Here is a 72,089-nt window from a genome sequence, read left to right on the forward strand (position 1 = left end):
GGCTGGGGGGAAGAACAGACTTTCAGTGAGATCACTGAGGATGAGGAACGGGACATGAGTAGCTCGGCATCCAACCTTGTGCAAATGGGGTCTTTCATGCTGTCGTGCCTGTTGAGGGACCCTCATATAAAAAGGCTGAAGGAGAACGACCTGTACTGGGTGGCCACGCTACTAGACCCTTGGTATAAGCAGAAAGTGCCTGAAATGTTACCAAATTACCGCAAGTCGGAAAGGATGCAGCAGTTCCAAAATAAATTAAAAAGTATGCTTTACACAGCGTATAAGGGTGATGTTACGGCACAACAGGAATTTAACAGGGGAAGAGGTGAAAGTAATCCTCCTCCTACCACGCCGGCAAGGACAGGACGCTTTACAGACGTGATGTTGATGGAGGACATGCAGAGCTTTTTAAGTCCTACGCATCGCCACAGCCCTTCGGGGTCCACCCTCAGAGAACGACTCGACCGACAGGTAGCAGACTACCTCGCCTTAACTGCAGATATCGACACTCTGAGGAGCGATGAACCCCTTGACTACTGGGTGTGCAGGCTTGACCTGTGGCCTGAGCTATCCCAATTTGCGATAGAACTTCTGGCCTGCCCTGCTTCAAGTGTCCTGTCAGAAAGGACCTTCAGTGCAGCAGAAGGTATTGTCACTGAGAAGAGAAGTCGCCTAGGTCAAAAAAGTCTAATTACCTCACCTTTATTAAGATGAATGAGGGATGGATCCCGAAGGAACTGACAGTGGGGGATGCATTCAACTAAAAAAGGCCTGATGAAATGAGCTGCCTTGGGCTAAAAATGGTCCACACGCTGCTGTATTTAATCTCTGCATGCCGGATGACTTGCGTGACTTATCTGCCACCAACTAGGGTTCAAGCCGCAATGTTTTAGTGCACTTTCTGCCTGGAAAACATCAATTTTTCTGGCTGCTGCAACAATACCAAATTTTTCAGGCATGTGTACATGCCTAATTTTTCTGGCCTCTGGTGCTGCACTGTGGCTGCAAAAACAAAACAAAAAAAAAGGCACATACAAGTGTCAATTCCCCTTCATGATCGTTACCTTGTTGTGGTGAAGGGGCTTGCGTATCACAATGAAGCGACCACCTCTATGAGTGTGTTGGCAATGGCAATGTTGGCACACCCCAGATGATAAGGTCGTTGCTTCATTGTCAACAGACCAAAAGCGATCGGCTGGATAATTTTGCATAGAAAAAACATGAATTTTCTTTGTGATCATCTAAGGTGATCATTAAAGCCTACTAGGCCAACAATGGGCCCACACTGCAGAATCATTGTTTTCTGGGTCACTTAACTGTCACTGAACTACCTCAGCAGGACCATAGGCTTTGTAAAACCCCCATCGCCTGCAATCTCCCAAACGTGCGCATGAGCACAGTCATCACTACACCAAGATTGTCGCATAGAGGTATAAAATTTATGTCATGAGTGTATCAACTATTGACAACTCTTTGCGGTTGTCTAAAATCTACTCCATACACGTCCCCTGATAGGGGACGTAACAGGGATTAAACTGCTAGGAATAGTACTACTTAACATACCACTCATATCTGGTGGCACAGTACATTGCACGGCGCACGCGCAGTGCCCCAAATTGGAAGTAGGAGGACCAACCAAGCATCTTTTTCCATCTCCCGGTTCCTAAAATCTATTCCATACTCCGGCCCCTGATAGGGGACAAAACAGAGATTGAACTGTTAAGAACAGATTTTTTTTAATTAAAAAAAAAAGAGGACAGCCTCTGCGGAGCTGGGTATTTTTTGGCCGCGTTACTGAACGCTCATGCACAATGGCTGTAGGCTCATGCTTTCTTTTGCGGAGGTGACAAACCTGGTCAGTCAAACCCAAGGCAACATCATCGATCTCATCCCATATGCGTTTTTTCTGGAGCGTGCCCTGCGAAGAGTGCTGGATCAGGCCGTAGATGAGCATGAAGAGGAAGAGTTGTGGTCACCATCACCACCAGAAGCAGCCTTGTCGTCGTCGATTGCTGGACCTGCGGCAACGCTGGAAGAGGAGTCTGAAGAAGAGGAGTCAGAGGAAGAAGGTGGCTTTGAGGAGGTGGAAGACCAACCACAGCAGGCGTCCCAGGGGGCTTGTTGTCACCTTTCGGGGACCCTTGGTGTTGTACGTGGCTGGGTGGAGGAAGAGACCTTCAATGACGTCAGTGAGGACAAGGAACGGGACATGGCTAGCTTGGTATCCAACCTTGTGCAAATGGGGAGTTTGCGGTTGTGCAAATGGACTCTTTGCAGTTGTTTGCGGTGCGTTAAACGGGGAGTTTGGTCTGTCACTGTGAAGCGGGCATAACCCTTACACTACCTGATCGATACAACATCATACCTGATGTTTTAAAGCACGTTATTCCAAACAATTTAGGAATGTTAGGTGATTTATGCCCTTTATGGATTAAAACCCGACTCTGCGTCAACTACGTAATTTTCCATGGGAGTTTTGCCATGGATCCCCCTCCGGCATGCCACAGTCCAGGTGTTAGTCCCCTTGAAACAACTTTTCCATCACTATTGTGGCCAGAAAGAGTCCCTGTGGGTTTTAAAATTCGCCTGCCTATTGAAGTCTATAGCTGTTCGCCCGGTTCGCCCGTTCGCGAACATTTGCGAAAATTCGCGTTCTCCATTCGCGAACGGAAAATTTTATGTTCGCGACATCTCTAATGCCCGATTGGAATTGGGGACAATTGGCTTCTACCTCGCAGTTGTTTTTTTTTTTGCCTTCCTCTGGATCAACTTGCAGGATAACAGGCCGAACTGGATGGACGGAGGGCTGTATTCAGCCTTATGTAACCCTGTGAAGTTACACCGGCTGCGTTATCTGAAATGCCCAGTAGATGGACTCAGTATGCTGTTAATAAGACATTGAGCATTGATCACCTGACTGGCTGAAATGAGTCACATGGTTAGTGACATCATCGCAGGTCCTAAAACGACGCTGGCTGCACAGCTCTAAGGAGGAAGGTCCTGGAAAAGTTTCGGGAAGCTACGATTTGCTCAGCCAGAGAGAGGACATGGGTCTGGCATTGAGAGACTGCAGCACAGAGATAGAACCTGGCGGAGAGAACTTACTTCACCCAAGATCACACCTGCTGAGAGAGGGACCGCTGGCAAAGACAAGCACTGAGTCCAGACGTCTGGTGAATCCAGTGAGAGGAGATTGCTGCGGACTGGCCTGGTAAATGGTGTTGTGAGGGTAAGTCAAACCTCTCCCTGTATCACCACAGGGCACCTGTCTCCTCACCACAATAAAGACTCTGAGGTCCCGTGCGGACATTACACAGCTCAGGCTGCTTCAGTGACCCTGCGGAGCAAGAGCTTATAAGGGCCCCAACTCTCCTATGTGCACCAACGGCCATTAGGGCGAAGATAGGGGGTGGGACGCAGGTGTGCTGGTGGGTGGGTGAGGAAGAATCCACATTACCCTGTTATTTGTGTTACGCTATTGTGTTTTCCTATGTATGTTGGTTCATTTTGTTACGCACTATATAAAGTTAATTCCAGTTAGGCTGTGTCAGTCTCATCTGCACCAAGTATGTTCCCAGTGGAGCCTCACATCCCTACCCCGGATGTTCCACTGGGTGGAGGCACTGCCGCAGACATGTACGCCAGTTCCCAGATAGCGGAGGCTCAGGATCCGCCTGTCAGGCATAGTGAGTTAACTAGGGTTAGGGACCCCATAGACACTAGGGGGCGCCCCCAAAACCCCGTTACATATGGAGGCACTGCTGAGATGAATTGGGGTACAACCAGTGAGAATAGATTAAATCCTCAGGCCACTCCCTCCTTTGCAAAAGAGTGGGCCCAGCAAAGAAATGTACCATTGCAGCAAGCTGTGATGTTATGCAGAGTCCCATCCTGCTGTGAGATGAATCACGTCATCTTGTGTATAGAACTTCGATTGGGAATAGAAATGGCGACCGTCAGGGATATCCTGCAGGATTCTGAAGGCCAAACTTACATGTTAATATATTGTCATACGGACTTGGGAGACCATGAGATGCCTATCAACATTCATTTATATGGAGCCCCGGATGAAGGATGCTCTTTAGTGTACGCTCTCCTTGATAAGAAAGAAAGTGTCTCGCTGCAACAACCCTTTAACCCCTTAAGGACGCAGGGCGTACCGGTACGCCCTATTTCCCGAGTCCTTAAGGACCAAGGGCGTACAGGTACGTCCTGACTTAAATTCGGAATTCCGGCGCCGCAGGGGTTAATCGGAACGGGACGCCGGCTGAAATCATTCAGCCGGCATCCCGTAACAACGCAGGGGGGGGTCATTTGACCCCCCCGTATCGGCGATCGCAGAAAACCGCAGGTCAATTCAGACCTGCGGTTTGCTGCGCTTTTTGCAGTTTCTGATCGCCGCGGTCCCTGACCGCGGGGATCAGAAACTTTAGAGTGGCTAAAATCATTATTTTTCACCCCCCCCTGCACCCCTGCACGATTTTATGCCGGAGGGTGGTGCGGGGGGGGTGTCGCAGGCGGTGGGGGCGTTGCGGGAGGCGGGCGGTGCGGCAGGCGGGATCGCGATCCCCCGCCCGCCTCCCCATGAACGATCGTTGGCTTCTAGTGGGTATACCAGGGTGCCAGCACATTGCTGGCACCCTGGTATAAACGGCTGACATCTGTGAAGATGTCAGCCGTTTAACCCTTTCCATACCGCGGTCCGTACGGACCGCTGTATGGAAAAAGTTAACTGTCATTGGTCAGGGAGCTCCCTCCCTCTCCATCGGGGGGCTGCTGTGGCTTTGCAGCCCCCCGATGGAGAGGGAGAGAGCCCCCAGAGAGCCCCCCTCAGCCCCGTCCTTACCCTTCCCCGTCTGCGAAGTTCTGAGCAGACGGGGAGGGTTCCCATGGCAACAGGACGCCTGCTCAGGCGTCCTGCTGTCCATGGTGCTGAACAGATCTGTGCTAAAAGCACAGATCTGTTCAGTGTAAGTAAAATACAGTACAGAACAATATATATTGTTCTGTACTGTATTATACAGACACCAGACCCACTGGATCTTCAAGAACCAAGTGGGTCTGGGTCACAAAAATGTAAAAAAAAGTGAAAAAAGTTAAGATAAAAAAAAAAAACATTTATCACTGAATAAAAATTAAAAAAATAAAATAAACTACACATATTAGGTATCGCCGCGTCCGTAACGACCTGATCTATAAAATGGTCATGTTACTTTCCCCGCACGGTGAACGCCATAAAAATAAAAAAATAAAAACTATGAGAAAATTGAAATTTTGCCCACCTTACTTCCCAAAAAAGGTAATAAAAGTGATCAAAAAAGTCGCATGTACGCCAAAATAGTACCAATCAAACCGTCATCTCATCCCGCAAAAAATGAGACCCTACTCAAGATAATCGCCCAAAATCTGAAAAAACTATGGCTCTTAGACTATGGAGACACTAAAACATGATTTTTTTTTTTTCAAAAATGAACTCATTCTGTAAAACTTACATAAATAAAAAAAAAGTATACATATTAGGTATCGCCGCGTCCGTATCGACCGGCTCTATAAAAATATCACATGACCTAACCCCTCAGATGACCACCGTAAAAAAATAAAAATAAAAACAGTGTAAAAAAAGCCATTTTTTGCCATCTTACGTCACAAAAAGTGTAATAGCAAGCGATCAAAAAATCATATGCACCCCAAAATAGTGCCAATCAAACCGTCATCTCATCCCGCAAAAAATGAGACCCTACTCAAGATAATCGCCCAAAAACTGAAAAAACTATGGCTCTTAGAATATGGAGACACTAAAACATTTTTTTGGTTTTAAAAATGAAGTTATTGTATAAAACTTACATAAATAAAAAAAAATGTATACATATTAGGTATCGCCGCGTCCGCGACAACCTGCTCTATAAAATGACCACATGATCTAACCTGTCAGATGAATGTTGTAAATAACAAAAAAAAAAAACGTGCCAAAAAAGCTATTTCTTGTTACCTTGCTGCACAAAAAGTGTAATATAGAGCAACCAAAAATCATATGTACCCTAAACTAGTACCAACAAAACTGCCACCCTATCCCGTAGTTTCTAAAATGGGGTCACTTTTTTGGAGTTTCTACTCTAGGGGTGCATCAGGGGGGCTTCAAATGGGACATGGTGTCAAAAAAAACAGTCCAGCAAAACCTGCCTTCCAAAAACCGTATGGAATTCCTTTCCTTCTGCGCCCTGCCGTGTGCCCGTACAGCGGTTTACGACCACATATGGGGTGTTTCTGTAAACTACAGAATTAGGGCCATAAATAATGAGTTTTGTTTGGCTGTTAACCCTTGCTTTGTAACTGGAAAAAAAATATTAAAATGGAAAATCTGCCAAAAATGTGAAATTTTGAAATTGTGTCTTTATTTTCCATTAAATCTTGTGCAACACCTAAAGGGTTAACAAAGTTTGTAAAATCAGTTTTGAATAGCTTGAGGGGTGTAGTTTCTTAGATGGGGTCACTTTTATGGAGTTTCTACTCTAGGGGTGCATCAGGGGGGCTTCAAATGGGACATGGTGTCAAAAAACCAGTCCAGCAAAATCTGGCTTCCAAAAACCAAACCGCGCACCTTTCACTCTACGCCCTACTGTGTGCCCGTACAGTAGTTTACGGCCACATATGGGGTGTTTCTGTAAACGGCAGAGTCAGGGCAATAAAGATACAATCTTGTTTGGCTGTTAACCCTTGCTTTGTTAGTGGAAAAAATGGGTTAAAATTGAAAATTAGGCAAAAAAATGAAATTCTCAAATTTCATCCCCATTTGCCAATAACTCTTGTGCAACACCTAAAGGGTTAACGACGTATGTAAAATCAGTTTTGAATACCTTGAGGGGTGTAGTTTCTTAGATGGGGTCACTTTTAGGGAGTTTCTCCTCTTGGGGTGCATCAGGGGGCTTCAAATGGGACATGGTGTCAAAAAACCAGTCCATAAAAATCAGCCTTCCAAAAACCATATGGTGCACCTTTCACTCTACGCCCCGCTGTGTGGCCGTACAGTAGTTTACGGCCACATATTGGGTGTTTCTGTAAACGGCAGAGTCAGGGCAATAAAGATACAATCTTGTTTGGCTGTTAACCCTTGCTTTGTTAGTGGAAAAAATGGGTTAAAATGAAAAATTTGACAAAAATATGAAATTCTCAAATTTCCTCCCCATTTGCCAATAACTCTTGTGCAACACCTAAAGGGTTAACAATGTATGCAAAATCAGTTTTGAATACCTTGAGGGGTGTAGTTTCTTAGATGGGGTCATTTTTGGGTGGTTTCTATTATGTAAGCCTCGCAAAGTGACTTCAGACCTGAACTGGTCGCTAAAAATTGAGTTTTTGTAAATTTCTGAAAAATTTCAAGATTTGCTTCTAAACTTCTAAGCCTTATAACATCCCCAAAAAATAAAATATCATTCCCAAAACAATTCAAACATGAAGTAGACATATGGGGAATGTAAAGTCATCACAATTTTTTGGGGTATTACTATGTATTACAGAAGTAGAGAAACTGAAACTTTGAAATTTGCTAATTTTTTTCAAATTTTTGGTAAATTAGGTATTTTTTTGTGCAAAAAAAATAATTTTTTTGACTTCATTTTACCAGTGTCATGAAGTACAATATGTGACGAAAAAACAATCTCAGAATGGCCTGGATAAGTCAAAGCGTTTTAAAGTTATGAGCACTTAAAGTGACACTGGTCAGATTTGCAAAAAATGGCCTGGTCCTTAAGGTGAAAATGAGCCCGGTCCTTAAGGGGTTAAATTAGAACAGAGAGATTATGTCACAGAAAATTATTCTAAGCTCCTGACTCCCATCTCCGGAAAGGCCGGAGCCATTCCTAAACAAGCTGCCCATCCTCCTAGAGAACGGAGGATGATTACTCCTAAAGCAGAATTTCATCCATCTACAGCATTACTGAAACCAGACAACCCTGAAGTCCGCACCCCGCCTACAGGAGGTAGTGATGTATCGGACATACTCCAGAAACTCTCAGAAGCCATAGTGACGGCAAACCACACCCATAGTTACCGCAAACTAAAGGTGTTTTCTGGGAATCAGCCTGTTCCTTCAGGAGAAGAGCCTTTTGAGGTCTGGAAGGATAATGCTATGCAGTTGTTGGAGGAATGGTCTTGTACGGATACCATAAAGAAACAGCGGTTGGTGGAGAGTCTTCTTTTTCCCGCTACAGACATGATAAGACTGTACAAGGGAGTAAATGGGCAAGCTACTGTGCACGACTATCTACAAGTTTTGCAGGATGCTTATGGGAAATCAGAAGATTTGGATGATCTGCTGGTTAAGTTCCTAGCCACTAAGCAGAAGGAGCATGAAAAAGCCACTGACTATATCAACCGGTTACAGCTATCGCTTGGAAAGTTATTCCATAAAGGAGCAGTTCCTGCCTCTGAGTTGGATGCTCGGCTATCTAAGCAAATTCAGAGAGGTGGCTTAATCAATAATCCAATTATGATTCTGCTGAGAGCCAAGTTGGATGATAAAGTCCTGCCTTATTCCACCTTAATAAATACAGCCAGGAGATTGGAAGACCAGATGTGTCCACCCCTACAGAAAGAGAAAGAGGATACAGAACTGTCAGCTCTTAGGAAGAAGGTGGCTGAATTGGAGTTCTTATGCAAGTCACCACCAGAGAGAGCAGATCCTCCCCCTGGAAGTGGGGGGCAACACAGGAAGACTCAGAAAAAACTGTTTCCTGAGGATTCACCCCGCCGAGGGGATTGCTTTAAATGTGGAAAGTCAGGGCATTTTCAGCGGGAGTGCCCTGCGAACTCCATGGAGATGGATGTGGAGGTGCTGGCAACCGAGATTGAGGAGACTCAAATGACCAGGTCTTACAAGCGAAGGAAGACCCGGCCTACATATGGGTTGTCTGTAGGAGCCAAGATTGGGCCTAAATCTTTGATACACGTGCAAGTAGAAGGAATTCAGGCTTCAGCATTGCTAGATGCAGGTTCTCAAGTCACCATTATCTACCGAGACTTCTATGAACGTCATTTGAAACACATTCCTATGGAACCTGCAGGAGAGTTTCAGCTATGGGGCGTTGGTTCTCAAGCTCAACCTGTGGAGGGATGCATAAAAGTGACCATAACTATTCCCCAGTTAAACACTGGGATAATATGTCCTATGGAGCTGGAAGCTTTAATATGCCCTGCAGCCAGGAAAGTGTGTGCCCCAATAATATTGGGCACTAATGCAAAGATGGTACAGGATGTATTCAAGGCCTATCTGACAGAAGTGGGAGATGTCTCCTTAGACCGACTGATGGAGGTCAGCCCTGTCCTAGGGAAAGAGTGTAGACGACTAGCCCTTGAAACAAAACCAGGGTCGTGCCACTATTCAGGAACAGAACCTGCATTTGTGAAGCCTGGTGAGACCAAAACCTTACGAGCCATCGCCTCAATGCACCATGAAATGTTGGGGGGAACTGGACAATACCTTATTGAGTCTCTGCCTGAAGAGGATCAGAAGAAACTGTGGACTCTCATACCTGAGGTAAAAGATTGGCGGAAAAGGTGGTGTCGGAGCTTTCCTGTGATGGTACAGAATTTAACCCCCACGGAAATCCGGATTGATCGTCATCAGAAGATTGGTGTGATACACCTTTTCTATCAAGTTTCGTCCATCATGTCTGTGAGTGCAGAACAGAAGGATCATGTGAAAGCACCTTTAGATTTTGATCTAGAAGATTCTCCTCTACCACAGGAGTGGAAAGACAGCCTTCGTTCAAAACTGGTCACCCGAGAGGGAGTGTTTTCCAGAGCAGAGATGGACGTGGGGTGTTCTAAGAGTGCCACCCATACTATAAGACTTGCTGATTCTACTCCTTTCAGAGAAAGGTCAAGAAGAATACCCCCTCGAGATGTGGAAGATGTCCGGGACATACTCCAGCAGATGGAAGGAGCAGGCATCATCACAGAGTCTCGGAGCCCCTATGCCTCACCTATTGTGGTAGTGAGAAAAAAGAATGGTTCAGTTCGGCTATGTGTGGACTACCGTACTTTGAACAAGAGGACTGTGCCAGATCAGTACACTTTGCCCCGGATAGAGGATCTTCTGAACGCCCTATCTGGCAGCCAGTGGTTCAGTGTGCTTGACTTGAGGTCTGGATATTATCAGGTACCCATGAAGAAGGAGGATCAGGAAAAGACAGCTTTCATCTGCCCTTTGGGGTTTTTCCAGTTTACCAGAATGCCACAGGGAGTCACAGGAGCTCCTGCTACTTTTCAGAGGCTGATGGAGAAAACTGTGGGGGATATGAATCCCAAAGAGTGTCTAGTGTATCTAGATGACCTAATTGTTTTCGGGAAGACACCAGAGGAGCATGAACAAAGATTGCTAAAGGTGTTGGATCGACTTCAAGCTGAAGGCCTGAAGCTATCAGTGGACAAATGCCGATTTGCCCAGAACTCTGTCACTTATGTGGGGCATATAGTCTCCGCTGAAGGAGTAGCCACAGATCCTGCTAAAATTGAAGCAGTGTTGAATTGGCCAAGACCAGATAACATCAGTGAGTTGCGGTCCTTTCTCGGATTCTGTGGTTACTACCGAAGGTTTGTGAAAGACTACTCAAAGATTGCTCGAGAGTTACATGACCTACTGAAGATTACCTCTGACGTAACGGGTGCTAAGGCACCATCTCCTAAAGACCCCTTTGGAGAGAAATGGACTTCAGGATGTGAAGATGCCTTTCTGACATTGAAGAAGAGACTTACAGAAGCTCCTGTTTTAGCCTATGCAGACCCTGAGAAACCATATATCCTCCATGTGGATGCCAGTATGGAAGGTCTAGGGGGTGTACTGCACCAAAGTTATCCAGAAGGATTGAGGCCGGTGGCTTACATAAGTAGAAGCCTTATAGGTGCAGAGAAGAACTATCCAGTCCATAAATTGGAATTTCTGGCACTCAAGTGGGCCATCGTGGATAAGCTACATGACTATTTGTATGGAGCAACATTCGAAGTAAGGACTGACAACAATCCACTTACCTACATTCAGACTACAGCTAAGCTGGATGCCACAGGACATAGGTGGTTGGCTGCCTTATCAAGCTACAGTTTCAGCCTGAAGTACAAGCCTGGGCCCAAGAATGTCAGCGCAGATGCCCTGTCTCGCAGACCTAGACTCCCTCCTCACCAAGAAGAAGAGGAGTGGGAAGAGATCCCTGGGCCGGGGGTAGGAGCCTTTTGTCAGATGTATGTGGTGGCCGAGAGTCAAGAAGAGTTTGCCGAGCTAAGGGGAATAGACTCCATTAGCCACTCTCCAGAAGCCGTGCCTGAGGTGTTCCATGCTCCAGTCATGCTTCAACAGTGGTCCAGTATAACCACAGAAGACAAAAAGAAGGCTCAAGCGCAGGACTGGTATATTGGGATAGTTATCAGAGCAATAAAGACTAAGAATCCTAAATTGCTGACTTCTCTACCTGTGAGTCAAAGAGAATTATACCGAAGAGAATGGAGCCGACTACATCTTGAAGATGGAGTACTCTATAGGGTCGTGAAGTATCATGATCACCCTGACAGAAAACAATTGGTACTACCCCACAGATACCGTGGCATGGTCCTGAGAGCTCTCCACGATCAACATGGGCATCTCGGGGTGGACAAGACCTATGGCCTAGTACAAGATCGGTTCTATTGGCCTCGCATGAGGGAACATGTCGAGCAACATGTAAAGACATGCAGGAGGTGTATCCAGAGGAAGACCCTGCCTGTGAGAGCTGCCCCTATGGGTCATCTGAAAAGTACGGGACCCATGGATCTTGTGTGCATGGACTATCTCGGCATTGAGAGCGATACAGCGGGAATTGGAAAGGTGCTGGTGGTAACGGACCATTTCACCAGATATGCTCAAGCCTTCCCCACTAAAGATCAAAAAGCTGTGACTGTAGCCAAAGTCCTTTGGCAGAAGTATTTTATTCACTATGGACTACCCAATCGGATACACTCTGATCAAGGTAGAGACTTTGAGAGTAAGTTGATCAAGGAGCTGTTGGACATGTTGCAGGTGCAGAAGTCCAGAACCACACCTTATCATCCGGAGGGAGATGCACAGCCAGAACGGTTCAATAGGACCCTCCTAGATATGCTAGGGACTCTCAAGCAAGTCGAGAAGCGGTCTTGGAGTAAACATGTGGAAGCCATGGTCCACGCATACAACTGTACAAGGCATGAATCTACAGGGTTCTCACCCTATTTCCTAATGTTCGGAAGAGAAGCTCGATTACCGATAGATGTCCGTTTGGGAGTGTCTCCTGATGGAACAGATTCAACTTCACACTTTCAATATGTGAGGAACCTCAAACAAAACCTTCATCGGGCCTATGAGTTGGCCACCCAAGCTGCAGCAAAAATGGAAGAACGGAACAAAAGTAGGTATGATTCTAAGGTGAGATATCGGGAGATTCAAGCAGGGGATAAAGTTCTTCTCCGGAATCTAGGTGTGCCTGGAAAACACAAACTGGCTGACAGATGGAAAGATACCCTGTTTGAGGTTGTGTCCAAACTGGAAGGACTGCCAGTGTACAACATTAGGGGCCCGGAGGGCCGAATAAAGGCTTGGCATAGAAACCATCTGCTTCCAGTTGTGTATGCTGATGAAGAGGAACAGAGTAGTGAAGAACTGGAGGAAAACCCAGCAGAGAGTCCTGGAAATGGGGCAGAGGAGACCCCGGGAACTCCCAGTGCAGAGGATCAGTGGTGGTCATCACCCGCAGAAGAAACACAGCAATTGCCTCCTTTAACTCCGGTGGTTCCACAAAGTCCCGGAACCTCTCCTGGGTCACAAAGTCCTCCAAGGTTGAATCCAGAAAGTCCATGTTTTGTGCCTGGAACTTCCCTTAGAGACTCTACTTCGAAGGCAGGAGTCGAAGTCCCACAGTTGATGTCCCAAGATCCTCTCCCACAGCGAGAACTGAGACACAGTACCAGAGTGCGGCAACCCCCTAGGACCTTAGTTTATGATAATATAGGAGAGCCCAGTTATGCCCCGCTGACACAAGCAGCATCTAAAATGGCCACTTTCCTACATGCACTAGCTGAAGTGGTAAATGTTAGTGACTCTTTACCCTAAATAAATAGCTAGCTAGGATATTACTGTGCCAACTGTACTGTATGTATGCTAAACATTTTTTGAATTTTTGTTAAGCCCCCTGGCTCGGACTTGCCAGTGGAAGGCAAGTATTTTTCAAGGGGGAGCATGTAACCCTGTGAAGTTACACCGGCTGCGTTATCTGAAATGCCCAGTAGATGGACTCAGTATGCTGTTAATAAGACATTGAGCATTGACCACATGACTGGCTGAAATGAGTCACATGGTTAGTGACATCATCGCAGGTCCTAAAACGACGCGGGCTGCACAGCTCTAAGGAGGAAGGTCCTGGAAAAGTTTCGGGAAGCTACGATTTGCTCAGCCAGAGAGAGGACATGTGTCTGGCATTGAGAGACTGCAGCACAGAGATAGAACCTGGCGGAGAGAACTTACTTCACCCAAGATCACACCTGCTGAGAGAGGGACCGCTGGCAAAGACAAGCACTGAGTCCAGACGTCTGGTGAATCCAGTGAGAGGAGATTGCTGCGGACTGGCCTGGTAAATGGGGTTGTGAGGGTAAGTCAAACCTCTCCCTGTATCACCACAGGGCACCTGTCTCCTCACTACAATAAAGACTCTGAGGTCCAGTGACGGACATTACACAGCTCAGGCTGCTTCAGTGACCCTGCGGAGCAGGACTTATAAGGGCCCCAACTCTCCTATGTGCACCAACGGCCATTAGGGCGAAGATAGGGGGTGGGACGCAGGTGTGCTAGTGGGTGGGTGAGGAAGAATCCACATTACCCTGTTATTTGTGTTACGCTATTGTATTTTCCTATGTATGTTGGTTCATTTTGTTACGCACTATATAAAGTTAATTCCAGTTAGGCTGTGTCAGTCTCATCTGCACCAAGTATGTTCCCAGTGGAGCCTCACATCCCTACCCCGGATGTTCCACTGGGTGGAGGCACTGCCGCAGACATGTACCCCAACTCCCAGATAGCGGAGGCTCAGGATCCGCCTGTCAGGCACAGTGAGTTAACTAGGGTTAGGGACCCCATAGACGCTAGGGGGCGCCCCCAAAACCCCGTTACACTTATAAACGGTTACTATGACTTTTCTTGTAAATAGGTTCACTTATTACTATTAATTGAATGTCTCTTTGTAATTACTGAATATTCATCATTTGAACCAGTGGCAGGAACATTACAGATACATTGGATAATTATGGGTCTGATGCGAGAGGACACACAACCTGATAATTAGCACGGAATTCGTTATGTCACGGTGCAGTATACCCTTTATATCTTATGGTTGATGTGATAATCAAGAGGGGACGGCTGAGCCATAGGCGTATCAAGCCTTACATACACAATGCTCTCATTACAGGTGAGGACGCAGAGATGAGAGGATTTGTGATCACCTGCCTCCTGGCTGTGGCTCTAACTGCGGATGTGGGTAAGAGACTGGAAATGTTCTAGTGACAGAAGGATGAAGGGATAGATAGATAGATAGATAGATAGATGATAGGTGACTGACAGAAAAAAACACATTACAATATAAACAATTTTTCAATCTACTTTATCTTCTCTAGACCTCTGAATGCAGCATGCAGTGTAAAGAATGGTGACAGCCTTTTTATTTGTTTCACTTTAACAGCAGATTGTGATATTGTTCAGCTGCCCTTTATATATAAATGAGTGAATTTTGTGATGAATCTGTAGCAGCAGGTACAGCAAAACTAAACACGTTTGCTGGTGCAGTATGTGTGGATATTTCCTTACACTCCAGAGCTGCACTCACTATTCTGCTGGTGGAGTCACTGTGTACATACATTACATTACTTATCCTGTACTGATCCTGAGTTACATCCTGTATTGTACTCCAGAGCTGCACTCACTATTCTGCTGGTGCAGTCGCTGTTACATACATTACTTATCCTGTACTGATCCTGAGTTACATCCTGTATTATACTCCAGAGCTGCACTCACTATTCTGCTGGTGCAGTCACTGTGTACATACATTACTTATCCTGTACTGATTCTGAGTTACATCCTGTATTTTACTCCAGAGCTGCACTCATTATTCTGCTGGTGGAGTCACTGTGTACATTACATTACTTATCCTGTACTGATCCTGAGTTACATCCTGTATTATACTCCAGAGCTGCACTCACTATTCTGCTGGTGCAGTCACTGTGTACATACATTACTTATCCTGTACTGATCCTGAGTTACATCCTGTATTACACTCCAGAGCTGCACTCACTATTCTGCTGGTGCAGTCGCTGTGTACATACATTACTTATCCTGTACTGATCCTGAGTTACATCCTGTATTGTACTCCAGAGCTGCACTCACTATTCTGCTGGTGCAGTCACTGTGTACATACATTACTTATCCTGTACTGATCCTGAGTTACATCCTGTATTATACTCCAGAGCTGCACTCACTATTCTGCTGGTGCAGTCACTGTGTACATACATTACTTATCCTGTACTGATCCTCAGTTACATCCTGTATTATACTCCAGAGCTGCACTCACTATTCTGCTGGTGCAGTCACTGTGTACATACATTACATTACTTATCCTGTACTGATCCTGAGTTACATCCTGTATTATACTCCAGAGCTGCACTCACTATTCTGCTGGTGGAGTCACTGTGTACATACATTACTTATCCTGTACTGATCCTGAGTTACATCCTGTATTATACTCCAGAGCTGCACTCACTATTCTGCTGGTGCAGTCACTGTGTACATACATTACTTATCCTGTACTGATCCTGAGTTACATCCTGTATTATACTCCAGAGCTGCACTCATTATTCTGCTGGTGGAGTCACTGTGTACATACATTACTTATCCTGTACTGATCCTGAGTTACATCCTGTATTATACTCCAGAGCTGCACTCACTATTCTGCTGGTGCAGTCACTGTGTACATACAGTACATTACTTATCCTGTACTGATCCTGAGTTACATCCTATATTATACTCCAGAGCTGCACTCACTATTCTTCTGGTGGAGTTACTGTGTACATTACATTACATTACTTATCCTGTACTGATCCTGAGTTACATCCTACATTATACTCCAGAGCTGCACTCACTATTCTGCTGGTGCAGTCACCGTGTACATACATTACATTACTTATCCTGTACTGACCCTGAATTACATCCTGTATTATACTCCAGAGCTGCACTCACTATTCTGCTGGTGCAGTCACTGTGTACATACATTACATTACTTATCCTGTGCTGATCCTGAGTTACATCCTGTTTTATGAGCATCTGAAATCAACCTTAAAGGGGTACTCCAGCTATGTGAAATTATCCATTGTCCACAGCATTGGGATGACTATTAGATCACGAGAACTTGGACCTTGTACCCCATGGAGGCCCCCCATAATGAACGGAGAGGCCGGTCAGGTATGTGCACATCTACTCCATTCATTGCTATGGGAGTTCCAGAGACAGCCGACCACAGTGCTCCGCTATTTCCAGAACGCCCAGAGAAATGAATGGAGCAGCTGTGCGCATACCTGACCGGCTGCTCCGTTCATGTTGGGGGACCTACATGGGGTATGGCATCTCCATAGTTTTCATCGTGAGGGTCCCAGCGGTAGGAAGCCCAATATGTATAGGGGATAACTTCACATAACCGGAATACCCCTTTAAACTGGTCATATGGAACAGATAAATGTATGTTGGACTAATCTGTACAGGGATCTCCTGAAATCTACACAAAGAATTTGACGCACTGGAGACCAGAGTCCAGAAGAGGCGTATTCTAGTCCCCCTAGGAGTTTTTTGGGAGGGGATTTTCCCCAAAACAGAAACTGCATTGGAATCAGAAGGAAAAAAAGGCCTGAAAACTACCTCCCATTCATTTCAATGGGATATGTGAATGGCTATACTTCCTATCCTTCAGATTTTTAACCTGAGAAAGACAAAGTGATAATTTGCCTGTGTAAACTAGTCATCACTATAACTACTAAAATACAGCACCTATATACAAGAATATAATACTGCTCCTATGTACAAGAATAAAACTGCTATAATACTGCCTCCTATGTACAAGAATATAACTACTATAATACTGCTCCTATGTACTAGAATATAACTACTATAATACTGTCTCCTATGTACAAGAATATAACTACTATAATACTGCTACTATGTACAAGAATATAACTACTATAATACTGCTCCTATGTACAAGAATATAACTACTATAATACTGCCTCCTATGTACAAGAATATAACTACTATAATACTGCCTCCTATGTACAAGAATATAACTACTATAATACTGCTCCTATGTACAAGAATATAACTGCTATAATACTGCTCATATGTACAAGAATATAACTACTATAATACTGCTCCTGTGTACAAGAATATAACTACTATAATACTGCTCCTGTGTACAAGAATATAACTACTATAATACTGCTCCTATGTACAAGAATATACCTACTATAATACTGCTCCTATGTACAAGAATATAACTACTATAATACTGCCTCCTATGTACAAGAATATAACTACTATAATACTGCTCCTGTGTACAAGAATATAACTACTATAATACTGCTCCTATGTACAAGAATATAACTACTATAATACTGCTCCTATGTACAAGAATATAACTACTATAATACTGCCTCCTATGTACAATAATATAACTACTATAATACTGCTCCTATGTACAAGAATATAACTACTATAATACTGCTCCTATGTACAAGAATATAACTACTATAATACTGCTCCTATGTACAGGAATATAACTACTATAATACTGCCTCCTATGTACAATAATATAACTACTATAATACTGCTCCTATGTACAATAATATAACTACTATAATACTGCTCCTATGTACAAGAATATAACTACTATAATACTGCTCCTATGTACAAGAATATAACTACTATAATACTGTTACTATGTACAAGAATATAACTACTATAATACTGCTCCTATGTACAGGAATATAACTACTATAATACTGTTCCTATGTACAAGAATATAACTACTATAATACTGCTCCTATGTACAAGAATATAACTACTATAATACTGCCTCCTATGTACAGGAATATAACTACTATAATACTGACTCCTATGTACAAGAATATAACTACTATAATACTGCCTCTATGTACAAGAATATATCTACTATAATACTGCTCCTATGTACAAGAATATAACTACTATAATACTGCTCTAATGTACAAGAATATAACTACTATAATACTGCTCCTATGTACAAGAATATAACTACTATAATACTGCTCCTATCTATAAGAATATACCTACTATAATACTGCTCCTATGTACAAGACTATAACTACTATAATACTGCTCCTATGTACAAGAATATAACTACTATAATACTGCTCCTATGTACAAGAATATAACTACTTTAAGGCTGGTTTCACACGGGCGTTGCGGGAAAAGATGAGGGGCGCGTTGAGGGAACATGCACGATTTTTCTGCGCGAGTGCAAAACATTGTAAAGCGAATCCCCGAAAAGTTAAAAATCCCCCTCAAAGCCTGCTCTTCTTGCTCCTCCTCCTCCGCCTGGCACCATCCTCCTCTGACTCCTATTCAGACTCCTGCTGACTTGTCTCAGATGGAGTAGCCCCCCCTGGGAATTCATTCAGCATTGCGACTTCATAATCATCCTGCTGCTGCTCCTCGACGGCTTGATCAATGACACAACGCAATACGCGCTCCAGAAAGAAGGCGTAAGGTACAATGTCACTGATGGCGCCCTGGCTGCGACTGACCAGTTTGGTGATCTCATCAAATGGCCGCAGAAGTCTGCATGTATCGCGCATGTATCACGCATGATCAGCTACTGGTGCGATGAAAAGAAACCAAGCTCCCCAGAACCTGTCCTGCTGCAGAGTTCGTACAGGTAGTCATTAACGGCACGTTTCTGCTGGAGCAGCCTATCGAGCATATACAAGGTGGAGTTCCAGCGCGTCGGGCATTCATAAATCAGACGTCTGACGGGCAGCTGGTGTCGCCGCTGAGAACATCAGTAAGACGAGCTATGGCCGTGTAAGATCTTCTAAAATGGCCAGAGATTTTCCTGGCCTGCCGCAAGACATTCTGGACCCCGGGGTATTTGGCAACAAATCGCTGCACGACTAAGTCGAGGATGTGTGCCATGCATGCCACGTGTGTCATTTTGCCCTGTTTCAGCGCGCTCAGCAGATCGGCACCACTTTACCAACTGTCAAATTGAGTGGGGTTAGCCACTGATCGGCCTGTGATCGCACAGCTGAAAGCAGTGCAGGACCGGTGTGGCTCTTGGCTTCCAGGCACAACAGCCGCAGCACAGCATGGCAACGTCTCACCTGGCACATCAAATAGGTTCTGGGGAGCTGGGGGGGGGGCGGTGCAGCGGAAGAGGCGGTAGCAGTGGAAAAGGAGGAGTCAGCCGAGGAGGAGACCGAGGATGGAGTAGGAGGAGGAGAAGAAGAGGCAGGCCTGCATGCAATCCGTGGCGGCAACACCAAATCCACACAAGTGCCACGGGTTCCATGCTTGACGGACGTCAGAAGGTTCACCCAGTGGGCAGTAAATGTTATGTACCTTCCCTGCCTGTGTTTGCTACACCACATGTCTGTGGTCAGATGTATCTTGGCACGACACTGTGTGCCAGAGATATATTCACTAGCCGCTGAACGTGGCCATATACAGTACAGACTAAAAGTTTGGACACACCTTCTCATTCAAAGAGTTTTCTTTATTTTCATGACTATGAAGGCATCAAAACTATGAATTAACACATGTGGAATTATATACATAACAAACAAGTGTGAAACAACTGAAAATATGTCATATTCTAGGTTCTTCAAAGTAGCCACCTTTTGCTGTGATTACTGCTTTGCACACTCTTGGCATTCTCTTGATGAGCTTCAAGAGGTAGTCCCCTGAAATGGTCTTCCAACAGTCTTGAAGGAGTTCCCAGAGATGCTTAGCACTTGTTGGCCCTTTTGCCTTCACTCTGCGGTCCAGCTCACCCCAAACTATCTCGATTGGGTTCAGGTCCGGTGACTGTGGAGGCCAGGTCATCTGGCGCAGCACCCCATCACTCTCCTTCATGGTCAAATAGCCCTTACTTTCAAAGTTTTCCCAATTTTTCGGCTGACTGACTGACCTTCATTTCTTAAAGTAATGATGGCCACTTGTTTTTCTTTACTTAGCTGCTTTTTTCTTGCCATAATACAAATTCTAACAGTCTATTCAGTAGGACTATCAGCTGTGTATCCACCTGACTTCTCCTCAACGCAACTGATGGTCCCAACCCCATTTATAAGGCAAGAAATCCCACTTATTAAACCTGACAGGGCACACCTGTGAAGTGAAAACCATTTCAGGTGACTACCTCTTGAAGCTCATCAAGAGAATGCCAACAGTGTGCAAAGCAGTAATCAAAGCAAAAGGTGGCTACTTTGAAGAACCTAGAATATGACATATTTTCAGTTGTTTCACACTTGTTTGTTATGTATATAATTCCACATGTGTTAATTCATAGTTTTGAAGCCTTCATAGTCATGAAAATAAAGAAAACTCTTTGAATGAGAAGGTGTGTCTAAACTTTTGGTCTGTACTGTAGCTCTGGGATGTCCCTCTGGGTGAAATATTTCCTTCTGGGGGATTTTCCATTGCAGTGTGCCAATGGCCACAAATTTTCTAAAGGCCTCCGAGTCCATCAGTTTATATGGCAGTAGATGGCGGGCTAGCATTTCCGACAAGCCAGCGGTCAGCTGTTGGGCAAGCGGGTTATCTGGCATTATCAACATTTTACGCTCGAACATTTGGGCCATGGAAGCCTGCCTTCTGCCAGATTAATGCGACGACGGCACGATGGAAGGTGGAGTGGAGGACAAATGGGAGGAGAGAGGAGGAGAAGAGGCAGGACGTGGAGCGCCGGGAGTGGAGCTTTGTGGGTTCTGACTGTGTTGCCACTGGGCTCGATGATGGGAGGCCAGGTGCCTTCTTAAGTCGGTCGTCCCTAGGTTAGTGTTGGGCTTATCGTGACTTATACATTGACAGCACAGGCTACAGATGGCAACACTATTTTCAACAGCTGAGACATTAAAAAAAGTCCACACTGCAGAGCCATGTGCCGGCGTACTGGGAGCGCAAGATGTGCATAGTGGATGGCTCGCTCCAGATACATTTGCAGTCTGCTTTTTGCCTCCAATGCACTTCGAGTTCTGCCTGCTTCTCCTCCTTATCTGCTGCTCTGTCTCTCCCTCTGGACTCCCCTCCTCTTCCTCACTTGTGGGCACGCATGTGATGTCCATCAACACGTCATCATCGTCACCTTCACCACCACTGACATTAGAGATCTGGGAGTAGGCAGCAACAGCGAGGCCACCCTCCTTGGGCTGATCTGGGTACTGTCATCAGACCGCTGGGTGGCGGCCGTTGCTACCTCCTCTTCCTAATCAGATGCCAAGAATGGCTGCTCATCGGTAAGGTCTGGGAATGGATGGGAAAATAATTCCTCTGACTCGAGTGGAGGGTCTATGGTGGTGGTGTCTTTGGGGGTGCACACAGCAGAGAGTGAGGAGGGTGCAGATACAGAGGATGAGGAGGGTGCAGAAGCAGAAATCTAAGTGTGTCTTTTGACGTACTCGCACGCACCTTCTCCAACTTCCCACTTAGGCTCCAGCCTGGTGCACCTGCCCGACCCCTACCACCCCTGCTGAACGGCCTGCCTTTTCCTCTGTCTGTCATTTTCAAAATGACCCTGTGCCAAAGTCCCTAGAGAAGAGCACTATTTGTGAAAGGTATATCGCACCCCTCAATCAGTATTTTGTGGAAGAAGGTGAACTGCAGGCCTCAATCAGTATTTGGTGGAAGCAGGTATATCGCAACCCTCAGTCAGTATTTTGTGGAAACAGGTATATCAAACCCCTTAATCAATATTTGGTGGTAGCAGGTATATCGCACCCCTCAATCAGTATTTTGTGGAAGCAGGTATATAGAACCCCTTAATAAATATTTGGTGGAAGCATCTATATCAATCCCCCTAATCAGTATTTTGTGGAAGCAGGTGTATTGCAGGCCTCAATCAATATTTTGTGGAGGCAGGTATATCAATCCCCTTAACTAGCATTTTGTGGCAGCAGGTATATAGAACCCCTTAATAAATATTTGGTGGAAGCAGGTATATCACACCCCTTAATCAGTATTTGGTGGAAGCAGGTATATCAATCCTCTTATATTTTGTGGAAGAATGTATATAGAACCCCTTAATCAATATTTGGTGGAAAAAGGTATATCGCACCCCTCAATCTGTAGTTTGTGGAAGCAAGTATATCAAACCCTTTTATCAGTATTCTGTGGAAGCAGGTATATCGCAGGCGTCAATCAATATTTTGTGTAAACAGGTATATATAACTCCTTAATCAATATTTTGTGGAAGCAGGTCTATCGCACCCCTCAATCAGTATTTTGTGGAAGCAGGTACATAAAAACCCCTTAATCAGTATTTTGTGGAAGCAGGTATATCGCACTACTTAATCTGTATTTTGTGGAAGCAGGTGTATCGCAGGACTCAATCAATATTTGGTGGAAGCAGGTATATTAATCAATATTTGGTGGAAGCAGGTATATCAAACCCGTAATTCAGTATTTTGTGGAAGCAGGTGTATCGCAGGACTCAATCAATATTTGGTGGAAGCAGGTATATTAATCCCCTTAATCAGTATTTTGTGGAAGCAGGTATATTGCACCCCTCAATCAGTATTTTGTGGAAGCAGGTATTAAGAAACCCCTTAATCAATATTTGGTGGAAGCAGGTATATCAATCCCCTTAATCAGTATTTTGTGGAAGCAGGTATATAGAACCACTAAATCAATATTTTGCAGAAGCAGGAATATCGCACCCCTCAATCAGTATTTTGTGGAAGCAGGTGTATCACTGGCCTCAATCAGTATTTGGTGGAAGCAGGTATTTCACAACCCTCAATCAGTATTTTGTGGAAACAGGTATATAGAACCCCTTAATCAATATTTGGTGGTAGCAGGTATATCGCGCCCCTCAATCCGTATTTTGTGGAAGCAAATATATAGAATCCCTTAATCAATATTTGGTGGAAGCAGGTATATCGCAACCCTCAATCTGTATTTTGTGGAATTAGGTATATCATACCCCTTAATAAGTATGTTGTGGAAGCTGGTATATCGCACGCCTCAATCAATATTTGGTGGAAGCAGGTATATCAAACCCCTTATCCATATTTTGTGGAAGCAAGTATATCAAACCCCTTATCAGTATTTTGTGGAAGCAGGTTTATCTATCCCCTTAATCAGTATTTTGTGGAAGAGGTATATAGAACCCCTTAATCAATATTTGGTGGTAGCAGGTATATCGCGCCCCTCAATCCGTATTTTGTGGAAGCAAATATATAGAATCCCTTAATCAATATTTGGTGGAAGCAGGTATATCGCAACCCTCAATCTGTATTTTGTGGAATTAGGTATATCAAACCTCTTAATCAGTATTTTGTGGAATCAGGTATATAGCACCCCTCAATCAATATTTGGTTTAAACAGGTATATCGAACCCTTTAATCTGTATTTTGTGGAAGCAGGTATATCACAGGCCTCAATCAATATTTGGTAAAAACAGGTATATCGAGTCCCTTAATCTGTATTTTGTGGAAGCAGGTATATCACAGGCCTCAATCAATATTTGGTAGAAACGGGTATATTGAATCCCTAATTAGTATTTTTTGGAAGCAGGTATATCACAGGCCTCAATCAATATTTGGTGGAAGCAGGTATATCAAAACCCTTAATCAGTATTTTGTGTAAGCAGGTGTATCGCAATCCTCAATCAATATTTGGTAGAAGCAGGTAAATGAATCCCCTTAGGGTCCATTCACACGTCCGTGGTGTATTGCCGATCCGTCGGCACCCCCCATAGAACTGCCCATTCTGCAATTGAGGTCAAGAATAGGACATGTTCTATTTTTTTGCGGAGCTGAAGCCTGAAAGTTCGGGACTGAAGCCCGGAAGTTTGAGGCCGCGCTCCGGAAATGCGGATGTGGAGAGCAAATAGTGTGCTATCCACATCCCGTTCTGCCCCATTACAAATGAATTGGTCCGCACCCGTTCCCAATATTGCAGAACGGATGCAGACCCATTATTACGGACGTGTGAATGGAGCCTTAGGCTACTTTCACACTAGCGTTCGGGTGTCCGCTCGTGCGCACCGTTTGAAGGGGCTCACGAGCGGCCCCGAACGCATCCGTCTGGCCCCAATGCATTCTCAATGGATGCGGATCCACTGAGAATGCATCCGCCTGCCAGCGTTCAGCCTCCGCTCCGCTTAGTGAGCGGACACCTGAACGCTGCTTGCAGCGTTCGGGTGTCCGCCTGGCCGTGCGGAGGCGAGCGGATCCGTCCACACTTACAATGGAAGTCAATGGGGACGGATCCGCTTGAAGATGACACAATATGGCTCAATCTTCAAGCGGATCCGTTCCCCATTGACTTTCAATGTAACGTCTGAACAGATCCGCTCAGACAACTTTCACACTTAGAAAATTTTCTAAGTTTTAATGCAGACGCATCCGTTCTGAACGGATGCGAACGTCTGCATTATCGGAGCGGATCCGTCTGATGAAACATCAGACGGATCCGCTCCGAACGCTAGTGTGAAAGTAGCCTTAATCTGTATTTTGTGGAAGCAGGTATATTGCACCCCTTAATCAGTATGTTGTTGAAGCAGGTATATTGCACCCCTTAATCAGTATGTTGTGGAAGCAGGTATATAGAACACCTCAATCAATATTTGGTTGAAGCATGTATATCGCACCCCTCAATCAGTATGTTGTTGAAGCAGGTATATCGCACCCCTCAATCAGTATTTTGTGGAAGCAGGTATATCGCAGGCCTCAATCAATGTTTGGTGGAAGCAGGTATATCAAACCCCTTAATCAGTATTTTGTGGAAACAGGTGTATCATAGGCCTCAATCAATATTTGGTGGAAGCAGGTATATTAACCACCTCAGCCCCCAGTGCTTAAACACCCTGAAAGACCAGGCCACTTTTTACACTTCTGACCTACACTACTTTCACCGTTTATTGCTCGGTCATGCAACTTACCACCCAAATGAATTTTACCTCCTTTTCTTCTCACTAATAGAGCTTTCATTTGGTGGTATTTCATTGCTGCTGACATTTTTACTTTTTTTGTTATTAATCGAAATTTAACGATTTTTTTGCAAAAAAATGACATTTTTCACTTTCAGTAGTAAAATTTTGCAAAAAAGACGACATCCATATAGAAATTTTGCTCTAAATTTATAGTTCTACATGTCTTTGATAAAAAAAAAATGTTTGGGTAAAAAAAAAATGGTTTGGGTAAAAGTTATAGCGTTTACAAACTATGGTACAAAAATGTGAATTTCCGCTTTTTGAAGCAGCTCTGACTTTCTGAGCACCTGTCATGTTTCCTGAGGTTCTACAATGCCCAGACAGTACAAACACCCCACAAATGACCCCATTTCTGAAAGTACACACCCTAAGGTATTCGCTGATGGGCATAGTGAGTTCATAGAACTTTTTATTTTTTGTCACAAGTTAGCGGAAAATTATGATTTTTTTTTTTTTTTTTTTTTTTTCTTACAAAGTCTCATATTCCACTAACTTGTGACAAAAAATAAAAACTTCCATGAACTCACTATGCCCATCAGCGAATACCTTGGGGTCTCTTCTTTCCAAAATGGGGTCACTTGTGGGGTAGTTATACTGCCCTGGCATTCTAGGGGCCCAAATGTGTGGTAAGGAGTTTGAAATCAAATTCTGTAAAAAATGACCTGTGAAATCCGAAAGGTGCTCTTTGGAATATGGGCCCCTTTGCCTACCTAGGCTGCAAAAAAGTGTCACACATCTGGTATCTCCGTACTCAGGAGAAGGTGGGGAATGTGTTTTGGGGTGTCTTTTTACATATACCCATGCTGGGTGAGAGAAATATCTTGGTCAAATGACAACTTTGTATAAAAAAATGGGAAAAGTTGTCTTTTGCCAAGATATTTCTCTCACCCAGCATGGGTATATGTAAAATGACACCCCAAAACACATTCCCCAACTTCTCCCGATTACGGAGATACCAGATGTGTGACACTTTTTTGCAGCCTAGGTGGGCAAAGGGGCCCATATTCCAAAGAGCACCTTTCGGATTTCACTCCTCATTTTTTCCTGAATTTGATTTCAAACTCCTTACCACACATTTGGGCCCCTAGAATACCAGGGCAGTATAACTACCCCACAAGTGACCCCATTTTGGAAAGAAGACACCCCAAGGTATTCCGTGAGGGGCATGGCGATTTTCCTAGAATTTTTTATTTTTTGTCACAAGTTAGTGGAAAATGATGATTTTTTTTTTTATTTTTTTTTTCATACAAAGTCTCATATTCCACAAACTTGTGACAAAAAATAAAAACTTCCATGAACTCACTATGCCCATCAGCGAATACCTTGGGGTCTCTTCTTTCCAAAATGGGGTCACTTGTGGGGTAGTTATACTGCCCTGGCATTCTAGGGGCCCAAATGTGTGGTAAGTAGGTAAATGACCTGTGAAATCCGAAAGGTGCTCTTTGGAATGTGGGCCCCTTTGCCCACCTAGGCTGCAAAAAAGTGTCACACATCTGGTATCTCTGTATTCAGGAGAAGTTGAGGAATGTGTTTTGGGGTGTCTTTTTACATATACCCATGCTGGGTGAGATAAATATCTTGGTCAAATGCCAACTTTGTATAAAAAAATGGGAAAAGTTGTCTTTTGCCAAGATATTTCTCTCACCCAGCATGGGTATATGTAAAATGACACCCCAAAACACATTCCCCAACTTCTCCCGATTACGGAGATACCAGATGTGTGACACTTTTTTGCAGCCTAGGTGGGCAAAGGGGCCCATATTCAAAAGAGCACCTTTCGGATTTCACAGGTCATTTTTTACAGAATTTGATTTCAAACTCCTTACCACACATTTGGGCCCCTAGAATGCCAGGGCAGTATAACTACCCCACAAGTGACCCCATTTTGGAAAGAAGAGACCCCAAGGTATTCGCTGATGGGCATAGTGAGTTCATGGAACTTTTTATTTTTTGTCACAAGTTAGTGGAATATGAGACTTTGTATGAAAAAAAAAATAAAAAAAAAAAAATAAGCATTTTCCACTAACTTGTGACAAAAAATAAAAAATTCTAGGAACTCGCCATGCCCCTCACGGAATACCTTGGGGTGTCTTCTTTCCAAAATGGGGTCACTTGTGGGGTAGTTATACTGCCCTGGCATTTTCCAGGGGCCCTAATGTGTGGTAAGTAGGTAAATGACCTGTGAAATCCTAAAGGTGCTCTTTGGAATATGGGCCCCTTTGCCCACCTAGGCTGCAAAAAAGTGTCACACATGTGGTATCGCCGTATTCAGGAGAAGTTGGGGAATGTGTTTTGGGGTGTCATTTTACATATACCCATGCTGGGTGAGAGAAATATCTTGGCAAAAGACAACTTTTCCCATTTTTTTATACAAAGTTGGCATTTGACCAAGATATTTCTCTCACCCAGCATGGGTATATGTAAAATGACACCCCAAAACACATTCCCCAACTTCTCCTGAGTACGGCGATACCAGATGTGTGACACTTTTTTGCAGCCTAGATGCGCAAAGGTGCCCAAATTCCTTTTAGGAGGGCATTTTTAGACATTTGGATACCAGACTTCTTCTCACGCTTTGGGGCCCCTAGAATGCCAGAGCAGTATAAATACCCCACATGTGACCCCATTTTGGAAAGAAGACACCCCAAGGTATTCAATGAGGGGCATGGCGAGTTCATAGAAATTTTTTTTTTTTGGCACAAGTTAGCGGAAATTGATATTTTTAATTTTTTTCTCACAAAGTCTCCCGTTCCGCTAACTTGGGACAAAAAATTCAATCTTTCATGGACTCAATATGCCCCTCACGGAATACCTGGGGGTGTCTTCTTTCCGAAATGGGGTCACATGTGGGGTATTTATACTGCCCTGGCATTCTAGGGGCCCTAAAGCGTGAGAAGAAGTCTGGAATATAAATGTCTAAAAAATTTTACGCATTTGGATTCCGTGAGGGGTATGGTGAGTTCATGTGAGATTTTATTTTTTGACACAAGTTAGTGGAATATGAGACTTTGTAAGAAAAAAAAAAAAAATTCTGCTAACTTGGGCCAAAAAAATATCTGAATGGAGCCTTACAGAGGGGGGGGGGGGGGGTGATCAATGACAGGGGGGTGATCAATGACAGGGGGGGTGATCAATGACAGGGGGGTTGATCAATGACATGGGGGTGATCAATGACAGGGGGGTGATCAATGACAGGGGGGTGATCAGGGAGTCTATATGGGGTGATCACCACAGTCATTGATCATGCCCCTGTAAGGCTTCATTCAGACGTCCGGATGCGTTTTGCGGATCCGATCCATCTATCAGTGCATCCGTAAAAATCATGCGGACATCTGAATGGAGCTTTACAGGGGGGTAATCAATGACAGGGGGGTGATCAGGGAGTCTATATGGGGTGATCACCACAGTCATTGATCATGCCCCTGTAAGGCTTCATTCAGACGTCCGGATGCGTTTTGCGGATCGGATCCATCTATCAGTGCATCCGTAAAAATCATGCGGACATCTGAATGGAGCTTTACAGGGGGGTGATCAATGACAGGGGGGTGATCAGGGAGTCTATATGGGGTGATCACCACAGTCATTGATCATGCCCCTGTAAGGCTTCATTCAGACGTCCGGATGCGTTTTGCGGATCGGATCCATCTATCAGTGCATCCGTAAAAATCATGCGGACATCTGAATGGAGCTTTACAGGGGGGTGATCAGGGAGTCTATATGGGGTGATCACCACAGTCATTGATCATGCCCCTGTAAGGCTTCATTCAGACGTCCGGATGCGTTTTGAGGATCGGATCCATCTATCAGTGCATCCGTAAAAATCATGCGGACATCTGAATGGAGCTTTACAGGGGGGTGATCAGGGAGTCTATATGGGGTGATCACCACAGTCATTGATCATGCCCCTGTAAGGCTTCATTCAGACGTCCGGATGCGTTTTGCGGATCGGATCCATCTATCAGTGCATCCGTAAAAATCATGCGGACATCTGAATGGAGCTTTACAGGGGGGTGATCAGGGAGTCTATATGGGGTGATCACCACAGTCATTGATCATGCCCCTGTAAGGCTTCATTCAGACGTCCGGATGCGTTTTGAGGATCGGATCCATCTATCAGTGCATCCGTAAAAATCATGCGGACGTCTGAATGGAGCTTTACAGGGGGTTGATCAATGACAGGGGTGTAATCAATGACAGGGGGGGTGATCAGGGAGTCTATATGGGGTGATAACCACAGTCATTGATCACGCCCCTGTAAGGCTTCATTCAGACGTCCGGATGCGTTTTGCGGATCTGATCCATCTATCAGTGGATCCGTAAAAATCATGCGGACATCTGAATGGAGCTTTACAGGGGGGTAATCAATGACAGGGGGGTGATCAATGACAGGGGGGTGATCAGGGAGTCTATATGGGGTGATCAGGGGTGATCAGGGGCTAATAAGGGGTTAATAAGTGACGGGGGGGGGGGTGTAGTGTAGTGTAGTGGTGCTTGGTGGGACTTTACTGAGCTACCTGTGTCCTCTGGTGGTCGATCCAAACAAATGGGACCACCAGAGGACCAGGTAGCAGGTATATTAGACGCTGTTATCAAAACAGCGTCTAATATACCTGTTAGGGGTTAAAAAAAACACATCTCCAGCCTGCCAGCGAACGATCGCCGCTGGCAGGCTGGAGATCAACTCTCTTACCTTCCGTTCCTGTGAGCGCGCGCGCCTGTGTGCGCGCGTTCACAGGAAATCTCACCCATCGCGAGATGACGCATATATGCGTGACTCTGCGCAGGGCTGCCACCTCCGGAACGCGATCCTGCGTTAGGCGGTCCGGAGGTGGTTAATCCCCTTAATCAGTATTTTGTGGAAGCAGGTATATAAAAAACCCTTAATTAGTATTTTGTTGAAGCAGGTATATCGCACCGCTCAATCTGTATTTTGTGGAAGCAGGTATATAGAACCCCTAATCAATATTTGGTGGAAGCAGGTATATCGCACACCTCAATCAGTATTTTATGGAGGCAGGTATATCAAACCCTTTAATCAGTATTTTGTGGACGCAGGTATATTGCACCCCTCAATCAGTTTTTTGGGGGCAACAGGTATATCACACCATTTGCAATTAGTTATTCCAATAGCGTTTGTCCCTCTATATAGCTGCGGTATTGCAGCAGAACCTCACACAACTGCTGCACAATACAAATGCACTATAATGTACTTTCTATATTAGAAAGTATATTATAAGTATATAAGAGCCCTAAGTATATCACACCTATCAAAAGCACACCTATACCAGTCCTTTTTGTGGCCCTATTAGCTAGCGTTTGGTGTCCCTAACAGTCTGTCCCTGCTCCACAAAGCAACCCCTCCCTAACTCTGGCAAAACAGAATGTAAAATAGGGTGGGGTTGTGTCCATGTGCTGAAACTTCTCAATTGGCTGTACTGTCCCACCTGACGTGTGTGTCATGGGTCAAAGTTGGGCGCAATGCAAAAGAATATGACGCCAGCGGACATCTCCATATGTTTGCATGTTTGGCGAATCGCGAAACCGCAAAGTTCACTGCAAAACTACTGCCGGGCGAACCACAAGGCTATCTATAGTGGTAAGTCAGGCCACAGATCCTAAGAGGTCTGGGCCTGCAGCGCAGATAGATGCAGAAAATTAGAGTGAGGTGTTTTTTTTTTTTTTAACTGGCACTGGGGGGGGGGGGGGGAGGCAGCATTATATACTGGCCCTAATGGGGAAGAGCATTATATACTGGCACTAGGGGGAGAGGCAGCATTATATACTGGCATTCGGGGGGCATTATTTTATACAGGCACTAAGGGGGGAGCATTATATACTGTCCTGTCCCACCTGATGGATGTGTCATGGATCAAATCGCGAACGAGCAAAGTTCGCTGCGAAATGACCACCAGGCAAGCAATAATATAACTAGTATAATACTGCCTCCTATGTACAGGAATATAACTACTATAATACTGCCTCCTATGTACAAGAATATAACTACTATAATACTGCTCCTATGTACAAGAATATAACTACTATAACACTGCTCCTATGTACAAGAATATAACTACTATAATACTGCCTCCTATGTACAAGAATATAACTACTATAATACTGCTCCTATGTACAAGAATATAACTACTATAATACTGCTCCTATGTACAAGAATATAACTACTATAATACTGCTCCTATGTACAAGAATATAACTACTATAATACTGCCTCTTATGTACTACAATATAACTACTATAATACTGCTCCTATGTACAAGAATATAACTACTATAATACTGCTCCTATGTACAAGAATATAACTACTATAATACTGTCTCCTATGTACAAGAATATAACTACTATAATACTGCTCCTATGTACAAGAATATAACTACTATAATACTGCTCCTATGTACAAGAATATAACTACTATAATACTGCCTCCTGTGCACAAGAATATAACTACTATAATACTGCTCCTATATACAAGAATATAACTACTATAACACTGCTCCTATGTACAAGAATATAACTACTATAATACTGCTCCTATGTACAAGAATATAACTACTATAACACTGCCTTCTATGTACAAGAATATAACTACTATAATACTGCTCCTATGTACAAGAATATAACTACTATAATACTGCTCCTATGTACAAGAATATAACTACTATAATACTGCCTCCTGTGCACAAGAATATAACTACTATAATACTGCTCCTATATACAAGAATATAACTACTATAACACTGCTCCTATGTACAAGAATATAACTACTATAAAACTGCTCCTATGTACAAGAATATAACTACTATAAAACTGCTCCTATGTACAATAATATAACTACTATAATACTGCCTCCTATGTACAAGAATATACCTACTATAATACTTCTCCTATGTACAAGAATATAACTACTATAATACTGCTCCTATGTACAAGAATATAACTACTATAGGATGTCCTTCTCCCAGACGGTAGTTTGCAGTGGGATTTAATATTGGATCGCCCCGAAATCAAGACAGCTCCCTTTTTCCACTTGGCAGATTTTAAGAGAGATACCAAGTTATGTGTTGGAACCTTTGCTAGTAGCTGCTCCCCCTCTTGGCTTGAGAAGAAAGTCCTGGCTCCTAAGCCTCCTCTTAGGCCATTATCCCAGATGTATAAAGAAATGCTTTCCTCCTTACCACCAGAACTTGGGTATTTGACTTCATGGGAGCGAGAGCTTTCTATGACCCTGACGGAACCAGAGAGGGCCTTTGTTTTAGCTCATTCTCATGGCTTTGGTCGTTGTGTGAGAGTTCAGGAGAATTCTTTTAAGCTACTAAGTAGATGGTACAAAACTCCTGAATTCTTGCACAAACTTAACCCTGAGGTACCCGAGGTGTGCTGGAGATGTGGCATAGAAACCGGTTCACTATCACATATCTGGTGGCTCTGCCATAAGATCCAACGGTTTTGGAAATTGGTAGAATCAATGATTAATAGTGTTTGCAAAACCAAAGTCGTACTAGATGCTAAACTTATCTTACTATGGTGCCCTAATAGCACGATAACCCCGGCCAAAAATAATCTCCCTACAATGCTGATTACAGCAGCTAGATTACTAGTCCCCTTTTTGTGGAAAACCGATTCCCCTCCAAATCTAGATATGTGGACGGACAAAGTAGATCAAATCTACCGCTTTGAGGAACTGGCACATTGGGAAACAAACTCTCGCCATTATTTCCTAAAGCTATGGTCCCCGTGGAAATCACACAGGAATTTCACATGATAGAGCAGGATCCCCTCACTTCTCCTTCACTTCTCCTTCCCTTTTTCCTTCCTTCTTTTCGTTTCTTTTGATGTATGTTTTTGATGAAGATGATAATAGCTGGTATTGCTTACACATGACTTGTATGCTGGATAACTATTGTGACTCTTAATGTTATGAAACAGTTGTCTTGTGTAGGCGTGTGGCCTTGTTTTCTTACCTCAATAAAAAGAAATATGGTTAAGAATATAACTACTATAATACTGCCTCCTATCTACAAGAATATAACTACTATAATACTGCCTCCTATGTACAAGAATATAACTACTATAATACTGCTCCTATGTACAAGAATATAACTACTATAATACTGCCTCCTATGTACAAGAATATAACTACTATAATACTGCTCCTATGTACAAGAATATAACTACTATAATACTGCCTCCTATGTACAAGAATATAACTACTATAATACTGCTCCTATCTACAAGAATATATCTACTATAATACTTCTCCTATGTACAAGAATATAACTACTATAATACTGCTCCTATGTACAAGAATATAACTACTATAGGATGTCCTTCTCCCAGACGGTAGTTTGCAGTGGGATTTAATATTGGATCGCCCCGAAATCAAGACAGCTCCCTTTTTCCACTTGGCAGATTTTAAGAGAGATACCAAGTTATGTGTTGGAACCTTTGCTAGTAGCTGCTCCCCCTCTTGGCTTGAGAAGAAAGTCCTGGCTCCTAAGCCTCCTCTTAGGCCATTATCCCAGATGTATAAAGAAATGCTTTCCTCCTTACCACCAGAACTTGGGTATTTGACTTCATGGGAGCGAGAGCTTTCTATGACCCTGACGGAACCAGAGAGGGCCTTTGTTTTAGCTCATTCTCATGGCTTTGGTCGTTGTGTGAGAGTTCAGGAGAATTCTTTTAAGCTACTAAGTAGATGGTACAAAACTCCTGAATTCTTGCACAAACTTAACCCTGAGGTACCCGAGGTGTGCTGGAGATGTGGCATAGAAACCGGTTCACTATCACATATCTGGTGGCTCTGCCATAAGATCCAACGGTTTTGGAAATTGGTAGAATCAATGATTAATAGTGTTTGCAAAACCAAAGTCGTACTAGATGCTAAACTTATCTTACTATGGTGCCCTAATAGCACGATAACCCCGGCCAAAAATAATCTCCCTACAATGCTGATTACAGCAGCTAGATTACTAGTCCCCTTTTTGTGGAAAACCGATTCCCCTCCAAATCTAGATATGTGGACGGACAAAGTAGATCAAATCTACCGCTTTGAGGAACTGGCACATTGGGAAACAAACTCTCGCCATTATTTCCTAAAGCTATGGTCCCCGTGGAAATCACACAGGAATTTCACATGATAGAGCAGGATCCCCTCACTTCTCCTTCACTTCTCCTTCCCTTTTTCCTTCCTTCTTTTCGTTTCTTTTGATGTATGTTTTTGATGAAGATGATAATAGCTGGTATTGCTTACACATGACTTGTATGCTGGATAACTATTGTGACTCTTAATGTTATGAAACAGTTGTCTTGTGTAGGCGTGTGGCCTTGTTTTCTTACCTCAATAAAAAGAAATATGGTTAAGAATATAACTACTATAATACTGCCTCCTATCTACAAGAATATAACTACTATAATACTGCCTCCTATGTACAAGAATATAACTACTATAATACTGCTCCTATGTACAAGAATATAACTACTATAATACTGCCTCCTATGTACAAGAATATAACTACTATAATACTGCTCCTATGTACAAGAATATAACTACTATAATACTGCCTCCTATGTACAAGAATATAACTACTATAATACTGCTCCTATCTACAAGAATATATCTACTATAATACTGCTCCTATGTACAAGAATATAACTACTATAATACTGCTCCTATGTACAAGAATATAACTACTATAATACTGCTCCTATGTACAAGAATATAACTACTATAATACTGCCTCCTATGTACAAGAATATAACTACTATAATACTGCTCCTATGTACAAGAATATAACTACTATAATACTGCCTCCTATGTACAAGAATATAACTACTATAATACTGCTCCTATGTACAAGAATATAACTACTATAATACTGCCTCCTATCTACAAGAATATAACTACTATAATACTGCTCCTATGTACAAGAATATAACTACTATAATACTGCTCCTATGTACAAGAATATAACTACTATAATACTGCCTCCTATGTACAAGAATATAACTACTATAATACTGCTCCTATGTACAAGAATATAACTACTATAATACTGCCTCCTATGTACAAGAATATAACTACTATAATACTGCTCCTATGTACAAGAATATAACTACTATAATACTGCTTCCTATGTACAAGAATATAACTACTATAGTACTGCCTCCTATGTACAAGAATATAACTACTATAGTACTGCCTCCTATGTACAAGAATATAACTACTATAATACTGCCTCCTATGTACAAGAATATAACTACTATAATACTGCTCCTATGTACAAGAATATAACTACTATAATACTGCTCCTATGTACAAGAATATAACTACTATAATACTGCTCCTATGTACAAGAATATAACTACTATAATACTGCTCCTATGTACAAGAATATAACTATTATAATACTGTTCTGTCTATAATACCGCTGTGCGCTGTAGTACCGATCTGATGTCCACCATGTTATGCACTGAACACGTCTGTGACTTCCATTTCTCCCTCTTTCTTCTTCAGCTCAGTCTCTTCAGTGTTATTTTTGTTACGAAATGACTGAAGTCCAGAGCTGCAACCAAATAAAGGAATGTCCACAAGAGGCAAAAGGCTGCAAGACGGTGACGGCGAGCTCAAACACCGGTGAGTGCGAGCTCCTGGAAATAGCAATCACTGGATAAGATAAACGTCCTTAACCCCTTCCACCCCGGGCCAGTTTTCGCCCTCCTGCCCAGGACATTTTTTTCAAATCTGACATGTGTCACTTTATATGGTAATATCTTTGGAAAGCTTTTATTTACCCAAGCCATTGTGAGATTGTTTTCTTGTGACACATTGTACTTCATACTACAAGAAAAAGAGGGTAGTACCTCTTTTAGACTGAACACACCCATCTACCTGGGACTTCTGAGCAGAGTACTTATGTAGCTGGTTCCTACACTGCCCTGAATATTGTAGGCTTAGGTAAGTCCAAAGAGAGGCGGTATATTAGTGTTAGGGACCCATGTGCGGAAGCCACCTTGACGCCTGGTAGATGCGCCCGACACACGTTTGATCAAATATGTGCGCTAAGAGCTTCCATTGACTCATTTATAGTAGGTATAATACCACTTTTATTTAGAATGATCCCCATTTCTTGGCTCTATTGTTTTTATATATAAGGGTGTGCAGCCATTTTCTCTTTTATAACATTGTACTTCATGTCAGTCATTAATTTGAGTCAATATATTTCACCTTTAATTATAAAAAAAATCACAAATTCACCCAAAATTTTGAAAAATTTGCAATTTTCAAATTTAGATTTCTCTGCGTTTAAAACAGAAAGTGATACCTCATAAAATATTTATTACTTACCATTCCCCATATGTCTACTTCATGTTTGGATCATTTTGGAAATGTCATTTTTTTTTTTTTTAGGACGTTAGAAGCAATTCTTTAAATTTTTAAGAAAATTTCCAAAACCCACCTCAGGTTTGAAGTCACTTTGTGGGGCTAACATAGTGGAAACCCCCCATAAATGACCCCATTGTAGAAACTACACCCCTCAAGTTACTCAAAACTGATTTAACAAACTTTGTTAACTCTTTAGGAAAATGGAATTTCTAAATTTCACTTTTTTGGCAAATTTTCCATTTTAATCCATTTTTTTCTTTAACACATTGAGGGTTAACAGCCAAACAAAATTTAATATGTATTACCCTGATTCTGCGGTTTACAGAAACACCCCACATGTGGGGGTAAACTGCTGTAACGGTGTTCACCTGAGGGTTAGGTCATATGATATTTTTATAGAGCTGGTTGTTACGGATGCGGCAATACCTAATATGTATTCTTTTCTTATTTATTTCACTTTAACACAATAATAGCAGTTTTTAAGGAAAAATAAAATATTTTAGTGTCTCCATTATTTTTTGACCGATTGTCTTAAAGAGGACCTTTCACTAGAATAAAAAAATCTAAACTAAGCATACAGACATGGAGAGTGGCGCCCAGGGATCTCCCTGCACTTACTATTATCCCTGGGCGCAGCTCCGTTCTTCCGGTATAGGCTCCGGTATCTTCATATGTTCGGTTCAACTGGGTAGAGCCTGCCGGCGCCTCCTTCTCCCAGGCTGTAGCGCTGGCCAATCGCAGCGCTCAGCTCATAGCCTGAGAGAAAAAAAACACCTATGAGCTGAGCGCTGCGATTGGCCAGCGCTACAGCCTGGGAGAAGGAGGCGCCGGCAGGCTCTACCCAGTTGAGCCGAACATATGAAGATACCGGAGTCTATAACGGGAGAACTGAGCGGCGCCCAGGGATAATAGTAAGTGCAGGGAGATCCCTGGGCGCCACTCTCCATGTCTGTATGCTTAGTTTAGATTTTTTATTCTAGTGAAAGATCCTCTTTAAGTAGGATCTAATTTTTTTGCGGGATGAGGTGGCGGTTTTATTGGTACTATTTTGGGGGGCATACGCCTTTTTGATCGCTTGGTGTTGCAATGTTTGTGATGTGACAAAAAATTGCTTTTTTGGCACTGATTTTATATTTTTTTTTTTCACTGTGTTCACCTGAGGGGTTAGGTCATGTGATATTTTTATAGAACTGGTTGTTACGGATGCAGCGATACCTAATATATATACTTTTTTTATTTATTTCACTTTAACACAATAATAGCATTTTTGAAACAATAAATGATGCTTTAGTGTCTCCATGTTCTAAGAGCTATAGGTTTTTTTATTTTTTGAGCGATTTTTCTTATGTAGGGACTCATTTTTTGTGGGATGAGGTGATGGTTTTATTGGTACCATTTTGGGGGACATACGCCTTTTTGATCACTTGGTGTTGCACTTTTTGTGATGTAAGGTGACAAAAATGGAATTTGTTGACACCGTTAAAATTTTGTTTTATGGTGTTTATCGGACAGGGTGGATCATGTGATATATTTATAGAGCCGGTCGTTACGGACGTGTTGATACCTAATATGTGTGTTTTTTCCTTTTTTATTATAAAATCAGTGCAAAGGAGAGTTTTTTCTTTTTTTACTTCAAACTAAATTTTTATATTCAAAATTATTTTTTTTGCTTTTTTTTAAACTTTATTTCTGTGCCATTCTGGGACTTGAACTGTTGAGGGTCTGATCCCCTCTGCAATGCATTACAATACATGGAGTAATACACTAACAGGTTGCCTAGGAGACCGGGCCTGGGGCTGGAACTCCTCGGCCCCCGTAGAAGGCCTGTCCTGATGCTGTGCACAGTAGCGCGGGAACCCGATGGGCTCCCTTACCCTCCGCATTCACCTTCTATGCCGCAGTCAGCGCTGACCGTGGCATACAAGGGGTTAATCCCTCAGTATCAGCTTTTACAGTGATGCAGGCGGATACAGCAGGGGCCCGGCTATCAGGGACTGACGGGTCCCTGCAGTGATCAGGCGCACACCGCTGCGGTGCCCGCCCGATCACCATGACGTAATAGTACGTCAAAATGTCGCCATGACGTACTATTACGTCATATGTTGGGAAGGGGGTTAAAGGGGTTATGTCTCTTCAGCAAATGAATGGTATTAATCATGTAGAGGAAGTTAATACAAGGCACTTCCTAATGTATTGTGAGTCTCCATGTTGCCTCCTTTGCTGTCTGGATTCATTTTTCCATTACATTATACACTGCTCGTTTCCATGGTTACAACCATTCTATGTGGGTCTCTCATAGAAATGAATAAATAGCACACTGTGCAAGTGCAGCGCCCTCTCCTTCACTTTCGGAGGTCCGCTGTGCCCTCTGCTTCACTTTCGGAGGTCCGTTGTGCCCTCTCCTTCACTTTCGGAGGTCCGCCGTGCCCTCTCCTTCACTTTCGGAGGTCCGCCGTGCCCTCTCCTTTATTTTCGGAGGTCCGCCGTGCCCTCTCCTTCACTTTAGGTCCATTCTGGAGATTGCGTTGTTGACTGCACATTATTACAGGGCCCAGCAAGAGAATATTGATGATACGTGACACCGTCAGTCGAGGAGAGGGGTCATTGCGGCACAGCAGAGGAGATAAGGGGGCTACTACACATCCAGGTCTATTGATGCAGGAGTGGATTCACAGACAGAGAAGTCGCATCTGCCCTTAAAGGGGTTGTCCGAGTTATGGAAAAAAAAAGATATAGCACTGTAAATCTGATGGTCAGCGATATATAACTGAGCTAAGCAAGTTTTAGGCAGAAAAATATCTATTTCCTCATTTCCCTGGTTTTCTTCTGGCCCTTTGTTTACTTGCAATAAAAACAATCTCTGCCCCTCCCCCTACACTGCTAAGGGAGTGAATACAAGTACTGCCCTGAGTGACATGTCTGCCTGCTGGGAGACTCAGCAGCATGTATGTATTTGTAGGACTACAAGTCCTAGCTGTACAATGTCACGGCTAATACACACAGGATCTTCCCCCTACCTGCAATGCTCTGCAGAACTTCTCTTTCAGCTCCTGTGCATTTGTCTTCTCACTGCCTGCAGCTACACAGTAAACACTTCAGCCCTGAGTGTGTGCAGCTGAAGGGGTTAAGAATCCTGGGAGAGAGCAATAAGCACAGTGACGTCTAGTGTACAGATCTCTCAGGCTTGTGAAGGAACATTATCAGAGCAGGGAGAGAAGCTGACATCACAGGTCATGTGACCCTCAGTGAGATCTGAGAAACCAGCCACTGGAGATAAAGTGAGTTAATTAGAAAGCTCTTACATTTGCCCAGTTAGGAACATAGAAAGAATAAAAAAATAACTTGGACAACCCCTTTAATACTTTCTCCACTCCTGATTTTAGCCTCCGTGTGGTGCAGCAACCTAGGGGCATGTTCAGACAGAGGATTTTGTCCGCTGCGCTCTGGTTTCTGCCGTGGGTTTTCATGCGCATCCTTATAGGAGCTAAACAGGCTCCCGCTGCGGCTTGGTGAGGCGTCCGCACAGTAACCACGGCAAGAATGGACCTGGACATTATAAGCGTGAGCTTGAAAACCATGAGCCGCAGGAACTGCAACGCAGCCTCCAATTGGAAACAAAGGGAGGTGGTTTCAGTGCAGATCTGGCCCAGTTTTCTGCACCGAATCCACACTGAAACCTGCACCCAAAATCCTCCATTTGAACTGTAGTGTCCTGGAGCAGGGAGTACTTTGACATTTGGACATTTGCCTATATCTCCTATGCAAAGTTAAAGAGGTTGTCTGGTCCCAAAATCAAAGTTCTTTTTATGTGCTCCTAACACCCCCCACCATGCCTACATATGCCCCCAATACCTGTTTTTCATGTCTGAGCTTTCCTTCCCCCCTGAAAGACATCACATTATCCTGCCAGATCTGTTGCCTTTCTCCCTTTCTTGTTTTGTTGAATACATAACTTTATTGATACACAATCCTGGCTGCAGTGCACAGAGATGAGTCACAGGCTGGACACGCCCCCACACTGCTCTGTCTGCAGCAGCTGCACCATCTACAACTCCTGTGTCCATCTTTCTACACCCAGACAGGAATCTACTTCTCACCCAGTGTCTAAATCCCATTACTGACCGTCCATAGGCTCTGCCCTCACATGTGTATCTAATCCTATCCTGTGTGATACTGTCTGCTGAGCTGTGTATCTAATCCTATCCTGTGTGATACAGCCTGCTGAGCTGTGTATCTAATCCTATCCTGTGTGATACAGCCTGCTGAGCTGTGTATCTAATCATATCCTGTGTGATACAACCTGCTGAGCTGTGTATCTAATCCTATCCTGTGTGATACTGTCTGCTGAGCTGTGTATCTAATCCTATCCTGTGTGATACAGCCTGCTGAGCTGTGTATCTAATCCTATCCTGTGTGATACTGTCTGCTGAGCTGTGTATCTAATCCTATCATGTGTGATACTGTCTGCTGAGCTGTGTATCTAATCCTATCCTGTGTGATACAGCCTGCTGAGCTGTGTATCTAATCCTATTCTGTGTGATACTGTCTGCTGAGCTGTGTATCTAATCCTATCCTGTGTGATACAGCCTGCTGAGCTGTGTATCTAATCCTATCCTGTGTGATACAGCCTGCTGAGCTGTGTATCTAATTCTATCCTGTGTGATACAGCCTGCTGAGCTGTGTATCTAATTCTATCCTGTGTGATACAGCCTGCTGAGCTGTGTATCTAATTCTATCCTGTGTGATACAGCCTGCTGAGCTGTGTATCTAATCCCATCACTGACCATCTGCAGGCTCTTCCCTCACCATCTCCAAACTGTGAAAAACAGCTTGAATCAACAAACGTATCCAATCACATGTGTATCTAATCCTATCCTGGGTGATACAGCCTGCTGAGCGGTGTATCTAATCCCATCACTGACAGTCCACATGCTCTTTTATCACCATCTCCAGAGTGTGATAAACAGCTGGAATTAGCAAGCGTATCCAATCACATCTGTACCTAATCCTATCCTGAATGTGTGCCCGATACACATCCTGTTGTGTGCGATACTGCATGCTGAAGTGTGTATCTAATCCCATCTTCTATGACACTGCCTGCTGAAGTGTATATCTAATCCCATCTTCTATGACACTGCCTGCTGAAGTGTATATCTAATCCCATCTTCTATGACACTGCCTGCTGAAGTGTATATCTAATCCCATCTTCTATGATACTGCCTGCTGATGTGTATATCTAATCCCATTTTCTATGATACTGCCTGCTGAAGTGTATATCTAATCCCATCTTCTATGACACTGCCTGCTGAAGTGTATATCTAATCCCATTTTCTATGATACTGCCTGCTGAAGTGTGTATCTAATCCCATCTTCTATGACACTGCCTGCTGAAGTGTATATCTAATCCCATCTTCTATGATACTGCCTGCTGAAGTGTGTATCTAATCCCATCTTCTATGACACTGCCTGCTGAAGTGTATATCTAATCCCATCTTCTATGATACTGCCTGCTGAAGTGTGTATCTAATCCCATCTTCTATGATACTGCCTGCTGATGTGTATATCTAATCCCATCTTCTATGATACTGCCTGCTGAAGTGTGTATCTAATCCCATCTTCTATTACACTGCCTGCTGAGTGGTGTATCTAATCCCATCTTCTATGACACTGCCTGCTGAAGTGTATATCTAATCCCATCTTCTATGATACTGCCTGCTGAGTGGTGTATCTAATCCCATCTTCTATGATACTGCCTGCTGAAGTGTGTATCTAATCCCATCTTCTATGATACAGCCTGCTGAGTGGTGTATCTAATCCCATCTTCTATGATACTGCCTGCTGATGTGTATATCTAATCCCATCTTCTATGATACTGCCTGCTGAAGTGTGTATCTAATCCCATCTTCTATGATACAGCCTGCTGAGTGTTGTATCTAATCCCATCTTCTATGATACAGCGTGCTAAAATGTGTATCTAATCCCATTTTGTATGACACAGCCTGCTGAGTGGTGTATCTAGGCCTATCTTGTATGCTCCTGTCTGCTGAGCTGTTTATCTAAACCCTTATGTACACAACCGTATCCATTTTGAGATGCACATTTCTTGTAGTCCCATTGAGTTCCATGGATTTGAGGTCCTCATTTTGAGGACCAGAATAGGACATGTTCTGTCTTTACTGGAACTGACATACGGATGTAGAAAACACACTGATGACGTCCATGTGCTTTCCATATCAATATGTCAGTTCTGCGAAAGATAGAACATGTCCTATTCTGGTCCTCATAATGCAGATCTAAAACCCATAGAACTCAATGGGACTGCAAAAAATGTGAATCACACACGGACAGTAACCTTATTTAGTGGATCCGCAACTTGCAGTCCGCAAAACAGATACGGTTCTGTGCACGAGCCCTATCACTTATACTAAGCGCCCATAACGATGACATCCACAGTGCCCCCATAACAGTGACATCCACAGTGCCCCATAACAGTGCCATCCAGTGCCCCTAGTGCCATTCAATGCCCCCTTGTGCCATCCATTGCCCCCATGTGCCATCCATTGCCCCCATTGTACCATGCATTACCCCCTTGGGCCATCCAGTGCCTCACTTGTGCCATCAATTGACCCCCTTGTGCCATCCAGTTCCCCTTTTGGGCCATCCAGTGCCCCCTTGTGCCATCCAGTGCCCCACTTTTGCCATCAATTGACCCCCTTGTGCCATCCAGTTCCCCTATTGTGCCAACCATTGCCCCCTTGTGCCATCCAGTGACCCATGTGCCACCCATTTCACCCATTTTGCCATTCAAGGAAGAGAAGACAGGTAGATAAGAAAGACTTTATCCGGAAGCACTGAAAAGCCATCTGGAGGGACCACGTGACGGGGAGGCAGATCTCAAGAACGTCTGCACTCTGGAAGGTAAGTATGGGACCAATAATCTTTCCTCCACAGGTTAGCTTCTTACTTTATTTCTCTTGAAAGGGTTAACTTATACTGTTTATTACTGTGTTACTACTATATATATATATATATATATATATATATATATATTGTGATATATATCCTGTTCATTATCACTGTATTTACATGGCTCTGTGGAAAGGGTTAATGAACACTCAGAGACTGTTAGGACTTTGAATAAGAAGCTGGTAAATTTCCACAGCTGCCATAGGGTTTAAAAAAGAGCATGTTTTGGAGGAAAAAGCTAGATGTTGTTTACCATCAAAAGCAGACAGACTGACCTTTTGAATGTCTGGTTTTAGCTCTGTTGTTATATCTGGAAACTTGTTTTAGTCTGGAAAACCTGCTGTGTCATTGCCATTGAGTATCATTGAAGCTCTAACGTAAGTCTATGAGAGACAGAAAGTGTTACAATGTATCTGTCTGTACTGAGCTTCTCCACTCCACCCCTCCCACTAGAAGGTTCCAGTTTAGCTAGAAACTGTATATAAGCAGAGCAGTCAGAGTCCTTAGGGTGCTGCAGTTTGGGACCAGTGCTTGGAGGGGAGACTCATGCCAGCCTGCATGAGTGACCAGAAGAAGACGCTGAGATGGGGACGCTGAACCACAGACCATGGGTCACTAGCCCTGTGACCAAGGAGCCACCCGGACTACTGAGCTATAGACCGTGGGGCCTTGACCAGGAAGCCAGCCTTCTGAGAGAGAGGGACAGCTAGCTCAGGTCTATCCTCAGCATGAACCCTTCTTCTGCACTGGAGGAGACTGGAGAAGCCAGCCCTATGCCTCGCCTGTATTGTTTTGCACCTGAATTCCTCCAGTAAAGAAGCGCACTGGTTACTGCAGACCCTGACTCTGGACTTATTTACCATTGGAGTGCACCATGCCTTACCATCCCTTCTGGAGAGCAGCAACACGTGGTGACACCTCAACGGTGTCCGAGGTACCCGGTGTAGCGATGGGGCCACCCCAAACCCAGCCACTGCAGAACACACCCTTCAAGGGGTTGTCCGAGTTATGAAAAAAAATATATAGCACTGTAAATCTGATGGGCAACAATATATAACTGAGCTAAGCAAGTTTTAGGTAAAATAAAAATATACAGTCAGGTCCATAAATATTGGGACATTGACACAATTGTAACATTTTTGGCTCTATACACCACCACAATGGATTTGAAATGAAACAAACATTATGTGCTTTAACTGCAGACTGTTAATTTGAGGGTATTTACATCCAAATCAGGTGAACGGTGCAGGAATTACAACAGTTTGCATATGTGCCTCCCACTTGTTAAGGAACCAAAATTAATGGGACAATTGGCTTTTCGGCTGTTCCATGGCCAGGTGTGTGTTATTCCCTCATTATCCCAATTACAATGAGCAGATAAAAGGTCCAGAGGTCATTTCCAGTCTGCTATTTGCATTTAGAATCTGTCAACTCTCAAGATGAGATCCAAAGAGCTGTCACTATCAGTGAAGCAAGCCATCATTAGTCTGAAAAAACACAACAAACCCACCAGAGAGATAGCAAAAACATTAGGCGTGGCCAAAACAACTGTTTGGAACATTCTTAAAAAGAAGGAACGCACCGGTGAGCTCAGCAACACCAAAAGACCACGGAAAACAACTGTGGTGGATGACCAAAGAATTCTTTCCCTGGTGAAGAAAACACCCTTCACAACAGTTGGCCAGATCAGGAACACTCTCCGGGAGGTAGGTGTATGTGTGTCAAAGTCAACCATCAGGAGAAGACTTCACCAGAGTGAATACAGAGGGTTCACCACAAGATGTAAACCATTGGTGAGCCTCAAAAACAGGAAGGCCAGATTAGAGTTTGCCAAACGACATCTAAAAAAGCCTTCACAGTTCTGGAACAACATCCTATGGACAGATGAGACCAAGATCAACTTGTACCAGAGTGATGGGAAGAGAAGAGTATGGAGAAGGAAAGGAACTGCTCATGATCCTAAGCATACCACCTCATCAGTGAAGCATGGTGGTGGTAGTGTCATGGCGTGGGCATGTATGGCTGCCAATGGAACTGCTTCTCTGGTATTTATTGATGATGTCACTGCTGACAAAAGCAGCAGGATGAATTCTGAAGTGTTTCGGGCAATATTATCTGCTCATATTCAGCCAAATGCTTCAGAACTCATTGGACGGCGCTTCACAGTGCAGATGGACAATGACCCAAAGCATACTGCAAAAGCAACCAAATAGTTTTTTAAAGGAAAGAAGTGGAATGTTCTGCAATGGCCAAGTCAATCACCGGACCTGAATCCGATTGAGCTGCATTTCACTTGCTGAAGACAAAACTGAAGGGAAAATGCCCCAAGAACAAGCAGGAACTGAAGACAGTTGCAGTAGAGTCCTGGCAGAGCATCACCAGGGATGAAACCAGCGTCTGGTGATGTCTATGCTTTCAAGACTTCAGGCTGTAATTGACTGCAAAGGATTTGCAACCAAGTATTAAAAAGTGAAAGTTTGATTTATGATTATTATTCTGTCCCATTACTTTTGGTCCTTAACAAGTAGGAGGCACATATGCAAACTGTTATAATTCCTACACCGTTCACCTGATTTGGATGTAAATACCTCAAATTACAGCTGACAGTCTGCAGTTAGAGCACATCTTGTTCGCTTCATTTCAAATCCATTGTGGTGGTGTATAGAGCCACAAATGTTAGAATTGAGTCGATGTCCCAATATTTATGGACCTGACTGTAATTCCTCATTTCCCTGGTTTTCTTCTGGCCCTTTGTTTACCTGCAATAACAACAATCTCTGCCCCTCCCCCTGCTCTGCAAAAGGAGTGAATATAAGTGCTGCCCTGAGTAACATGTCTGCCTGCTGGGATACTCTGCAGCATGTTGTATTTGTAGGACTACAAGTCCAAGCTGTACAATGACACTGCTGATACACACAGGGTCTTCTCCCTACCTGTTCTTGTGCAGAACTCCTCTAGTCTGTCAGCTCCTGTGCCCAGCATTTGTCTCCTCACTGCCTGCAGCTACTTAAGGTACTGCCACACATGCAGCTATTCCCTGTTGTGTTGGGAGGCGAGCAGGAGTGGAGCATACGGGGGACCCCGGCACCATCAGAACTTCATTTTATACTGTTGTAGTACCCCTTTAAACCTACTACTGACTGTGGTGTGATGTTCATCCTATTACTCAGGAGCTGGTTTCGGGGCTGTCCTCACCTCCTCTATGTCTTCACCACCTCCTGCACTGATTGTGTGCTGCCCCTATGTGCAGTCCTCAGCAGTACAGAGTATTTCAGGAGACGCATATTGTGTGGGATTTTCCTAGATGATGCAGGCAGCACAGAGTGTTTCAGGAGAGTGGATACTGGGCAGTTTCCAGGTGTATCTGAGCGCTGGTGTATGTGGAGATGAGGGTGTGCACACAGCTGCGGCTCCCTTCTATTCCTGTCTCGCTCGCCGCCCTGATTTTGCAGTTGATTCTACGCCCGGCATCCTGTTTTACTGGAAACGCGTGAACTGCAAATCACGAGCTCCCTTTATCTCTAATAACCGCACCCCCCCCAACACAAAAAATCTCAGCGACCTTCTGCTGAGCTTTATATAATTGTAGTGCCACCACCAAGTGGTGATCTTTATATAACTGTGTAAGGCTTTTAACCCCTTCTCACTACAGGACATACAATAACTGCATGCTTGCCAGGAGATGAACACGCGCTGCATGGCAGCCAAATTTTTCTGGGGATAGAGACACCCCTATTACAAGCACCAACCCCTTTGTGGAAAACCCCTTTACAAAGCCAATGGGTGCATGTGCTGTGCCTCATGACGCAGCCTTGGTGCCACACACAGGTAGGGGCTGATTGCCAGGAAGTATCAAGGGGTTTCCCAGGCACCTGGGAGATTTGCCAACTGCTCTGAAGCATCCAGGATGTTTCGGAAAGTATGTGTAGCTGTGTGTTGTGACACAGTGAGAGGTTTCGTCTGGGAAAACAGGTATTTTCCTCCCAGCATGTGCTGCTGGGCTGATTTACAGCCAGGTGAGGTCAAATACTGGACTGGATTTTAAATGCAGGTCCGGGTTTTGGCAGCACCTGGCTGTCCTTAAATAGGCAGCTGGGCTCAGAAGCCATATCTCTGTGTTGGGATCTGGGAGCCTTGTGTCTGGATGAAGGCTTGCTACCTGTTTGGCGAGAAAAAAGGTTGGTGCTGGTATCAGCAAGGACTCTTTGAGGCAGAATTGCCGCATGATGTGAATTACCACCAACACCGCAAGGTGACTTTTTGTTTGTATATGACTTTATTTTGTCACTTGCCTAAAGTGTGAATAAAACACTGAACTGTTCGATCCAAAGAACTTGTTTGCCTCTATACTGCGTCCGCTAATCCTGTCTACCAGAGCGAGTCGCCACAGTCTCAGGACAGTTTTACGCTGTGTGGATGCTGCGGGCTCTGGAGCAGGTGTCAGCTGTGATATATGGATGACGCCGTGCTGCATCTGCCGGGATTGGAGTTACCACTGATCCCAGTTTAACCCCTTAGATGCCACAGCCAATAGAGTTGGGTGTACTTAACTTTAGGTTTTTCGGGACCCGGACCCGAACCCAAACATTTACGTAAATGTTCGGGTTCGATGTTCGGCGCTTTCTTGGCGCTTTTTGAAAGGCTGCACAGCAGCCAATCAACAAGCGTCATACTACTTGCCCCAAGAGGTCATCACAGCCATGCCTACTATTGGCATGGCTGTGATTGGCCAACTGCAGCCTCTATTTAAGCTGGAGTCACGTAGCGCCGCCCGTCACTCTGCTCGGATTAGTGTAGGGAGAGGCTGCAGCTGCTGTGAGGGAGAGATCAGGGAGAAATCTTATCAAGAACTGGTTTATGTACTCAGCGATCTACAGCAAATGTGTTTTGTGGGTGCAGTGCACAATTTTTTTTAAGCCTGCCCTGAGCCAACTACTGCTGAAAACGAACTTTTTTTTACTTCAGTTTGTCAATATCAATACATGATCGGCAGCCATTTTATGCAACGATAGTGCACCAGCACAGGATATCTTCATGTCTGCAAGTCCAGAAATACAGCTTTTTGCTTACTGGGGTTAAAAAAATACATCTGTTAAATATAGTGCACATCTGGGATTAGACGTGCATAAGTGACTGTCACATTTAGGCCAGAAATACCGCTTTTTGGTTACTGGGGTGAAAAAACCCTCTTCTTCTACTCAAGTCAAGTGCAATGATTCTTTGTTTTCTTTTTTTATTATTTGTCTCAATATTTTGGGGGCTACCTACCCCAATAAAAAATTTAATAAAACATTGTTGTCTACCTCCTCCTCCTCCATTGCTGCCTCCACCTACAACACCACATTCACCGCCTCCTCAACCTCCGACTCCATATCCACCTCCTTCTCTGAGTTGTAGGTTAATAATTTGTAATTTTTTAGTTATTTTATTTCATTTTAAGTTATTTCCCTATCCACATTTGTTTGCAGAGCAGTTGCCATGCTCTTAAGCACATTTTACTGCCTTTTACATCCCTCTAGCCTTTTCAAGGACTATTTTAGAGCCATTTTAATAAAAAAAAAAGTGCCAATTTTTGTGCCCTAAATTGAAAAAATTCTTATTTTCAATTGTTGGGTGACATTTTAAAAATTTTTGGCGTATACAAACCCCTGCTGTGCCTGGGTGACAGGGGCCTAAATCTCTCAAAATCCTCTGTTCTATTGTTGGGTGACATGAACCCCCTTTTGCCGTGAATGAACCCCTGCTCTGCATTGCTGACGGGGAACTAAATTTAGAGAAAACATCTGTTACTGATCGGAAGATGCGCGACTACAAGCGCACGCCGATGATAGCATTCCCACCTGACAGCGGGGCACAGTGGAAGCACAAGGCGAAGGTAGAGGAGGAAGAAGAGGTCGCCAACGCAGCTGGGCACCGCCAGCACCTGAGAAGGCAGGGTTAGCATGGCCAAAATGTGGAAAAGCTTTGTCAGCCTTGGAGGTGCTGACCTGCCCTGCAGCCAGTGTACAGTGTGAACGTGTGTTTAGCACGGCAGAGAGCATTATCACAGGCCGCAGCCAATGTGGACAAGCTCACGTTTATTAAAATGAACCAGGCCTGGATCCCACAGGACTTGTCCGTACCTTGTGCAGAATAGACATTTATACCAGCCTCAACCATCCATTCTTGTACTCAAGTGCACTTATTCTTAGTTTCATTTTGTTATATGTCCCAATTTAAAAATAAAAAACAACACAAATCAGTGTTGGCTACCTATTCCTCCTTCACCGCCGCTTCCACCTACACCGCCACGTCAACCTACACCGCCACATCCACCGCCTCCACAACCTCCTACTCCTAGATCTAGATTGTTATTTTTAATTTTTCTGTATTTTATGTTATTTTAAGTCATTTCCCTATCCACATTTGTTTGAAGAATAGTTGCCATGCCCTTAAGCACATTTTGATGCCTTTTGCAGCCCTCTAGCCCTTTCCAGGACTATTTTAGAGCCATTTTAGTGCCCAAAATTTGGGTCCCCATTGACTTTAATGGGGTTCGGGTTTGGGGTCAAGTTCCGGTCAAGTTCGGGTCCTGCCGAACCCAAACATCCAGGTGTCCGCTCAACTCTAGCAGCCAATAGTGACTAAAGATAGAGGCTCCTTTTGTCTCCATGGGTCCTTCAAATGCGGGGGCCAATGGGGACATCATAACTGGGATGTGGAAGCCTAGCAAAAAAATAAAAAAATAACACATATGGTATCAACAAAATCCTAATTACCCATAGAATATAAACCACATGGAGAACGTAGAAAAAAACCCCGGAAAAAACAATGGCAAAATTGCAATTTTATTCCATTCCCTGACACCCCAAAAATTTGATTATTTTCTTTGCCTATATAATGCGGGTGAGGCCATTATTAAAGAATAAGATAGAGGCTCTTGTGTATACCTGTTTTATTTGATGTGTGATTTTTTTTTTGGGGGGGGGGGGTTGGCGGCCATCTTGATTCCTTCTCCCCCTTGAATATGGTTTTCCTAATGAATCCTATATTTCCCACCATGTCGGGCTTTGCAGAGGTAGAGGAGGTGGAGCCTTATCAGTGTTCTGCGTAAAGGCAGCCATGACAGATCAGTGACACAGCTGCTGTCCCCTCACACTGCAGGGTCTCCATGTTCTCCTATGTGATGTAAATGGAGCCTGTTATCTCTCTCTGCTCTGTCTGCTCTTACATGCCGCAGGCAGGGAAACCAGTGTGAAGCTACATCTCATAGAACTACACTGGAGAGTCAGCACACACAGATAGTACAGACAGTAAGGAGGTTTATATAACTGCAGCTAATTACTGTATACACTTGCCTACTATATATCTGCACTTCTGGCCCTTTAGGCTAGTTGCACACTAGTGTTATACATCCAGCAGGCTGTTAGTAACATCGTTTATAAGGCTACGTCTACACGACGACATTTGTTACGCGACAATAAGTCGCGCAACAGATAGGGCACAACTACACTGCAACATTTGTAGCGCAACATTTTGTTGCACTAATGTTGCGCAACAATTTTTAGGCTAGGTCTACACGACGACATTTGTCGCGCGACATTTTGTTGCACCAATGTCGCGCGACAATTTTTATAATGGCAGTCTATGGTGTCGCACTGCAACATGCGACATGCTGCGACTGCGACGCAACAGTCGCAGAAAATCCATCGAGATGGATTTTTCTGCGACTGTTGCGTCGCAGTCGCAGCATGTCGCATGTTGCAGTGCGACACCATAGACTGCCATTATAAAAATTGTCGCGCGACATTGGTGCAACAAAATGTTGCGCGACAAATGTCGTCGTGTAGACCTAGCCTTATAAGAGCAGTCTATGGTGTCGCACTGCAACATGCAACATGCTGCGACTGCGACGCAACAGTCGCAGAAAATCTATTCGAGATGGATTTTTCTGCAACTGTTGCATGTTGCAGTGCGACACAATAGACTGCCATAATAAAAATTGTGGCGCGACATTAGTGCAACAAAATGTTGCGCTACAAATGTTGCAGTGTAGTTGTGCCCTATCTGTTGCGCGACTTATTGTCACGCAACAAATGTCGTCGTGTAGACGTAGCCTAAGGGAAAAAAATCCTTCCCGACTCAAATCAGGCATCAGAATATCTCCCTGGATCAACGACCCCTCTCTAGTAGTTATAGCCTGTAATATTATTACACTCCAGAATTACATCCAGGCCCCTCTTGAATTCCTTTATTGTACTCACCATCACCACCTCCTCAGGCAGAGAGTTCCATAGTCTCACTGCTCTTACCGTAAAGAATCCTCTTCTATGTTTGTGTACAAACCTTCTTTCCTCCAGACGCAGAGGATGTCCCCTCGTCACAGTCACAGTCCTGGGGATAAATAGATGATGGGAGAGATCTCTGTACTGACCCCTGATATAGTTATACATAGTAATTAGATCTCCCCTGAGTCGTCTTTTTTCTAAAGTGAATAACCCTAATTTTGATAATCTTTCAGATTACTGTAGTTGCCCCATTCCAGATATTACTTTAGTTGCCCTCCTCTGGACCCTCTCCAGCTCTGCTATGTCTGCCTTGTTCACAGGAGCCCAGAACTGTACACAGTCCTCCATGTGTGGTCTGACTAGTGATTTGTAAAGTAGTAGGAATATGTTCTCATCACGGGCATCTATGCCCCTTTTGATGCAACCCATTATCTTATTGGCCTTGGCAGCAGCTGCCTGACACTGTTTTTTACTGCTTAGTTTGCTGGTCACTAAAATTCCTAGATCCTTTTACATGTCAGTGTTAGGCCTCTGTTGGGCCAGTGTTAGGCCGACCGTTGTGTGCATCCGTGGCCGTTGTTCCGTTTTCCGCGATTTTCTGCGGACCCATTGACTTTCAATGGGTCCGTTGAAAACTCGTAAAATGCACCGTTGTTCATCCGCGGCCGTGATCCGTTCTTCCTGTCCATCAAAAAAATAGGACCTGTCCTATTTTTTTGACGGACAACGGTTCACGGACCCATTCAAGTCAATGGGTCTGTGAAAAAACACGGATGCACACAAGATTGGCATCCACGTCCGTGATCCGTAGCCGTAGGCATAAAATCTGCATAAAATATTTTTCAGAGCTGAGTTTTCACTTCGTGAAAACTCAGATCCGACAGTATATTCTAACACAGAGGCGTTCCCATAGTGATGGGGACGCTTCAAGTTAGAATATACTAAGAACTGTGTACATGACTGCCGCCTGCTGCCTGGCAGCACCCGATCTCTTACAGAGGGCTGTGATCCGCACAATTAACCCCTCAGGTTCCGCACCTGAGGGGTTAATTGTGCGTATCATAGCCCCCTGTAAGAGATCAGGTGCTGCCAGGCAGGAGGGGGCACACCCCCCTCCCTCCCCAGTATTACTGTACATTCATTGGTGGCCAGTGGGCCCCCCTCCCTCCCCTGTATTACTGTACATTCATTGGTGGCCAGTGGGCCACCCTCCCTCCCCTGTATTACTGTACATTCATTGGTGGCCAGTGGGCCCCCCCTCCCTTCCTCCCCTGTATTACTGTACATTCATTGGTGGCCAGTGCGGCCCCCCCCCTCCATCCCCCTCCTAATTAAAATCCCCCCCCCATCATTGGTGGCAGCGGAGAGTTCCGATCGGAGTCCCAGTTTAATCGCTGGGGCTCCGATCGGTAACCATGGCAGTCAGGACGCTACTGCAGTCCTGGTTGCCATGGTTACTTAGCAATCTTTAGAAGCATTATACTTACCTGCGATGTCTTTGACCGGCCGGGCGCTCCGCCTACTGGTAAGTGACAGGTCTGTGCTATAAGCAATGCGCCGCACAGACCTTTCACTTACCAGTAGGAGGAGCGCCCGGCCGGTCACAGACAGCGAAGGTAAGTATAATGCTTCTAAAATTGCTAAGAAACCATACACACTACAGAGGACAGTATACTGTATGGGACATCGACACAATTCTAACATTTTTGGCTCTATACACCACCACAATGGATTTGAAATGAAACGAACAAGATGTGCTTTACCTGCAGACTGTCAGCTTTAATTTGAGGGCATTTACATTCACATCAGGTGAACGGTGTAGGAATTACAACAGTTTGCATATGTGCCTCCCACTTGTTAAGGGATTAAAAGTAATGGGACAGAATAATAATCATAACTCAAACTTTCACTTTTTAATACTTGGTTGCAAATACTTTGCAGTCAATTACAGCCTGAAGTCTGGAACGCATAGACATCACCAGACGCTGGGTTTCATCCCTGGTGATGCTCTGCCAGGCCTCTACTGCAACTGTCTTCAGTTCCTGCTTGTTCTTGGGGCATTTTCCCTTCAGTTTTGTCTTCAGCAAGTGAAATGCATGCTCAATCGGATTCAGGTCCGGTGATTGACTTGGCCATTGCATAACATTCCACTTCTTTCCCTTAAAAAACACTTTGGTTGCTTTTGCACTATGCTTTGGGTCATTGTCCATCTGCACTGTGAAGCGCCGTCCAATGAGTTCTGAAGCATTTGGCTGAATATGAGCAGATAATATTGCCCAAAACACTTCAGAATTCATCCTGCTGCTTTTGTCAGCAGTCACATCATCAATAAATACAAGAGAAGCAGTTCCATTGGCAGCCATACATGCTCACGCCATGACACTACCACCACCATGCTTCACTGATGAGGTGGTATGCTTAGGATCATGAGCAGTTCCTTTCCTTCTCCATACTCTTCTCTTCCCATCGCTCTGGTACAAGTTGATCTTGGTCTCATCTGTCCATAGGATGTTGTTCCAGAACTGTGAAGGCTTTTTTAGATGTTGTTTGGCAAACTCTAATCTGGCCTTCCTGATTTTGAGGCTCACCAATGGTTTACATCTTGTGGTGAACCCTCTGTATTCACTCTGGTGAAGTCTTCTCGTGATTGTTGACTTTGACACACATACACCTACCTCCTGGAGAGTGTTCTTGATCTGGCCAACTGTTGTGAAGGGTGTTTTCTTCACCAGGGAAAGAATTCTTTGGTCATCCACCACAGTTGTTTTCCGTGGTCTTCCGGGTCTTTTGGTGTTGCTGAGCTCACCGGTGCGTTCCTTCTTTTTAAGAATGTTCCAAACAGATGTTTTGGCCACGCCTAATGTTTTTGCTATCTCTCTGATGGGTTTGTTGTGTTTTTTCAGCCTAATGATGGCTTGCTTTACTGATAGTGACAGCTCTTTGGATCTCATCTTGAGAGTTGACAGCAACAGATTCCAAATGCAAATAGCAGACTGGAAATGACCTCTGGACCTTTTATCTGCTCCTTGTAATTGGGATAATGAGGGCATAACACACACCTGGCCATGGAACAGCTGAGAAGACAATTGTCCCATTATTTTTGGTCCCTTGACAAGTGGGAGGCACATATGCAAACTGTTGTAATTCCTGCACCGTTCACCTGATTTGGATGTAAATACCCTCAAATTAAAGCTGACAGTCTGCAGGTAAAGCACATCTTGTTCGTTTCATTTCTTATCCATTGTGGTGGTGTATAGAGCCAAAAATGTTAGAATTGTGTCAATGTCCCAATATTTATGGACCTGACTGTATATAGACAGTATACTGTCCTCTGTAGTGTGTGTGTATATATATATATATATAGTATACTGACTGTAACCCTGTACATTAACCGCCCAGTCATAGCTATCATCCAGCCGTGTCTCAGTTATTCCCACTATGTCATAGTCCTCCTCACACATCACTAATTCCAGTTCACCAGTTTCATTAGTCAGGCTTCTGCCATTAGTATACATACAATTAGGGCTACTTTTACACTGGCGTTTTGGCTTTCCGTTTGTGAGCTCCGTTCAGGGCTCTCACACGCGGTCCAAAACTGATCTGTTTTGCCCTAATGCATTCTGAAAGGAAAAGGATCCGCTCAGAATGCATCAGTTTGCCTCTGTTCCGTCTCCATTCCGCTCTGGAGGCTGCCTGCAGCGTTTTGGTGTCCGCCTGATAATGCGAAGGCAAACGGATCCGTCCTGACTTACAATGGAAGTCAATGGGGACGGATCTGTTTTTCATTGACCAAAGTTTTGGCAATGTTAAAGATAATACAAACGGATCCATTCTGAACGGATGCATGCGGTTGTATTATACTGTAGGTGCGGATCCGTCTGTGCAGATCCGCACCAAACCCGAGTGTGAAAGTAGCCTGAGAGGTTTATGTATATTTTTTACCCTACACCTTTCCTTCTGAACTGTTCTAGTCCCTCCTTCCATTCCTCCCCCGGTCCCACTACCTCGCCCCCGGTCTCTATCTGCACTATCTTCCCGGTTAGATACTCAATGTGCGATTCCAAATGGGCAATTTGCTCACATTTTGAACAAAGATATGCAAACGGCTGTTCCAGGACTGCAGACATTAGACAAGATGTGCACTGGACTGCGATGTCAATAATGGAACAAATACTAAATGGGGATTATGCAAGAAAAGAGAAAAAATGCAATATAGTGCAGTGATAAGAATGTAACTTACTGTAGTCCCCTCCTAAAGTCCCTGAATGTGAAGTCAAGTGATCTAAAGTCACACACTTAAAGGGGTATTCCCATCACAGACAATGGGGGCATATCGCTAGGATATGCCCCCATTGGCTGATGGGTGCGGGTCCCACCTCTGGGATCTACACCTACAACGAGAACGGAGCGGGGAAATGAATGGAGGGCGCACTGCGCATGGGCAGCAGCCCTCCATTCATTTCAATAGGGCTGCCGAAAATAGCCGAGCGCTGGCTCGGCTATTTCCGTCTGCCCCATAGAAATGAATGGGAGCAGGGGCCGCGCATGGTGCGCTCCCATTCACTTTTATGGGAGCAGCGCTTGGTAGTGGACGCACCCCGGGAAGTCCTCCAGCCACAGCTCTCCTTGCTCCGTTCTCCTTGTAGATGCGGGTACCAGAGTTGGGACCTGCACCTATCAGACAATGGGGGCATATCCTAGCGATATGCTCCCATTGTCTGAGATGGTAATATCCCTTTAATACAAACACACACTTGAAATCAAACACGCGAACGCTCACAAACTCGCGTTGTTTGCCTGCTTGTATAAGTGCAGCTCCACCAGACTGCTTTTTTCCTCTGGATTCAAAGGACTGAGCTGCCCTCAAGACTGGCTATTTAACTTCTCCTAATTAGATAGCCACACCCTAATTACTCACGGCAGGGAATAGCCCGCCGGATGCCTTTGCACTCCGACATTGCCGGCAACTATAAAGGGGAATGGCGGAGATCTGGTCACATTCCGGCAACTATGCTGAGAATCGGCTGAAAAAAAAAACAAAAAAACAGAGCATTCTCCGCCAGTCTCCATTATAATAAATGGGGCTGGACAGAGCCTTACATACCGCCGGCAATTGCGAAGTGCACAGAGGTCCGGCAGACTGTTCCCTGGCGGAACAGCCTGCTAGATCTCTGCCGCTAATGTGAAACAAGCCTTAGATAGGAAAGTCATCTGAGAGCTGCCAGGAGGGATTTGATTGGTGATGATGTCATCCTGTAGTTCACAGGAAGTCAGCCACACAGGAGAGACTGATCTCCTGTTTACACATTAGAGCAAGGCGTCAGACGTGAGGTCACAGGTTCCCATAATAACAATGTACCGACCAGTCGGATAATGGTAACGCTGCACAGTGAATGGCGCTAAATTTATAACACAAAATAGAAAAAATGGTTAATAAAAGCTAATAGGTTATATGGTTCTACTGAAAAATAAAACTCATCCTACAAAACAAACTCAATGGAAAAAAGTTATTTGAATAGATAAAAAAGTTATGGCTCTCATAAAGAGAGCATGGGAAAAAAAAGAAAAAAATCCCCACGGCATAACAGCCAGAACTAGCTAAGGCGGGAAGGTGTTAATAATATCAATTTGGGATGAAATTCTGGCTGCTTGGAGTCACCACTAGAGGGCGCTTTGGAGCTTATGTACTATATATTGTACTATGGATCTGTTGGTGGTCTATTCTTCCTATGTCTCTTGCCAGTGGGCGGTGCCAAGAGTACGGCACCTTGTAATAACTTCTTATTTTTTTCTTTCCAGGATATCCCTTTGTGTCCGGAAATGAGCTGGTGACCAGAGACTGTGCGACAAACTGCTTCCAGAGCGATCCCAACTCACTAGGGGAAGAAAGTCAGGTTTACTGCTGCAAAGGGAATCTGTGTAACCAGCTGTATGAGCGCTACGTGAATTATACCAGCCATTCCCTGAATGGTTCTCCCAGTATCATGAAAGGTGGCACTTATGGAGGCTTCATCCCTGGCCTGGCCTTACTCAGCCTTGGACTCTTCGTTTAGCCATCAACCTGGGCAGAATATGTGATGAAGAAGAAATCTGCCGCGGTGTAGCTAGGGGGGCTTAGCGGGGCAGGTGATCTTGGGAGGGATGCCAAGTCTTTTACCTAGCCCCAGGTGAAGCCTAGCTATGACCCTCCTTCTTTATACACCATTTCCAAGACCCTTATCGCCCACTGGGACATCAGGAGGTCTCACTCGTCACTGTTTACTCATTGTCATATATTATGAGCCTTACTCATTAATAAATTGTAATAGAAAACTGAGTCCTTGTTAATTTGTTTCATTTATTGAAAACCTTCTGAAAATGCCCTCACAATTATTGGACTGACCCCAAATGGGTAAAACTTGTCTCCCTTACTTTACAGATGATCTTTAGTGTCCTGGCCGGCATTCCAGTTACCCAATAGTGTTGGGCGCGAATATTCGAATAGCGAATATTAATCGCGAATATCGGCTCTTCGAGAATTCGCAATTATTTAGAATATAGTGATATATATTCGTAATTTCGAATATTCTAGATTTTTTTTTTCATCAGTAACCTCCCTTCTTGCTTGTGGGCCAATGAGAAGGCTGCAATGTCTTTGTCTGAGCTTAGCAACATCCCTAGCAACCAATAGGAAAGTTGCCTCCCCCTTACTATATAAGAACCTCCCCAGCATCCATTGTATGCAGTACATTGCAGATCTGAGAGAGAGAGCAGTGACATTGCTGTGCTCTGTGCTTTCCTGGGTCATTCCATTAGATAGTTAGTTAGATAGTTAGTTTATACCATATACAGTACAGACCAAAAGTTTGGACACACCTTCTCATTCAAAGAGTTTTCTTTATTTTCATGACTATGAAAATGGTAGATTCACACTGAAGGCATCAAAACTATGAATTAACACATGTGGAATTATATACATAACAAACAAGTGTGAAACAACTGAAAATATGTCCTATTCTAGGTTCTTCAAAGTAGCCACCTTTTGCTTTGATTACTGCTTTGCACACTCTTGGCATTCTCTTGATGAGCTTCAAGAGGTAGTCACCTGAAATGGTTTTCACTTTACAGGTGTGCCCTGTCAGGTTTAATAAGTGGGATTTCTTGCCTTATAAATGGGGTTGGGACCATCAGTGGTGTTGAGGAGAAGTCAGGTGGATACACAGCTGATAGTCCTACTGAATAGACTGTTAGAATTTGTATTATGGCAAGAAAAAAGCAGCTAAGTAAAGAAAAACGAGTGGCCATCATTACTTTAAGAAATGAAGGTCAGTCAGTCAGCCGAACAATTGGGAAAACTTTGAAAGTAAGGGCTATTTGACCATGAAGGAGAGTGATGGGGTGCTGCGCCAGATGACCTGGCCTCCACAGTCACCGGACCTGAACCCAATCGAGATAGTTTGGGGTGAGCTGGACCGCAGAGTGAAGGCAAAAGGGCCAACAAGTGCTAAGCATCTCTGGGAACTCCTTCAAGACTGTTGGAAGACCATTTCAGGGGACTACCTCTTGAAGCTCATCAAGAGAATGCCAAGAGTGTGCAAAGCAGTAATCACAGCAAAAGGTGGCTACTTTGAAGAACCTAGAATATGACATATTTTCAGTTGTTTCACACTTGTTTGTTATGTATATAATTCCACATGTGTTAATTCATAGTTTTGATGCCTTCATAGTCATGAAAATAAAGAAAACTCTTTGAATGAGAAGGTGTGTCCAAACTTTTGGTCTGTACTGTATGTCATACAGATAGTTAGTGGGAGATAATCAGTGTAGGTTAGATAGTGATATAGTGTAGCTGGTTCTGCTGTCCATACAGACATACATACATAGTGCTGTGATGTCACAAGTTCACAACAATACTTAGTGCACCAATCACTAATAAGTAGTCAGACCTGTTAAAATGTGAAGTTTCACGTATTGCGGCAAAATATTAGCATCATTAGTGCCGATTTCGCAATCGCGAATATATTGAAGCACTTTATCTGCATATAAAGCTATTGTAATGTTCTGCTGTGCCGACCATTTCCTCCAGTCTCAGGAAACTTCTAGTAGCTTGAAAAATGTAGCTATAGTGACCCACGGCTGTATTTAGCGCGTATTACGCTAATATTACATTGCCGATTTTTCAAAATCAAGTAAATAATCTCGAATTCGCAGTTTCTCGAATATATGAAGAATATTCTACAAAATATTCACAAAATATCGCAAATTTCAATATTGCCCCTGCCGCTCATCACTATTCCCCAATTAGTGATCTGGTGTCTCAGTTCTGGAGGCTGATGGATTAATACCCAAATCCATGGTGTGGTGTCCAGTCAAGTCCCTGAAATTTACAGCTTTATCTCATCCACCCTCGAAATTGTAGAAGTCCCATCCCACAGTGGTCAGTAGCCCAATGGCTTCCTAACCCACCTATTGGATGGCACTAGAGAGCAGGCTTTTATCTTCCTGGATGAGAACAGAAAATGTGCAGATTACTGTATGAAAAAGGAGACAACCACCTTGGTGTTTAGGTCCTAGGGCAAATGTGATTCTTGTTGGTCTATTACGCCCTTGACACTGCTATACTCTGCCCAAATAGTTGTGGACACAAAACCTGCTGGTCAGTGGCTTAACAATTATAATCCTGGTGGCCTTAGTGGATTAATAAAAATGATATCCCTGATTGTGTTCAGTAATATAAAAACCCTGATGTTTAGAGGGTTAATAAGCAATATCCTTGTTGATTTAGTGGGTTATAATACCCTGCAGTTAAAATCCCTGGTGTTTAGAGAGTTAATAAATCATATCCCTGGTGACCAATGAGTTGGAATTCCTTCTGCGACTGGTGCTCATAGGGTTTATAAATCATGTCCCTTGTGATCTAGTGGGTTATAACACTTTACAGCTAAAACTCCTGGTGTTCAGAGGGTTAATAAATCATATCCCTGGTGATCTGGTGTCACTCCTATGTCCAAGTGTTTCTGTGATTTGTAACATTGTTTCTTTTGACAATGGGGAAAGTTTATGACATCTGTCTGATTACTGACCCAGGGAAGGTAGATATCTTCTACCTGGCTGCCGATGGTCCCAGCCTGCCACCACCCAACTGTAAACAGGAGATCTATGTCTTCTCCTCCTGGGAAATGTTCTTAACAACCATATTGTCCAACTGGAAGAGACATGGTACAATTTACCTTCTGCAGGCATGGACTGCCCAAGACTTCTGAATGTGTCCTGTGGTTTCTGGCACCAAGATGTTAGCACTGGGGATAGAAACTTATGGGTGTCATTAGAGTTGAGCGAACACCTGGATGTTCGGGTTCGAGAAGTTCGGACGAACTCGAACCCCATTGAAGTCAATGGGGACCCGAACTTTTCGGCACTAAAAAGGCTGTAAAACAGCCCAGGAAAGGGCTAGAGTGCTGCGAAAGGCAGCAAAATGTAGTTAAATCCCCTGCAAACAAATGTGGATAGGGAAATGAATAAAAATAAAATAAATAAAAATTAACCAATATCAATTGGAGAGAGGTCCCATAGCAGAGAATCAGGCTTCATGTCACCCACCACTGGAACAGGCCATTGTCAGATATTTTTAGGCCCCGGCACCCAGACAGAGGAGAGAGGTCCCATAGCAGAGAATCAGGCTTCATGTCATAGCAGAGAATCAGGCTTCATGTCATAGCAGAGAATCAGGCTTCATGTCACCCACCACTGGAACAGGCCATTGTCAGATATTTTTAGGCCCCAGCACCCAGACAGAGGAGAGAGGTCCCATAGCAGAGAATCAGGCTTCATGTCATAGCAGAGAATCAGGCTTCATGTCACCCAACACTGGAACAGGCCACTGTCACATATTTAGGCCCAGGCACCCAGGCAGAGGAGAGGTTCATTCAACTTTGGGTTGGCCCGCAATATAATGGTAAAATGAAAAAAAAATAGGATTGAATGAGGAAGTGCCCTGGAGTAGAATAATATATTGTTAAGGGGAGGTAGTTAATGTCTAATCTGCACAAGGGATGGACAGGTCCTGTGGGATCCATGCCTGGTTCATTTTTATTAACGTCAGCTTGTCCACATTGGCTGTAGACAGGCGGCTGCGTTTGTCTGTAATGACGCCCCCTGCCGTGCTGAATACACGTTCAGACAAAACGCTGGCCGCCGGGCAGGCCAGCACCTCCAAGGCATAAAAGGCCAGCTCTGGCCACGTGGACAATTTGGAGACCCAGAAGTTGAATGGGGCCGAACCATCAGTCAGTACGTGGAGGGGTGTGCACAGGTACTGTTCCACCATGTTAGTGAAATGTTGCCTCCTGCTAACACGTTCCGTATCAGGTGGTGGTGCAGTTAGCTGTGGCGTGTTGACAAAACTTTTCCACATCTCTGCCATGCTAACCCTGCCCTCAGAGGAGCTGGCCGTGACACAGCTGCGTTGGCGACCTCTTGCTCCTCCTCTGCCTTCGCCTTGGGCTTCCACTTGTTCCCCTGTGACATTTGGGAATGCTCTCAGTAGCGCGTCTACCAACGTGCGCTTGTACTCGCGCATCTTCCTATCACGCTCCAGTGTAGGAAGTAAGGTGGGCACATTGTCTTTGTACCGGGGATCCAGCAGGGTGGCAACCCAGTAGTCCGCACACGTTAAAATGTGGGCAACTCTGCTGTCGTTGCGCAGGCACTGCAGCATGTAGTCGCTCATGTGTGCCAGGCTGCCCAGAGGTAAGGACAAGCTGTCCTCTGTGGGAGGCGTATCGTCATCGTCCTGCGTTTCCCCCCAGCCACGCACCAGTGATGGGCCCGAGCTGCGTTGGGTGCCACCCCGCTGTGAACATGCTTCATCCTCATCCTCCTCCACCTCCTCCTCATCCTCGTCCTCCTTGTCCTTCAGTAGTGGGCCCTGTCTGGCCACATTTGTACCTGGCCTCTGCTGTTGCAAAAAAACTCCCTCTGAGTCACTTCGAAGAGACTGGCCTGAAAGTGCTAAAAATGACCCTTCTTCCTCCTCCTCCTGGGCCACCTCATCTTCCATCATCGCCCTAAGTGTTTTCTCAAGGAGACATAGAAGTGGTATTGTAACGCTGATAACGGCGTCATCGCCACTGGCCATGTTGGTGGAGTACTCGAAACAGCGCAACAGGGCACACAGGTCTCGCATGGAGGCCCAGTCATTGGTGGTGAAGTGGTGCTGTTCCGCAGTGCGACTGACCCGTGCGTGCTGCAGCTGAAACTCCACTATAGCCTGCTGCTGCTCGCACAGTCTGTCCAGCATGTGCAAGGTGGAGTTCCACCTGGTGGGCACGTCGCATATGAGGCGGTGAGCGGGAAGGCCGAAGTTACGCTGTAGCGCAGACAGGCGAGCAGCGGCAGGATGTGAACGCCGGAAGCGCGCACAGACGGCCCGCACTTTATTCAGCAGCTCTGACATGTCGGGGTAGTTGTGAATGAACTTCTGCACCACCAAATTCAGCACATGCGCCAGGCAAGGGATGTGCGTCAAACCGGCTAGTCCCAGAGCTGCAACGAGATTTCGCCCATTATCGCACACCACCAGGCCAGGCTTGAGGCTCACCGGCAGCAACCACTCGTCGGTCTGTTGTTCTATACCCCGCCACAACTCCTGTGCGGTGTGGGGCCTGTCCCCCAAACATATGAGTTTCAGAATGGCCTGCTGACGTTTACCCCGGGCTGTGCTGAAGTTGGTGGTGAAGGTGTGTGGCTGACTGGATGAGCAGGTGGAAGAAGAGGAGGAGGAAGCCGAGTAGGAGGAGGAGGCAACAGGACGCAAAGAATGTTGCCCTGCGATCCTTGGCGGCGGAAGGACTTGCGCCAAAGAGCTCTCCGCCTGTCAACCAGCCGCCACTACATTTACCCAGTGTGCAGTTAGGGAGATATAGCGTCCCTGGCCGTGCTTACTGGTCCACGTATCTGTGGTTAGGTGGACCTTGCCACAGATGGCGTTGCGCAGTGCACACTTGATTTTATCGGATACTTGGTTGTGCAGGGAAGGCACGGCTCTCTTGGAGAAGTAGTGGCGGCTGGGAACAACATACTGTGGGACAGCAAGCGACATGAGCTGTTTGAAGCTGTCTGTGTCCACCAGCCTGAATGACAGCATTTCATAGGCCAGTAGTTTAGAAATGCTGGCATTCAGGGCCAGGGATCGAGGGTGGCTATGTGGGAATTTACACTTTCTCTCAAATGTTTGTGAGATGGAGAGCTGAACGCTGCCGTGTGACATGGTGGAGATGCTTGGTGACGGAGGTGGTGGTGTTGGTGGTACATCCCATGTTTGCTGGGCGGCAGGTGCCAACGTTCCTCCAGAGGCGGAGGAAGAGGCCGAGGCGGCAGCAGCAGAAGAGGTAGCAGGGGGAGCCTGAGTGAGTTCCTTGTTTTTAAGGTGTTTACTCCACTGCAGTTCATGCTTTGCATGCAGGTGCCTGGTCATGCAGGTTGTGCTAAGGTTCAGAACGTTAATGCCTCGCTTCAGGCTCTGATGGCACAGCGTGCAAACCACTCGGGTCTTGTCGTCAGCACATTGTTTGAAGAAGTGCCATGCCAGGGAACTCCTTGAAACTGCCTTTGGGGTGCTCGGTCCCAGATGGCGGCGGTCAGTAGCAGGCGGAGTCTTTTGGCGGCGGGTGTTCTGTTTTTGCCCACTGCTCCCTCTTTTGCTACGCTGTTGGCTCGGTCTCACCACTGCCTCTTCCTCCGAACTGTGAAAGTCAGTGGCACGACCTTCATTCCATGTGGGGTCTAGGACCTCATCGTCCCCTGCATCGTCTTCATCCCTGACCTCCTGTTCAGTCTGCACACTGCAGAAAGACGCAGCAGTTGGCAGCTGTGTTTCGTCATCATCAGAGACATGCTGAGGTGGTATTCCCATGTCATCATCAGGAAACATAAGTGGTTGTGCGTCAGTGCATTCTATGTCTTCCACCGCTGGGGAAGGGCTAGGTGGATGCCCTTGGGAAACCCTTCCAGCAGAATCTTCAAACAGCATAAGAGACTGCTGCATAACTTGAGGCCTAGTATTTAGGCGCTGGATGACAGGTATACGTTTACGGACAGAATTAAACTTGGAAATGCACGGTAGCGTGTGTGTGAAGTAATTGAGAATGACCCTATTCGCACCTTCAATCTAATATACCCTTTTATGGATAGATTTAAAGTAGGCCTGATACAGCAGAAACCACTGATTTAGGGAATTGCTAAGTTGGGAATTGTATTCAACCCAGAACAAAAACTGTGCTTTGGCGGACACTAAATAAATTGACCAGCCTCAACAATAAACATAGATTTAGCTGAATATAAATTTTAGGCCTATTATTTAGGCGCTGGGTGACAGGTATACGTTTACGGACAGAATTATTTAAACTTGGAAATGCACGGTAGCGTGTGAAGTTATTGAGGATGACACTATCCGCACCTTCAATCTAATATACCCTTTTATGGATAGATTTAACCTTGGCCTGATAGTAATTCCCTAAATTTGTGGTTTCTGCTCTAAGTTGGGAATTGTATTTCAACCCAGAACAAAAACTGTGCTTTGGCAGACACTAAATAGATTGACCAGCCACAGCAGTATCAACAGAATTAGCTGAATATAAATTTGAGGCCTATTATTTAGGCGCTGGGTGACAGGTATATGTTTACGGACAGAATTAGACTTGGAAATGCACGGTAGCGTGTGTGTGAAGTAATTGAGAATGACCCAATCCGCACCTTCTATCTAATATACCCTTTTATGGATAGATTTAAAGTAGGCCTGATACAGCAGAAACCACTGATTTAGGGAATTGCTAAGTTGGGAATTGTATTCAACCCAGAACAAAAACTGTGCTTTGGCGGACACTAAATAAATTGACCAGCCTCAGCAATAAACATAGATTTAGCTGAATATAAATTTTAGGCCTATTATTTAGGCGCTGGGTGACAGGTATACGTTTACGGACAGAATTAGACTTGGAAATGCACGGTAGCGTGTGAAGTTATTGAGGATGACACTATCCGCACCTTCAATCTAATATACCCTTTTATGGATAGTTTTAACCTTGGCCTGATAGTAATTCCCTAAATTTGTGGTTTCTGCTCTAAGTTGGGAATTGTATTTCAACCCAGAACAAAAACTGTGCTTTGGCGGACACTAAATGGATTGACCAGCCACAGCAGTATCAACAGATTTAGCTGAATATAAATTTTAGGCCTATTATTTAGGCGCTGGGTGACAGAAACATAGAAACATAGAAACATAGAATGTGTCGGCAGATAAGAACCATTTGGCCCATCTAGTCTGCCCAATATACTGAATACTATGGATAGCCCCCGGCCCTATCTTATATGAAGGATGGCCTTATGCCTATCCCATGCATGCTTAAACCCCTTCACTGTATTTGCAGCTACCACTTCTGCAGGAAGGCTATTCCATGCATCCACTACTCTCTCAGTAAAGTAATACTTCCTTATATTACTTTTAAACCTTTGCCCCTCTAATTTAAAACTGTGTCCTCTTGTGGTAGTTTTTCTTCTTTTAAATATGCTCTCTTCCTTTACCGAGTTGATTCCCTTTATGTATTTAAAAGTTTCTATCATATCCCCTCTGTCTCTTCTTTCTTCCAAGCTATACATATTAAGGTCCTTTAACCTTTCCTGGTAAGTTTTATCCTGCAATCCATGTACTAGTTTAGTAGCTCTTCTCTGAACTCTCTCTAGAGTATCTATATCCTTCTGGAGATATGGCCTCCAGTACTGCGCACAATACTCCAAGTGAGGTCTCACCAGTGTTCTGTACAGCGGCATAAGCACTTCACTCTTTCTACTGCTTATACCTCTCCTTATACATCCAAGCATTCTGCTGGCATTTCGTGCTGCTCTATTACATTGTCTTCCCACCTTTAAGTCTTCTGAAATAATTACTCCTAAATCCCTTTCCTCAGATACTGAGGTCAGGACTGTGTCAAATATTCTATATTCTGCCCTTGGGTTTTTACGCCCCAGGTGCATTATCTTGCACTTATCCACATTAAATTTCAGTTTCCAGAGTTCTGACCATTCTTCTAGTTTTCCTAAATCCTTTTCCATTTGGCGTTTTCCTCCAGGAACATCAACCCTGTTACCTATCTTTGTGTCATCAGCAAAAAGACAAACCTTACCAGCGAGGCCTTTTGCAATATCACTTATCAAGATATTAAACAAAATCGGTCCCAGTACAGATCCCTGTGGAACCCCACTGGTAACATGACCTTGTTTTGAATGTTCTCCATTGACTACCACCCTCTGTTGTCTGTCACTCAGCCACTGCCTAATCCATTCAACAATATGGGAGTCCATGCTCAATGACTGCAGTTTATTGATAAGTCTTCTATGTGGGACAGTGTCAAAAGCCTTACTAAAATCTAGATATGCGATGTCTACTGCACCTCCACCGTCTATTATTTTATTCACCCAGTCAAAAAAATCTATAAGATTTGTTTGACATGATCTCCCTGAAGTAAACCCATGTTGTTTTTCATCTTGCAATCCATGGGATTTTAGATGTTCCACAATCCTATCCTTTAATAGGGTTTCCATTAATTTGCCTACTATTGATGTCAGACTCACTGGTCTATAGTTGCTCGATTCCTCCCTACTACCTTTCTTGTGAATGGGCACGACATTAGCCAATTTCCAATCTTCCGGGACGACTCCTGTTACTAATGATTGGTTAAATAAATCTGTTAACGGTTTTGCCAGCTCACCACTAAGCTCTTTTAATAATTTTGGGTATATCTCATCAGGCCCCTGTGACTTATTTGTCTTCACCTTAGACAGCAAACTTAGAACATCTTCCTCTGTAAAGATACATGCATCAAACGATTTATTAGTCATTCTTTCTAGTGGAGGTCCTTCTCCTTTTTCTTTTGTAAAAACTGAACAGAAGTATTCATTAAGGCAGTCGGCTAGCCCTTTATTCTCTTCTACATACCTTCCGTCCTTTGTTTTTAATTTAGTTATTCCTTGTTTTAATTTCCTTTTTTCATTTATATATCTGAAGAATGTCTTATCCCCTTTTTTCATAGACTGAGCTAGTTTTTCTTCTGCCTGCGCTTTAGAAGTTCTTATAACTTGCTTGGCCTCTCTCTGCCTAATCTTGTAGATTTCCTTATCTTCATTGCTCTGGGTTTTTTTATAATTACAAAATGCTAGCTTTTTATTTTTAATGATTTGGGCCACTTCTGCTGAGTACCACAGTGGTCTCCTCCTTTTTTTGTTTTTACTGACAAGTCTAATGCAATTTTCTGTTGCCTTCAATAATGCACCTTTTAAGTAGTCCCATTTCTCCTGGACTCCATGTAATCCGTTCCAGTCTGATAAGGACTCATTTATGACTAATTTCATTTTTGAAAAGTCTGTTTTTCTAAAATCTAAAACTTTTGTTTTTGTGTGGTGGGACTCTTTCACAGTTCTTATATTAAACCACACTGACTGGTGATCACTAGATCCCAAGGTTTCGCCTACAATGACATCATATACCGAATCCCTGTTTGTGAATACCAAATCCAAAATGGCCTCCCTCCGGGTTGGCTCCTCAACCACTTGTTGTAGAGATAACCCCAGTAGGGAATTTAGAATATCTGTACTCCTGGTAGAACTTGCTATTTTGGGTTTCCAGTTTATATCTGGAAGATTGAAATCTCCCATAATGATAACTTCTCCTTTCATTGTCATTTTAGCTATTTCTTCAACTAGTAGATCATCTAGTTCTTTAACTTGACCAGGTGGTCTATATATCACACCTACACAAGTTACTGTATGGTTCGCAAACTGCAACGTAACCCAAACTGACTCTATGTTGGCCTCACCAACTTGTATTAGGTTAGATTTAATGCTATCTTTCACATACAGGGCCACTCCTCCTCCTTTCTTGCCTTCTCTGTCTCTTCTGTATAAAGAGTACCCTGGTATGGTTATGTCCCAGTCATTTCTTTCATTAAACTATGTCTCCGTAACAGCCACTAAATCTACATTCTCAGATGCCATTATTGACCCAAGTTCATTGATTTTTTTACCTAAACTGCGAGCATTTGTAGACAGGACTCGGAGCTTATCATTTCTTAACCTCTGTGCTTCTGACCTGTTCTGGCATTGTTTCGGGGGGCAATTGGACTCTTTTATTTTCACTCTTTTGCCCCCCCTTCCTAGTTTAAATACTCTTCCGCAAATTCTTGGAGTTGTTCACTAAGTACATTTGTTCCTTTGAGAGAAAGATGCAAACCATCTTTTTTGTACAGTTCCTTTCTATTCCAAGTAGAGCTATCATGAGAAACAAAGCCAAATCCTTGCTCTTGACACCATTTACCAAGCCATATGTTGAACTCCTTTATGCGCCTCTGCCTATCATTCTGAACATAATGCACAGGCAGAACTTCAGAAAATGAAATGCTGGATGCAAAATCCTGTACGTCATTACCAAGTGTGATAAAAGTTTTTTTCACCTCTGACACTTCATTGCAAGCCAGGTCATTTGTCCCTAGATGGACAAGAACATCCACGTCCCCTTCCTGCTTTGCTTGCTTAACAATATTAATAATACGTCTTCTATCTCTTCTAGCAGTAGCCCCAGGGAGACATCTCACAAAACCATTTTCTTTAAGCTCCACACTTCTTATGATTGAATCACCCAGCAACAGCTGCTTCCTTTGAGACTTCACTTTATCTTTTTTGTTGCATACATTAGACATAGGAGTCGATGTCTTCACACCCTCTGTGCTTGAGTCCATATCCATGTTGTCCTTACATTCTGAGAGTGCTGCAAATGAATTATGTAGAACCACCGACTGTGGGACATGTCTTCTATCCACCACTCTAAGACTTCCAGAACCTACAGTAACCCATCTGCCATTTCTGGGGGTCCTCTGTGGCAGCTGCATTGCAGCAGTCCTAGCTGGAGTTTGTTTAACAGATAATTTAAATATTTCAGCTTTCAAAAATGCAATTTCCTGCTGCAGTAAGGAGAACTGTCTACAGATCTGACAGCATCCGAATCTCCAAAGAGTGGAACATGAAATAAATGCACAACAATTCCTGCACTGAACCAAGTCTGCCATTTTAAAGAGGAGAAAAAAATAATAATAATAATAATTTGTAACTTTAAATCAAACAAATCTTACCTTTATTTTTGTATTGTTTCCACCTTCCAGCCTACCTCCTGACTATCTCCTGCAATATCTCTTTACTAGTACTTAATGTAGTACTTGAAGCTAATGAATTAGGCCAGCTAATGAGTCTGTCTCTATATATACACACACTGCTTCCAAAACTCCTCCCCCAGCAACAAATGTAACACCTTAGTGAGCTAGGCTCATTAGCAAACGCGCAATAGCAAACAGCTGACCGAATTCCTTACCTCTTCTCAAGCAATGATCAGCAAAAACAACACAGATGAGCCAGTTGGAGACTCTAAGCCAATCTCTTGCAGTATCTCTTGAATCTCTTCAGCCTCCTGCAATATCTCTTTACTAGTACTTAATGTAGTACTTGAAGCTAGTACTTGCAGGTAATGAATTAGGTATACGTTTACGGACAGAATTAGACTTGGAAATGCACGGTAGCGTGTGAAGTTATTGAGGATGACACTATCCGCACCTTCAATCTAATATACCCTTTTATGGATAGTTTTAACCTTGGCCTGATAGTAATTCCCTAAATTTGTGGTTTCTGCTCTAAGTTGGGAATTGTATTTCAACCCAGAACAAAAACTGTGCTTTGGCGGACACTAAATGGATTGACCAGCCTCAGCAGTATCAACCGATTTAGCTGAATATAAATTGTAGGCCTATTATTTAGGCGCTGGGTGACAGGTATTCGTTTACGGACAGAATTATTTAAACTTGAAAATGCACGGTATCGTGTGAAGTTATTGAGGATGACCCTATCCGCACCTTCAATCTAATATACCCTTTTATGGATCAATTTAAACTTGGCCTGATACAGCAGAAAAAATATATTTAGGGGATTGCTAAGTTGGGAATTGTATTTAACCCAGAACAAAAACTGTGCTTTGGCGGACACTAAATAAATTGACCAGCCTCAGCAATAAACACAGATTGAGCTGAATATAAATTTTAGGCCTATTATTTAGGCGCTGGGTGACAGGTATGCGTTTACGGACAGAATTATTTAAACTTGGAAATGCACGGTAGCGTGTGAAGTTATTGAGGATGACACTATCCGCACCTTCAATCTAATATACCCTTTTATGGATCAATTTAAACTTGGCCTGATACAGCAGAAAAAAAATATTTAGGGGATTGCGCACCACAAGACACAAAATGGCCGCCGATCACCCAAGAAAAAAGTGACATAAAAACGCTCTGGGCAGCCTAAAAACAGTGAGCAATTAAATAGCAGCAGTTCAATGATCCACAGCTGTAGATCGATCACTGAATTAAGTGCTTTTGCTGAGTAAATCCCTGCCTAATCTCTCCCTAACAGAAGCAGCTGCATCCTCTCCCTACACTGATCATAGCAGAGTGACGTGCGGCGCTACGTGACTCCAGCTTAAATAGAGGCTGGGTCACATGCTGCACTGGCCAATCACAGCCATGCCAATAGTAGGCAAGGCTGTGATGGCCTCTTGGGGAAAGTAGTATGACGCTTGTTGATTGGCTGCTTTGCAGCCTTTCAAAAAGCACCAAGAAAGCGCCGAACACCGAACCCGGACTTTTACGAAAATGTTCGGGTTCGGGTCCGTGTCACGGACACCCCAAAATTCGGTACGAACCCGAACTATACAGTTCGGGTTCGCTCATCCCTAGGTGTCACCTGCAACCATTACAAGGTACCCCAATGGATGATGGCGCAGTGATTTAGGTTTCTAAAGAAACTCCACAGGAGGTTGCTTACAGTTACAGGACAGTCTCTATACCTCACAGGTGGTTGCGCCAAGCAAAAGGACAGTCTTTTCAGTCTCTTGACCCAGGCCACAGTGTAACTGTGCACACATTAGCAGGGCCACCGCAGTACACTCACAGTGGTTGGTTATGGCCTGATCACCAATTAAATCCAGTCTATCTGGCTCGGATCTACCCATTTTACAATCTCTAGGCAGGAAGTGGTTCAGAACCATGTGCTACATCCAGGGCAGTATCTACTCTGGGAAACAGCAACCCTCCAATAAGGTCCAATCAGTAACAGAGGTCC

At 44.1% G+C, this 72,089-nt stretch overlaps 1 protein-coding gene across 1 annotated transcript; it reads left to right on the plus strand.

The window, feature by feature from the left end:
• The first annotated feature begins 14,427 nt into the window (after nt 1–14,427).
• LOC121001389 (secreted Ly-6/uPAR-related protein 1-like) lies at nt 14,428–58,197 on the plus strand. The gene is made up of 3 exons (XM_040432431.1): nt 14,428–14,525; nt 35,800–35,919; nt 57,702–58,197. The coding sequence occupies exons 1-3, from the start codon at nt 14,471–14,473 to the stop codon at nt 57,953–57,955; spliced, it is 429 nt and encodes a 142-aa protein (XP_040288365.1). The 5' UTR covers nt 14,428–14,470; the 3' UTR covers nt 57,956–58,197.
• The last annotated feature ends 13,892 nt before the right edge of the window (nt 58,198–72,089 follow it).

The sequence above is a fragment of the Bufo bufo genome, chromosome 5 (assembly GCF_905171765.1).
Source record: "Bufo bufo chromosome 5, aBufBuf1.1, whole genome shotgun sequence".
Lineage (NCBI taxonomy): Eukaryota > Metazoa > Chordata > Amphibia > Anura > Bufonidae > Bufo > Bufo bufo.

What these genes read in the sequence shown, in the direction of transcription:
- LOC121001389 (XM_040432431.1), top strand. Translation starts at nt 14,471, where the DNA reads ATGAGAGGATTTGTGATCACCTGCCTCCTGGCTGTGGCTCTAACTGCG. An exon ending in GGCTCTAACTGCGGATGTGG is followed by an intron (nt 14,526 to 35,799) that starts GTAAGAGACTGG and finishes TTTCTTCTTCAG; the next exon opens with CTCAGTCTCTTCAGTGTTAT. An exon ending in GACGGCGAGCTCAAACACCG is followed by an intron (nt 35,920 to 57,701) that starts GTGAGTGCGAGC and finishes TTTTCTTTCCAG; the next exon opens with GATATCCCTTTGTGTCCGGA.